A 72,089-nucleotide genomic window follows, 5' to 3' on the forward strand; every position below is an offset into this window, starting at 1 on the left:
AATAGAACTTATGGACTCAATACATATACTTGGCCTTAGTTGATCTTCTCTCTCTCTCTCTCTCTCTCTCTCTCTCTCTCTCTCTCTCTCTCTATATATATATATATATATATATATATATATATATATATATATATATATATATATATAGGCCGGATCCGGTGAGGCACCTCATTATGGCGAGGCGGCCGGCCTCACCAAATTCCTTCATTAGACTTAGAATGGACTCATTGGCGGAGTCCTTCAAATTGGGCTGAAATTTTGGCCCAAATATTTTATAAATCTGAAAATTTGGCATCAATTTTCATCGATAAGCTATTCTTCATAGCAAGCTACATCGATTCATGAATTTGCAGCCATCATACCCAAATCGCTCCATAAACTAATCAATTGCGGCCATTCTTCGAGATTACAATTGCAGCGATTTGCCGATCAACAAGCTACATCTATAATATCGACATTTGATCAATTTCAAAAGACTTCATTCGATTAATTTGAAGGTAATTTCATGATTTTGATGAAAAATTGAATATATTCATATAATTTTATTAATTAACTAATAAGTGATGATATAAGGTTCGAATTTGATCAAATTGAGCGATTTTGAAAATAAAACGTTCAAATTTTGGTAGCCTCGATTGTTTTTGCTACTTATTGTGACTCGAAAATTGCCGCGTTTTGATTGATTGCATCACTGATTTGTTTTTGCTTATTTCAATTTTCTTTTCTTGGTATTCTGTATTGTAGCCTGTGAAATTTTTTGCATTTTGATCCATTATGTATTTCGTTTGGCGCAATTTTGTCACCTAGTTTTACTTTTGTTTCATATAGTGTGACTCATGATTGTTTTTGCATTTGATTAATTATGTATCTCATTTGGTGAAAATTTGTAGCGTCTGTCGCAGAAACTTACAAAAACGCGCGTATGGATGAAGCTATAAAAGCTATACAAGTGGTATATGTTGTGTACGATCCTCTATTCCTGCAATTATTTCCGACTTTAGAAGTGTTCTAGAAATATCAATTAACTTGCGATTAAATGAAAAAAATGATTAATTGATGTGTTGCAACAAAATTGATTAAGCACGCAAGCTTAGCATCGAGCATCCTGTACACTGTAAGACCTTTTACTTTCGACATTATATGAGTCTGGTGGAAATGTTGGCTGCATCATCATAGCATCATATAGTCTAAAGCCATGTTCGATGAATCTCGGACCTTGTTCAAGGTGAATCTCGGACCTTATTTTGTGAATCTCGGACCTTGTTCGGTGAATCGAGAGCTTGTTTTGTGAAACTTGGTCATCATAAGTGGTTAAAATCACCTTTTTTGCTCTTTTCCTTATTTGGTGAATCTCAGACCTTATTTTGTGAATCTCATACCTTATTCAGTGAATCTTAGGTCTTGTTATGTGAAACTTGATCATCATAAGTGGTTAAAATCACCTATTTTGCTCTTTTCTTTATTCGGTGAATCTCAAACTTTGTTTTGTGAATCTCAGACCTTGTTCAGTGAATCTTATAGCTTGTTTTGTGAAACTTGGTCATAATAAGTGGTTAAAATCACATTTTTTGCCTTTTTCCTTATTTGGTGAATCTCAGACCTTATTTTGTGAATCTCATACCTTTTTCAGTGAATCTTAGGGCTTGTTTATTAGGTGAATCTCAGACTTTGTTTTGTGAATCTCAGACCTTGTTCAGTGAATCTTAGAACTTGTTTTGTGAAACTTGGTCATCATAAGTGGTTAAAATCACGTTTTTTGCTCTTTTCCTTGTTTGGTGAATCTCAAACCTTATTTTGTGAATCTCATACCTTATTCAGTGAATCTTAAGGCTTGTTTTGTGAAACTTGATCATCATAAGTGGTTTAAATAACCTATTTTGCTCTTTTCTTTATTAGGTGAATCTCAGACTTTGTTTTGTGAATCTCAGACCTTGTTAAGTGAATCTTAGAGCTTGTTTTGTGAAACTTGGTCATCATAAGTGGTTAAAATCACGTTTTTTGCTCTTTTCCTTATTTAGTGAATCTCAAACCTTATTTTGTGAATCTCATTCCTTATTCAGTGAATCTTAAGGCTTGTTTGGTGAAACTTGATCATCATAAGTGGTTAAAATCACCTATTTTGCTCTTTTCTTTATTAGGTGAATCTCACACTTTGTTTTGTGAATCTCAGACCTTGTTCAGTGAATCTTAGAGCTTGTTTTGTAAAACTTGGTCATAAAATCACTTTTTTTGCTCTTTTCCTTATTTGGTGAATCTCGGACCTTATTTTGTGAATCTCGTACCTTATTCAGTGAATCTTAGTACTTGTTTTGTGAAACTTGATCATCATAAGTGGTTAAAATCACCTTTTTTGCTCTTTTCCTTATTTGGTGAATCTCAGACCTTATTTTGTGAATCTCATACCTTATTCAGATTTTAAATGCATATAATGTGCCTTATACGGTCATCGACGGAACTAGTTTGTCTTCAGATCAATAGAATTGGTTTTTCGCGCTTTATAATTCGTAACTATAACTATGTTATCATAATAGGATATTGTGTTATAATACCTGGCTTTTGTGTCACAGAATATTATTTGGCTCTACTGAATAACGTAACAAGTTAATAGAATAACACGGTTACTCTATGTGATAACATGACAAGTTACTGGAATAACACTACATGCTCTTTGGAATAACATGAGAAACATATGACTCGAATACTCGGGTGAAGTGGTGACTTATAAACTTATATTGTGGCCATTACATCAATCGTAGTGTGTTGGTGGAATATTCAGTTTCTACTAAACTAGCTCATTAGCTCAATTGGTAGAGCATTTGTGCAATTGCACAAAGGATGTAGGTTCAATTCCTACATGAGCTTCTATTATCAATATATGTAACATAAGTGTTACTTGATCAAATAAACAGTGTTATTATATATACGAAACAATGTTACATTATCAAATAACTAGTGTTATTCTTAGCTAGCATCACTTTGTTCGATAATTATTGTTACCACATAGAACAACTAATGTTACTACAAAGTGTAACTAGTGCTTTATATATGTTCGTCTATGTGGGGCTCGAACCCACACCATGTGCAATAACACATTGCTCTACCTTTTGAGCTAATAGACGACAATGGCCAAATCCGATATGAAAGTAGACAAATAACAACTTATACACGTAGATAAGAATTTTTCAACCCAAACTAGCACTAACAAGGCTCGGTGAGTCGGTGCATGTGTAGCCCTTTTCGGTATAGTAGAAAACCTCTCTCGCATTCGGGTTAGTCCAATGTTAAATTACATATGTAAATGCCTTAAAATTCCATGTTAACATCCCAAGACACCCCTATCTCCATTTATTAAGATTCCACGGTTAAGGTTTGAAAAGTATTGACAATATGCTATGTATCCATGAACATGCCATTTAAAACATGACCATTTTACAGCAACTTCAAAATCAGACCAGACTTGCAGGCATGATAGCTCCTAACTACGAATGAGTTGGGGTGCCCCACATGTACCAAATGAAAGCTACAAGTATTTGAGTTAGCTTTCACCTCCAACAAGAATCACCCCAAAATCTTGCCTGGTTTGGGAGATATGTCCAACAAATATTGTCTTGCATTCATGTCATTCAAAATATCAGATACTTGTCGTACTTCCTCTAATTTAATGCACCTTCCTAGAATAGTCATCAATAGCCTACCAATATATCGTTGATCTTAGCAATTTACATAGTACGATCCAAATGATATACAATGCCAAAAAAAGGTTGAGAATTGGGCCTGCAACAAACAAATTCTACAATAATGTAAGACACAAATCATGAAACATGCTACATTTCATATGGAGTACTATTTTAATGTGAGACTAGTTATCACCTATTTTGCTCTTTTCTTTATTAGGTGAATCTCGGACTTTGTTTTGTGAATCTCAGACCTTGTTCAGTGAATCTTAGAGCTTGAATTTCATCAAATACTTCGAAATGGACAAAGCTAAGAATTTCATCAGGTATAACATAGTACAGAGTAATAATATCAATAGAATAGCACAATTTTAACATTACCGTAATATAACTCAAGAATGCAGAAGATTAAGTCTAAAAATTCAGCTAAAAATGCAATCAAACGCTATGAAATTCATTAGGCACATAATAAGATTGCGATCCTACAACATAATATTCAACCGATTACAAAGTTGAACGAAAAATTGAAATCAATAATCAAAACACATATACAAAAACATTTAGAGAAAAATATTCGTAAATCAACATAAATACAAATTCAAAACCGACAATAAAAGTATACTAACTATCATAAATAATTCACGAATTTCGACACAATTGACGAACTATAAACCAGATCAAGTTAGGGTTTCGACATTTAGCCATTTAGGAATCAATTGAAACTAATAGTTTTACACATAAATCGAAAAAATTAATGTACAAAGGCACATAAGAGTAAATAAGAAAGAATTTAAACAAATAAAAGACTCACCAAAGATCATAGAACAAGCTTGAAGAAGATAGAAAGACGTATGATTGTAAATTTGTAATTGAGAGGAAAAAAAGAGGAGAGAGAAAGTGAAATGGACAAATGAATGGATCTACTGAGTGAAGAAGCGCGTGTTTTCTTATTGGAAAAATAAGGGGGATACGTGGCATCATCCTGGGAGTCTATAATTATTAGATCGACGGTTTAGAGGTGTCCGGCCGCCTCACCCTAAGAAGGGTGCCTCACATGATTCAATCTCTCTCTCTCTCTCTCTCTCTCTCTCTCTCTCTCTCTATATATATATATATATATATATATATATATATATATATATATATATATATATATATATATATATATATATATATATATATATAAGAGTTTTTTCGAGCGATTTGAGAGCGTCCACATCCGAAAGGTATAATCAACTTCACCTAAACTCGAATAGACTGAATTGATTCAAATCGAACCGAATTTGTAATATCCGAAATAGACCCAAGATCGAATGAACCTGAACCGTTTCAACCTGAATTGTTTTAATCCGAACCGATATATACCTGAACCGATTTCAACTCGTACATTGATGACTGAAACCCAACATTGAAACCCGAAATGACCCGAATGTATCTAGGCGTCACATCTAAGGTGTATTTTTGTATATGAGTGTCACCCATTTGACCTCAATGAATTATTATTATATCGTAGTTATACAAAAAAAACATTATATATTACTTTTTAAAAATAAAAATTATTTGTATTATATACAAAAAAAAACATTATATATATTACTTCTTGACATCCGATCCGATTATGACCTGGCTCGAATCTCATCTGCTTTGATATTGACCCGATTCGAACCTTATTTGTTCCGATATTGACCCGACTCGAACCTGAACCGACCCGAAATATCTACAGCCGATTAAAAGTGGAAACTGAATCCAACCTGAGTTGAACCGAACTGTAATCGAAAAAAAAGATAAACAGAAATAACCCGATCCGAAAGAACCCGAACCAAAACTGATCCAATTGACCCGTTTGCCACCTCTAACTTTAAACATAATCTTGAATTAAATGTTAAATTTTTAAAGTTGTAACATTTTTTTAGGTGGAAGAAAGAGCAATAAAATGGTCAATATTATAACCGAAATTTTTCATGGTACCCTCGAATTTTGGTAGATTACACATAATACCCCTAATTTTAAGTTTCTACATATAATACCCTTGTGTTTACTTTTTTCATAACGTCGTTACTCCTATGAGTAACTAGATGAGTAATTGAGCATGCCATGCTATTTATGTTTTGTTATTTAGGTATTAAATATTAATTTATTAAATAAAATATGGATTTAGGAATTAGATGATGAAATATTTGTGTAATAGATAACAAAAAAAGGCGTCACAAGTCATAGGAGTAATGACGTTATGACGGAAGTTGTCAAATGGTATTCTGGGAAAGAAAAAGGTGAACACAAGGGTACCATTTGTAGAAACTTAAAATTAGGGGTACCATGTGTAATCTATCAAAATTCAAGGTTACCATGAGAAATTTTCAATATTATAATGATATAGTTAATTAAATTTTCATTTAAAAGAGAGAGATATCCGTACCAATAAAACAATAAAGGGGGTATTATTTATTAATTGTTATTTTATTGTCACGTCATCGGACTTAACGTCCATTTAACAGCCTTTACATTAGGGGGTACCATGTGCCAAAAAATGGAACCTCAAGGGTACCATAGGCAGATTCTTAAAAGTAGGGGTAACATGGAAAATCTGACAAAATTAAGGGGTACCACGGTAAATTTCCGTATCTCAATTATGATAAAAAAAAATTGAAGAAAAAAACCGTACAAATATTAATGGAGATTACTTGATCATATTATTAAATCTAAATATAACTATTAGATATAATAAGAGTAGCAATTGTCCGTATTCGGTATTCGGAATCTGGTTAGATGTCGAACTAAGTGCAACAAAGATGGTGTAATTCTGAGTATGTTATTTGTCCCACATTGAAAAACAATGCAGGTTTGATGAATATATTATACTAGTATTGGTGCCCGACTTCGCTCGGGCTACCTCTACTTACCATTAATTTTTTTTTAATTAAATAAAATTACTTAAAGTTGCATAACCCATAAATTTATCATTAATATCTTTTTTATAACATATTCTAAAATTACAATGAAATAAATTTTGAAACAAATTCACTACTCCCGCTATTAATATTTTACTCTTATTAATGAAATAATAGTAATAACATTTCACTACTTGCTCGCAATCATTGTTACTTTCACTACTCACGCCGTAATTATCGTTACTGTCAGTACTACTGCCGCATTAATATTGATAATTTCACTACTCCCGTCGTAATTATTGTTACTTTCACTATTGCCGCATTAATATTGATTATTTCACTACTCCCGTTATTGTTTCTACCACTCTCACTAATCTCGTTGATAATATTGTTACTTTTATTATTCAAATGAGTGATTACCATCATATAACTATATCCAATGTTACTACAATCCTTTTCTTTACTAACGAAATTACTTTTATTACTTAGGCATGCAATTTTAAGAGGATTATATATTTATATAAATATATTACATATATACATTAAATCAAATCGAAAGAATTTTGCAATATTATATATTATGGAATCTAACTTGAATTATTTATAACTTACTTATTATATTTTTATATGTTAAATAATTAACGTCTCTATACATCTAATAAACTATAAAGTTTAATAAAATTGTATAGATTTTAAATTTAATATATAATTGTATGATGATAATAATTAATACCATAAGTGTACATGTTTATACTAATTAATTATTTTATTTTAAGGAAATTGACCATCCTCTAGTCTTCTATAAATATTTAGGAAAATTACCAGGCATCTTCTTTCTTTTAGTCTTCTTAAAATTGACAATCTTAATTAATTATTTTATTTTAAGGAAACTGACCATCTTAATTAATTATTTTATTTTAAGGAAATTGACCATGTTTAGGAAAATTAACAAACTTCTATATAGTATAATTAATTTAATTCTAACCCAAACTATATAATATTTACATTGAGATCCCTTAATCGGGTCCACACGGTGCTATTGATTTAAAACTATATAGTATAATTAATTTGTATAACTTTCTTTAATTACAGTGAAATCCCTTGGTTTCTGGATTTAATATATAGTATTGATATACTACGTATAAATAGTAGAATTGTCCCACATCAGAAAAATAATACAAGTTTGGTGAATATATTACTACTTATTATAAATAGTAGAATTGTCCCACATCGAAAGATTAGTATAAGGTGGGGTAATTATATGATTATAAATAAAAGTTAGCCACGTATATATTAATCTTTTATTTTTTTTGAAAGAAATATTTTAATAATATGTAAACAAATCATTAGACATAGAATGTAAACATTAAACCCTTATAACATTTTTTTTTTTTTTTTGCATTATAAATAAGTTAATGGCTTCACTTACCTCACTCATTCGAAGGGATGATATAAGTTGGGCCTACTAGAAAATCAATCTAATTTTCGTATCTTAAAGAAAAAAAAAAAAAAAAAAAAAAAAAAAAACCACTACAACACTCAAAGGCTGCCTTTATACGTTGCCCAGTTAAACAACTTGCAAAACATAACTAATTAACCTCAAAACATCAAGTCGATACAAACTACTCTACAAATTAAACGGATACTAATCCGTGGGGCACAAACCGCCATATGCAAAATTTGAGATAAAGATGGAACACTTCCTTGCCATAAAAACAATGATACACTCATCAGTCATCGCCTACCATCATGGCTGAAAGGGCATTGTACAAATTTAGTAATGAACTACAAATGATTGAGATTAGACCCTGATCAATCAAATTATTCTCAGCATCTCGATCCCCATAGGACTAAATATTACAATATAAACCTACAAAAGAATGGGTTAGAATGCCTAGTCATCATCTGATAAACAGACAACATCTCCGGCAGGCTGCTCCACATCAGGAACTCTCTCAAACTGAGAGAGATCCCATGATTCATGATCCTGCGAATTATCTGGCCAAGGTGGTAAATTTTCAGATAGGAAACGGAGTTTTGCGTCATTTCTCCTAGCAATATCCAAGAGCAGCTCCGTTGCATTTAGTGACAAGACCGGTTCCCTATCCGGAATTTGCGAGGATGAAGATGATGCCAGGTGGTTATTGTTAAGGGGTTGTAATGGAAATACGCTAGAATATTGCATATTGTTAGATGACATGGCACGTGGGACAGACAAATGTTGCAAATGAGGGGCCGGTGCACGGGTTTCATGCCTAGCCATCCTGTCTAGAGGGGGCCTCGTTGGCATACCAGATTCAAGGGTTGGAAATGGATTAACAATGGTTCTGGTAGGGCTGATAGTTGACGGAACCATAGAAAATGAGGTCGTGGAAGACAGTGGTCTAGCCGTAGGCTGTAGTTGAAGGGGTATATTTATCCGACTAGAAGACATACCTGTAAATATGAATGAATTGTCAGAAATGTTGAGAAATCGTTAAAATTCAAGTATACTACAAAATTACCTCAGCGCCTAGCTCCTGTAAATGGATGGGGGACTAGTGCTTTGGCTACTTATTGGGTAAGAGGTTCTCTCTCACCTCCTCTTTCCACCCTTCACTGCCACCACTAATCACCAATTTCCGGCAATGCAACAGTCAGAGAAGTAAAAAGGGGATTTGGGAAGAGACTTGTGATGGCAAGGCTGGTGTCCAAAGTTGGAGTTTTGTGGTAGCAAAGGGGTCTGATGAGTTTCGGATGAGGTGTAATTACAAGGAGTGCATTGATGTAAATGGATGGCTGATATTGACAACTGCACATTGTACAGTTCAATGAAACACTAACTAAATGAACAGTGCAGTGGATCTTGACACGAAGTTAACGGTAAATGTTGTTAGGTCCTTAATTGGAAAATTTCAAAATTCTGGCCCTTAAAATGTGAAGAAACCAATAGTTTAGGTCCACAACTTATTCTTTACTTCTGTCCTCCACTCGGCTACAAGCCTACAAGTGTCACCTATGTGTCAACATAGTGTGTTTTCAAAATTAAAGAATGGCATCTAGAGTTTATAACAAGAGATTTTTTTTACAAGGCTTAAATGTGTTTTAATAAACCTAACACCACCATATCAAACCTCATTGTTTTATCGCACAGCACCATCGGTCTGACCATATAACATAAAGATTTGTTCAACAATAATATCAGAGCCTTAATCCTAAAATGATTAAGGGTCTACTGACATAAATTATCATTTAAAACCGTCCATAGATGAATGCACACCTCAAAATACGGAAAATATAGAAAACAAAAAATGAAAAACAAAAAGGGAGTGAAACCTAATACAAAAGCCAGGTAAACTTATAGGAGTAGGTTTTAAAATCGAAGTCCGGATTTCTTTTATAAAAACTTAGAATTTAAATCGAGAATAAAGATTAAAACGATTTTGAAAAACCAAAGTAAATTTAAGGGTCTGGAATACCTTAAAAGTGAACCAAGTATTAAAAAAAATCCTTATACAAATGCATTGATTCACGAAAAGGGTGACTACGAGTTCCAACTTCCAAGTACTTAACATAGACCAAGGCGAAGGGCTCGATGAAGAAACAACACGCATGGGGATTGGGGAAGCAAAAGCAACACACCTCAATATGGCTTTCTTTTCTAACAAGAAGGAATTGCAAAAGAAAGAGAGAGCTCAAGCCAAACCCCTAAAATGATTCTATAAAAACAGAGTCCGTTTTTGAAATAATGCTCAAAAATAAAAGAATTGTCGTTTTGGGTCGGTTTTGAAAACATTTATCGAAATGGTGTCCACGTAGGCTCGGTTTTGACGAGCCTGTATGAGGCTTAAACACGCCATACGTATTGGCGTGTTTACTTCAATGAACACGCCATACGTAATGGCGTGTTTAGGCAGTCTAGAATTCTAACCCAAAGTCAGTAGCAACATAAGGAAAGAAATAGAACACGCCATTACGTATGGCGTGTCTTTAGGAGTAAACACGCCATTACATATGGCGTGTTTTAGCAGCCCAAATTTCTTACCCGAGTCCAGTAGCTACCATAATGGAAGAAAATAGAACACGCCATACGTAATGGCGTGTCTTAAGAGCGAAACACGCCAGTACGTATGGCGTGTTTAGGCAGAATTTTTATTTATTTTTTATTTTTTAGTATATCCGTCCCTCCGTCCCTTTCTACTAAACAAAACATTCAATATTTCGCCTCACAAAGACATACCGCGATAGAACAAACCTCACTCCCCTTCTTATTTCTTCACCTCACACTCATCTCCGGCGAATCTCCGGCGTATCTCCGGCATTATATTGGGTTTTTGCTATTCAAATTATACATTCTACCTAATTAGCAAGGTAATTTAATTCTTTTAACTTATTTAATTTCATCTTTTGAATGTAGATTTTGCTTATTTTGTCTTCATTGTTGGTAATTATGTTGTTTTGTGCCTAGATCTACAACTTATATGTGTTAATTTAAGGTTGTTTAAAAAAAGCCCCAAATTTTCGAAACCCTAATTAGGTAGGATGAACGATTTCTGATTTTTAATTGTTGTTTAGGTATGTATTTTAGGGAAATTAGGTTATTGGTAGTTGATTTATACTAAATTTGTTCAATTTTTTTTTATAGAATGGAAATTTGTGATTTTCCTCTTATTTGTTATTGGGATGGAGAAGTGTTGGAGCAAAATGGATGTGTAACCTATAGAGGAGGGAATCAATGTTTTATTCTAGCTAGTACAAAGATGACATATCTTGAATTAGTTGAAGAGATTTATAAGGGAATCGGTGTTCAAAGTTTGGGTACTCAATTGAAGGTAATGATGAAATTTCCGAGTGCCGGGTGTTTCAAAATTGTTCCCCTTAATAATGAGGGAGCCTTTAAAGCGTTATGGGCAAGTATTCGTCATTCACATGCTCCTTCAATGGACATATTTGTAGAAGTTTCTACTAGTCAAATTGTCATTCCTACACCAAGTATTAGGCTAGATGATGTTGCTCAATTTGTTTCACTTGAAACTAATTACGTAAATGATGGGGAATTTTATGGTAACTTAGAAGGTGATGAGATTGATGAGGAATTGGCAATACTTGATGAGAATTTGTTGGCAAATGAAGAAGATGGTGATGATGATCTTGTCTTTGCTAGTGCTCCCATCGTTGAGTTTAATAAGATTGATCAATTAGATGAGGATGAATTGAATAGCTGAAAAACTTGGGAAAATATGGTAAGATATGAACATGGTAACCATTTGCACACCGTTGATTTATCCAAGAGGACATGTACTTGTAACAAGTTCCAAACATACAAGTATCCATGTTCACATGTGTATGCCGTTTGTAAAAAGAAGGGTTTAAATGCTACTCAATTTGTGGACATCGCCTATTCTACCGGAGAACACTTAGCTTCATATGCTTCTAAATTTCACCCTTTGAAAGATGAGGCTTATTGGGGTCCTTACAATGGGCCTAAAATAGTGTGCGATGAGCAAAATAAACGGGGAAAAGGAAGACGGAAGAATAAAAGATTTCTTAATGAAATGGATGAGAAGAGTAAGAACAAGGTCACATGTAGTTTGTGTCGTGGTTTAGGCCACAATAAAAAAACATGTACTTTGAGAGTTAACAATTCACAAGGGTATTCTACTACTTACACTTGTCTTTAATTTTTTTTATTACCATAATTTTTTTAATTATTTGAACATTTATTTTCATGCTAATCTAATAATCTTCTTTTAAATGTGTAGGAATAATGGAACAACATCAACAACAAGGCCCGGTGAACCCGGAACTTCTCACACAACAAGAGGTACACCGGAGCAAGGCAATATTGGAAGGGCGGGACGTTGGTTCCCTTCGATGTAGGTCACACTTAGTTTCGCACAAGGGGTTTTTGGTAAGTGATCAAGTAGTTGATTTCATTAGGGACACTCAGTTTTTTTTTTATTCATAGGTTAGTGGGGTTGAAGTTTAATGTGGAATTAATAAGTGCTTTGGTTGAGCGATGGAGGCCGGAAACCCATTCATTTCACTTGACTATTGGCGAGGCTACTGTGACCTTGCAAGATGTTCAAGTGTTGTTAGGGCTACGGATTAGAGGGGATATTATTAGTGGACCAACCGCTTATAATTGGCCCTTGTTAATAACTGAACTCTTAGGCAAAACACCGAGTAGTGATGACCTTAAGGGGGCTTCTTTGAGGATTGGTTGGTTGTTAGAACAATTTAGTGGTCTTCCGGAAGATGCAAATGAAGATGTTCTACATCAATATGTGAGGGCATATTTGCTTATCTTAATGGCAACTATCATGTTTCCGGATAAGAGTGGTAATGACATACAAGTTATTTATTTGCCTTTGTTGAGGGATTTGAGCAACTTAGATAATTACTCTTGGGGAAGTGCCGTACTTGCTACTTTATATCGCAATTTATGTAGAGCAAGCAACGTAAAGTCCAAAGACATAGGTTAATTTCTGTGTTTTGAACAAAGGTAACTGGATAAGCAGGTCGCCCTTCCACTCATTCTAATATGTGGGGAATGGTACATTAGTTGGTGATATTCATAGTTAACTCATAGGTCAGAGTAATTTGAGAAGACACTCATAGTTCAGAGTATTTTCATTAAATAACCCGAAATTTTTTGCACCAAAAAAAAAAAAAATTAAATAACCCGAAATTTTAACTAGCTTGACCCACATGTTAATAAATCAAACTAATTTATATTGGTTGTATTTTTGTAGTAGGGCCATTTAAGCTACTAGCTTAATGAAGCTAGTTGCTTGGTTTAAGCTATCTTACATGGACTTGTCCAATGGTTTAGCCACTAGCTTGCAATTTCTATTTCTTAAAATTGCAAGCAAGTCCCAAAGCCAAACCATTGGACTTGCTAGAGTCGATCTGTAGGCTGAAAACAAATTTCATATAAACATAAAATTTAACCTGTAAATACAAGAAAATAAATTCTCAAAAATAATCTCATGCATTAAGTCACACACCTTTTTGTGATCGGCCTTGTGCTCCTGCCTTATCAGCCTTATAATCCGTGCATTTAGATCTGAAAGCATCTGCCAGGAACTTATTCATCATAACCATATTCTGATTTAACTCCAGTTCACTCTTCTTGAGAGAGAATGACGACTCAGCTTCCTCAAGCTTGACACAGTACTTCTTTCGAATTTGGGCTACAAGGTCCTCTATTTCTTTCTCACATTCTGATTTTAGCCGTAATTTCTGCATGGTTGAGAAAAATAGACGGGAAGTCATATTCAAGGACACCAAATAAAAAGACAAAAGTATACAAGAAGACTATACTCGTCCAAACACCTACCATTTCCTCGTGAGCATTTATGGTTTCTCCAATTTGCTTTCGTATTCGATCAAATTCATTTTGAAGAGGGTCTGAATAATAAGATGGTGGCATCCGTGAGTTAGTTGGAGGGACCGCTGATAATGGGGTAAGATGGCTACCATGTACACGAGCAATTCCTGAATGTGCTAATTGCGGTAGCATTTGAGCACAAGAAGTTTGAACAACCAGGCTTTCGACCTCATTTGGCTGATTATTAAGTTGATCACTAGAGTGCTCAGTGGCAGGTAAAGCAGTGGGCTCCTGATCATGTGGAAGATTAGAAGGAACTGAGTCGGCTGGTTCCGCTAATGGTATTTCTCCTCCAAGAGAAGCATTGCAATTCTCAGTAAGAACGACCGGGTTTTCGACCTCATTTGGCTGATTATCAAGTTGATCACTAGAGTGCTCAGTGGCGGGTAAAGCAGTGGGTTCCTCATCATGTGGAAGATTAGAAGGAACAGAGTCGGCTGGTTCGACAAACGGTGTTTCTCCTCCAAGAGAAGCATGGCAGCTCTCAGTAAGAGAACAAACTTCTTCTACCGCTCTTTCAACTTGTTGTTGACATACTTGATCTCCAAGGTCCTAATTATGTAGTGCACTTTAAATATAAGATAAACATAAGATAATAAGGGCAGAAAACCCCAAGTCTGCTTGTAAATAAGCTCGAAACAAGCACCTACAGGCTACAACATGGGACAACAACGTAGTATCCATAGTAATCATCAATAAAAGCAAGATTTTCCTTTCAAACATCATCACGACTATTTCACTAAATAATATGTGATACTAATAATCAATAAAAGAAGAAAGAGGGACCAAACCCTGTTTCTAATATTATTAACCACGCTACTATTAATATTTTTGTTCTTATGTCCTAAACTTGAACATCATTCATATTTTATCTTGCAAGTTTGCAACTCCTTGAATAACCTAAAATTTCTTAGCACAATGATCGCTCTGCTTCCCATGTCAAAAGGCTGGCAACCCAATGATTAAATAATACATTAATTCCCAGTGGAAATTTACACATGATGAAAATAATAATAATAAAAAAAAAGGATCAAGAAACATCTGACTAGCAGCTTTCTGAATGAAAAGAATACTTTCTGCAATTGGGAAGGGTGTATATGCCAAGCGGATGACAAGTGTCATAAAAGCAAGAGTTTCGCAATGGATTCAGTGGGCGTTACCGTCTGTGTATGGTCGATTTTTTTTCCTAAACTAAAAAATTAGAGAATTGGTATCACTGCATGAAAAAGGGAAATGTACTGAATTTGAAATGATCTAAGGGAATAAAAATTAGGGTTATTTAATGAGAATAATCCAACCTATGTCACTCTTCATTTTAATCCATCTTATAGTTTAACCCATATTAATAATCTTAACTATACACTCATTTGTCTGATATTGCTATTTTGGAAGGGCAACCTGTTAAACATGTTACCCATTTACCCTTTATTTTAAAAGCCATTACCTTCCTTTTTCTTTAGTCCAGGTTTAATCTTCAATTCTTCACCAATGTTTTTTTTTACTGTTTAATCCTTCAATCTGCCATTGCTCATTCTACATCATCCATAGTCCATACCTTATACAACCTTCAAACCCCAAATTAACATTTACCCCCAAATTGATTTAGGGATCTAGGGTTCTGCAAAACTGCCACCATCAGTCCATCACCACGACCTTATCTCCAACTCCCCGCCTCACCCACCTTCCGCCTTCCTCTCCGCACCTGATTTCCGCCACCACCACCAACGCCGTATCTTCCTCACTCCTCTGGTGCCGCCACATCCCAACAGCAAGATGAACAACAGACGAAAAGTTCCAAAATTATATCATCTCCAAAACCGTCTCATAATCCTTGCCATTAACCCAATTAAAACCCCTATAACTATTCGATTCGCTGGAAAACCCACTCATCTAATCATCTCCCTACCACCCACGGGTATAAAAACCCAGTTCTACGATTCGGTTCAAACCCATGTTGCGTACTAAATTAAATCCCAAACCCCGCTTCTTCAACAAATCGAAACCCTGATCAAAGTCTGAATCTTCATGCTATTACAGTATTACTATATAGTTTTTGTTGGCGGAAGTGTTGGTGAGGGGCAGAGTGAATTGTATTAATTGTTGCTGTTGTTGTTGTATCTTTCATACCATGGTGCTGTAATTGTTGTTGTTGTAGTTGGTGTTGAAAAAAATTCACTGTTTTGGGAGGGATAGAGTAGTGTGGGTGAGTGTGGGATTTGTGTATCATTATTATTAATTATTATTATTAATATAGTTAATAGTTGATCAACGGTGATTTTTATTTTATTAGGATTAGTAGGACAATACTGGTGGTGATTTTGGAGATTGTATAAAAATTTACCATTGAAGCTGTATTTTTTTATTTTTTTTTGTGACTACCATTTAAGCTGTATATTAAGGAAGAAGAAAGAATGAAGAAGGTGACTCAAGGAGGGGGAAGACCTAAAAGAAACCTACTAATATTTACCCTTCACCGACTATAACCAGTCAAAATTTAGGTGGTGTAATCTAAGAAAAATGAGTGCATGGTTAAGATTAATATGGGTTAAACTATAGGATGGATTAAAATGGGAAGGGGGGGACATAGGTTGGATTATTCTCATTAAATAACCCTAAAAATTAAGGGAACTGTCAGTCGATCAAAGCAGAGATTGCAAATTATGACATTACAAAAGAGCAGACAAAACAATACAGAAGCAACGAACCTGGCATGCGTTTTCATCTGAAGTTTGATGTTTCGTGGATGTAGAAACCAAAGACCTTGACTCATCTCTCGGCGTGCAGCAAATTGTTGTACTGACACCATTACCTACATTGTTTTCAGGGGTATTTTCTTTTCTGACTAAAATAGCGTCCATTTGTATAATATCATTCTCACTTCCATCTCTAGTCTTTTCTGACAGATGGAATCGTACATCACCGTTCAAAGGAATATCTATATCGTGTTCAGTCGTTTGCAACTGTATACTGTTCAAAGATGGCTGATTCTCCAACTGCTCGTTTTGTGCCACAGGTTTTACCAGTTCCAACAGTTGTGCTATCTTTTTCTGTTCACCATCTCTTTCTTCCTGTTGCCTAGCTTCAAACTCTTTATGGTGCTTGTAAATTTGACTTTCGAGGTCTTCCTTTTTCTTAGCATAATTTTCCTCTAAGATCTTCAGCTTCTCGACAACGTCAGTAGACTTAGCGTGTGAATAACGGATAACAGCTGATTCAACTTTGTAATTGTCTTCTAGTTTAGCCCTCTTCTCTTGCCAGGCATTTTCAAATTTCACAAGTTCGTCCTTTTGCCTCTCCTTGAGCTTTTTAATCTTCTTTTCACAAATCTTTTTCACATTCTCAGAGTATCCAAAGCTATCTTTCTCTTTATTACTTATCTTTTCCAAGCCTCCAATGGATATATCTACACAACTTTTACTGATAGTTTCATCTGTTGCTGAAGCAGGATCAATGGAAGATTTCAGAGGCTTAAGATTTCGAAACAAAAAAATTTTCATTAGTAGTTTCATCTTTTTATACACAGAGTCTGCCTCTTGCTCTCGACACTTGAATTCCATCTTCTCTACGGCAATCTCCAGTGATTTTCTGTGATCAACCTTTTGCTCCATAACCTCAGCTGCCGTCCAACACTATTGTAGACAACAAAGCTCATATCATTTGAATAAAACTCAACAGAAAAATGATGTTTAAAGAACAGAACTCAGCAATGTATGAAACATCTACTGATTCTAAAAACACTAGAAACAAATAAAATAAATAAATTGAAGTGCCTTTCAAATTCCATATTTCGAACTGAGCATACTACTAACACAGAGAAGCCTAGTATCAAATGCTAGTTGCTTTTGTCATTTCCAACTTCTCATGTATCACCTTGTATCAAAGGCATTCATGACTAAAAGTAAGAAGATAAATTTTTGAAACACGTTCTTTTTCCACTTTGAATCTAAAGTGAAAGCAGTAATAAACAAAAAAACTTAATTGTAATGCTCGACTTTGTTTGAAGTGGATTGCTAAGGTAAAGTTGTGTGCAGCATGAATTTAGACCAAGTTGGGAAATAAACAACAAATGCTTAGCGACCATCATTTTATATTTTGCAAGGAGCTGAAGAGAGGGTAGACAACTGAATTGTGTTGACAGAGGATATATTGGGAAACTCAACAGTATATCTGCCCAGGACACAAGTCTACTGGCTCTCAGTACTTTATAAGGATGAAGTCGAATAAATTGAAAAGATGGCGAGGGGAAAGAGACGTATACGAGAGGCATGCAACATAAATGGAAGTGAATGGAAAGGATGAGCGAGTGCAACTATGTTATATTCTTATCAGTACGTCACATTCAGGTAGATTAGTCTTTTGGATTGACTAAAAAATACAGCAGAGGCAAATAACACGGGAAGATGGTTTGTGGCCAAGATTGTTTGTGTAATCGACAAAAAAAGACAGAGACCATATATTAAGCAAAATTATCCGTTATAATTTGTAAGGTTAGTGCCATCACTTAATCAAATTATTGTCTCTTTTATGTAGGTAATCAATTTATTTTCAAGTAGATTCTAACATGCAAAATACATTATGGACTGCGATCAAATACAAAACAGCACCAGAGAAAAAAGGATTGCAAATCAATGTTATAGACAATTCCAGTACAGAGTTTCACAGAACAATCGAGAATCAATTAAATTACCGTCAGTGGCCCAAAAAATTCCGCGTAAGGCAGGCATGTTATTGGATGTAATGAAAGTTAAGAACAAGTCTTTTTTTCTAGAGAAAAATTGTCCAAATATATTTGAATTAAAAAGATGACTAAAAAATCAACAATACAGCAATGAGTATAAGGGCTAGATTCTAACCACTGAGATCTGGAAAGCTTGTAAGATTGTCTCAGGTTCCCTTGTCACCTGATGATTGTTCAAAACATATTCAAGAAAACTTTCAGCCAATCTTTTCACATCATCCTGCATATAACATCAACAACAAAGTTTTAGTCCTACAATAATTTGTGCTCCTAAAAACATGAAATAAATCAATAACTTGTGCTCCTGCAAACATGAAAAGCAAAAATACACACGCACGGAAGGTATAAAAATGCTCCACACACGGTATTAAAATGCTCCAATTATGTTACACATAATCACCCACACACCATTGTTTGGAAGATTTCTCCTCTACGTTTGGATACCTCTAGTCACAAAGTTGCAAATTTCCGTTACTGGGATGAGGATCAGTTGCATCAGAATCAACCACGACATGGATTTTCATTAGTATTATGTCTAGCATGGGGTTTGTAGTTGCCCAAAATAATTGGGTGTATATCCAAAATGTTCCAAATCCAATTAGAATAGTGGATTGTGCTTCAAGAATGGCGACAGAGTACGATTTGGCAAATTTGACCAATGCTGTTTTACTTTCTTATTACCCCACTGACGAACAAAATACGAAGTGGAGTGCCCCGCCTTTTGGTACATACAAGCTCAATGTGGAAGTTGCGATGGGAATTATGATACAAGAGGTAACGGACATAGGGATTGGAATGGCACCGTCATAGCCTCCGCAACTCAAAGGAAAGCAGAAAATTTTGATATCGCTGAAAGTGAAACACTAGCGGCTAGATATGGCTTGGAAATAGCGGTGGCACTTTGAATACAACATATAATATTGGAGTCCGATTGTCTTCAGCTAATTAAACGCTTAACTAAGGATTTGAAGGAAAATTTCTTCTTTGGTATGCTCGTCTCCAACATTAGCATAATTAGTGATTCCTTTGAATCAATTAATTTTTCTCATCTATATCATCGATGTTGTAATCAGACGGCTCATTTGTTAGCTCAACTTGGTCTACATTCTAATGTAAAAAGGGTGCGGAATAACTCTTATCCATATCAAATTCATGATGTAATTGCTTATGATTTATCAAAATGATAACATAGGCGCTTAGAGGTGCTTTTATGTTCAGAAAAGAAAAATTCCCAACATACTGATACCAAGAAAAAGACTTCAACCATTTTTGCATCCCTTGCCGCATTTTTAAACCATGATAAAAGAAAAGGCAATAAAGAAATCAGAGAAAACCAAAGAAACTAAAATTTCACCCCGTATCATAAAATCTAGCCTTGAGACATTTAAGTTAAAGATAATGACCTTGCATCAACCTTCTGAAATATATAACATCAGAAGTATTACAGCTGGTCAATTTCCCATAACAACTTACACAAACACTGAAACACTTGTCAAAGTCTACCTCACAATAATGTTAGTGTTAGGGTCCCCCAATGACAAACTAATGCAACCAGCATTAACATTAGCAGATGGTCATTATGTGACTAGTTTCACAATAGTTCAGTATAAGGTGGTTTTCACGAGACTGACTGATCAGCTTATGTGCATAGGAGTTTCACACTCTCTTACTATATAACAGATACATCGTTCTATGGAAGCTAAGCACAATACCTTCAGCATCAGCGTTTTGCAAAGTCCACGTATAGTGGGTTTCAACTTTTCCAAAAGACCGCTCTGGTCATTCGAATCAATTCTACCATCTTGTGCTGGAAGCCTCATGTCAGAAAGCCCTGGATTACCAATGAATGTGATAAACGTCAAAGACTGAGAGTAATTAACAAAAGCCTATTAGAAAGGACGGCAGAGATTTTTCATAACCATACCTTGATGTTCTTTGTTCATGTCTTTAACTTTCTCAGCTTGTAGTCCAGCTTGCCTAGGAGAAGTATCCTTTCGCCTCTTTATTGGTTCATCAATTTCAACATCTGGTGGCAAAGATAAGTCATCAGAATAGTCAACCCGCTTCCTATTCCTCTCGGGTGACACGGCCAGATACTTCCATTGAGGTAGCTTTCCCTCCAAAAGCTTCATCCAAAAATCAGGTGATGGCATTCCCTCCTGTACCTGATTTCTTTGCTCCCCCAAAAGGAGAGTATTCTTGAGATAACACCTCCCATCAAATTGAACTTCAGAGATATATTTACTTTGACTGCCGTTTTCGTCATTTTTAACTACTGAGACTATCTCTTTAAAGACGTCTGTCACAAACGAAGATCCAAGGGAGACAGTGGTTATGTTCTTAACAATATCATCACGGTGAAATTGATCTAGCCTTGAGAATAAGTACGAAGAACCCCACATCAGAAGCATTTGCTTAGTACTTGGATTTAAAGGCACAGTGCTGTCAAGGATTGGATCATTCTTAGCCATGACAAGGGCTTTCTCTTCAACAGTACACGAACAGTAGAAACGAAAGACCTTAATTGGTTTTAGCTTTGAATCTATAATGATCTTTTGCAGAGCCCTTAAGTCATTTAGGGGATTCCAGTCACTGTTCAGGATGATAACTGAATCAACTGACGACAGTTTAATGGAAGGAAGACAAGCTCGTCTCTCCAATAATAAAAATGACCTATCACTCTCCTTGTTAAATTTGTTCAAAGCAGCATGTTTTTTCGAAGGTTGACCTCCAACAGCAACGTGTTCAAAAGAATCTTTACCAAACCGCCATGTCAGTAGATCGTCAAGTAAGAATTCTAAATTATCCTTTCCAGAACCAGCAATTGACTGTGACAGAGTGACATAACACATTTATATTAAACAGAAGTGTTAAACCATGAAAATGGGTCTAGGCCACACCCATGGAAGAGAGAGAGCTCACTTCATATGCCCAAGAAGGTTTCATCCTAAAACCAATTGGTGATAGGATGTGTAACTTTTTGGTTCATAAAGTAGTGAGCTCTCTCCTAACTAAGGTAAATACAATATTAATACAAAAACTAAATTATGAAGGATTAACACCAACTTATACACCAACAAAACCCTCAGCACATCACCAGACAAGGTCCTGCTACAACCACTCTGTGGAATTCATCCTCTTTTTTATCCTAAATCCTACCAAAGACTTGACCAAATGGAATGATATAGACTACCAGACAGCCAGTCCATGAGAATAAAGGTTTCTCTTACTCTATCGAAACTCTAGTGGTCTACTCACGAGAGCTAACCCTACGTGTAGCATAGCGCATAGGCTTTAGATTCCACTATACAATATTGACTGGTTTCTGCTTCCGTAAGTTTTCTTCTTGCATAGGACTTAAGCATTGTACCTGGAAAAGGATAAGCACCTTCAGCCCTTGATTCCTAAATTCTGATAGGAGTTTATCGAGAAGCTGTAGCTTGCCACTTGCTTTAACTCCCATATCCAGTGCAGCATCCTGAGAAGGATTTTCAGGTAGCAGTGATTTTCGCAGCGAGGGATTTACTATATAGGGATGATCACAGCACTGCAGATGGTGCAAAAATCAATTCAGTGTTCATATAGGAATTTATAATTTATACTACTTCAATCCACTATTTTTACGATCAATATCTCCAAATATAAGTAGAGATACAACAAACATTACCCCTGGGCCTTAAGGGTTCCCGTAAATAGTGGGGCAAGTGGGGTCAGAATGTCAGACGTATGCAAACTTAGCAAAGAGGTTTATATCCAAATGACCCAACATGAAAGTTGCATCAATAATTAAAGCAAATAACTACTACTTCAAAGCGAAAAGAAGGGAACCAGTTTATTAGCATATTGTCATTTTTAAAACTTTGTACCTATTGTATATTGTGATAAAATATCGGTCAAAATCGACATCGTTTGACCATCAAAAGGGGATAAAATAAATGGGTGGGAGCATTAGATTAGCATATAGTATCAAGGCATGCATGTCAACTCATTATTTAAGTTAACAAATTTAGCAATATGTAACCTTCTGCGTGGAAATAAGAATGTCATGCAGGGAGCCAATAGGATCACTCTTGGAACATAATCGTAGAACAGTGGAATTTGAGAGCATAGAAGAGCAATATTGCTCCAGTTGGACGTTAGAAATCTCCACTGGAACCCAGTATTCCTGAAACCTTGGAGAAATAATAAAGGAAGACAGTCTCTCCTTCAACACACTCATGTCGTCATTTGTTGAAGCATTCAAATGTCCGTAACCATTATCGGAACTACCAAGAGGCTCCAGCAAAGACAATATATTGACATATACAGCTACAGTATCCTGCGAATTAGATAAGTTATGAAAGCAGAGATCGAGGCCAATATTACAAAATTGATGATAGCAAATGGGGCACCTTTAGCTGAGCATTCAACAGAAGTAATTTCCAACTAGTTGCGAAAGCCTTGATGCAATCAGCATGCTTTACAAAACAGTGTTCTTGGCAGTCATCAACGATAATGGCTTCCCAATCTATCCCCTTTATGTGTTCCAAGTCCTGCATTTCAATATGATCAGAATTAGGCCACATTGAGTAAACATTGCAACAACATCAACCCACATGGTTATTTAATGTAGAATTATATTTGAAGTGTATCTGATACGAATGCGGAAGCGAATAACTGACTTTAACGAACTGAAAAGGTGTCACATGTTTGGCGTGACAAACAAACAGAAAATAACAAACATAAAAGGGGATATTTGCTCGGATTAGACCTATAATCCGAACAATGGTGATTGATATCCAAGACCTATTGAATAACAATCGAGTTAATGTCTGAAAACGCGTCAAACAATAACCAAGTTTGGAACGAGACTCGTCGATCCGAATTCAACAATTGCAACGCAAAAGTTTCTGTTTTTCTTATTAAACTTTACTGAATAAAAATAACATACAATTCCTACTTTAAATAGGCTATGACTTGGTTAATAAGAAAAAGACTCCTAAGCTAAGTAGTAGACAAATAAAATACTAAACTTAATCCATAGGTTAACAACCAGCTAAAGCTAAATCTAATCCAGACTCTACTACCATTATTTGACTTGATTCCTAAACTTGAATCTGTTTCTAAAACTATATCAAGAATCGTATCAGTACCTCTACTTGATATTACATACTCATACACCAAAAATAAGTAGAAATGATATTAAATACATACACCTTATGCACATACCTCAGAAATTGCTTCCACATTAGATATCAGCACTTGCATCATCAGCTCACTATCTTCTCTATAGAGCTCCGTATTTCGAATAATATTCCGTGAATCGGCATTCCCGCTATAAACTACTACATTGATGGATGCAGCGACACGTATGAACTCAGCCTCCCAGTTAGACAGGGATTCATGTGGAGTGATTATGAGAAGAGGCCGATGGACATTGCTTAATATGGATGAAATAAAGTAGATTATTTTCATTATTCTATCCTGCGAAAATCATTCAGTGTCATCATAGTTAATAGACCCTCCTTGGAAACTGAGTGATTCGAGAAGCAACATGCATTGCCATGTACTGAATACTCTAAATAAGAGTTAAAGTGCAAACATTATACTAAGACCAATTTCGTTCCCCTTGATTTGATTTTCTAACATCAGTTCATGAACCAAACTCAATATAACAACTATCACTTCAAATGCCTTATTGTGAAGAGAATCTGTGTCGCATAAATTAAATGGAGAAAAATATAAAAGATTAAAAAATTAAAAAAAAAAAAAATCTCTTGAAGGAGTCAATCAGTAGCACTTAAACAATCAGTCCGCTTTGAAGATTGACTTAATGGCAAAAACTAGTACTCTTAAACTGTCACTTGCTGAAAGACCTGAAAATCATAACCATGCTAGCGAAACACGAGCATTAGATAGTATTATATTACTCCCTCCTTTTCATTGACTTCTTCCTCATTTCCTTTTTGATCCATTTCTTTGATCATTCCTCTTTCTCTTTTGGGTCTTTCACTTCTCTCATCAAGTGGCCCACCTCCTTTTTCCCTTTTCTACTCTATATTGCTTGCCTATTATTTTTCTCAAGTAATGTGTCGTTTTAGATGAGGAAGAAATCGCAGAAAACGAGGTTATATATAAATAAATATAAGACTAGAGTACAAGTGTACTGATGAAGAATGTCAATAATGTATGCCTCGAAAGTCGAAACTTTAGCATAAACTCAACTATATCCTACTTCACACCAATCTAGGGTAAAGAGTAAGGACATACAAGTTTAACTTGGGGGAGGATAATACAGTTCTATTATAAACAGTTAAACGAACCTGCTCATCAAATAGCACAGCATTATGGCTCTTTTGGTAAAACTCACGTAGCTTACTGACAATTTCAGCGCGGTAGCTATCTAAAACTCTTCCATGTTTGACTTGTGAAGTCTTTCTTCTTTCTTGAGTCTACAAATGACATAAATCAACATAACCCGAAGAAGGCAATTTATTATCTTGTTGATCAGTGAAAGAAAGACTGTCCCCATCAAAAACAGTTAGATGCAACTCTGTCATTTTGCAATCAGGCATACATCATCATTACAGTAAAACCAAGATGCACAGGAAAAAGAAAAGATAACCAATACAGTAGTTGTAAAGAACTAAAGACCATATAAAACAAGGAAGATCCTCCTTCCAGCTATATGACAAACTTAGTTTCTGCATCTTGTACAAAAAGCTACAGTTTAGTCCTACAGTTGGGCCTCGTACTTTCTGTAGGAGAGATACTCGAAAAAGGAAATAGAGGACTTAAAGTCAGGAATAAATCAAATTGGAGGACTCTTCACATGTTTCAATTTGAATTTGCAGAACTATATATAGTTTTTTTTTGCAAGAATATACTCATTTTTATTCATCCATTCCAGGAAATAAAATGGGAAAGTATCTTACAAAATACAAACCACAAACAACCACTATTAAATAACAAGCATACTCCTAATGACTATTCAATGCTGCAAGTATCTGCCCGAAATTCTCATCATTAGCACATTTAAGCATTCGAACGCTAGCAATGAACTTTATGTTTTTTATCAGCTGGCCAGTACTCGTGACACACCCTCTGAAACCCCTGGTGTTTCTTTCTTCCCAAATCACATACACCATAGCCAAAATGCAGCAAATGACAGAACTATATATAGTTAGTCCATCCCACCCCTATCAAACGCCTAAGCAGGCAAAGAGCTGTGTAAACTCAGCCACATTTCTGCTTAGACCTTACTCTTGGATGCTAAGCTGTTTGATAAAGCAATTGAAGATATTGTCAATAGTTGGGTGCTTAACAAGTGTCCTTAGATGTAAATATACATCATAGACATCTCACAACCACCAAAAAAAAGGCACACATGGATACAGGAAATGAGCATCAGACTTATCAATGAGAGCATGCTTGTGTTTTCTACCTGCTAAAGAGCACCCAAATAAACAGAAAAGTGCACTTGGGGAATTAAAGTAAAGACAACTGCTTAATAAATACGCCACAAAGAATGCCAGAAAAGAAATAACTGAAGTTATTATCATGAGCTAGCCAATCTAAAATTTCAGCAAAAAAAGTTAAATCAAAAGGCACTATTCCAAGATTATAATTTCGTACCTCATCATCTCCTAGTATAAATGAAATTTTAGAGCCATTATCACGTGTTCCATACTCTTGCATGAGCTGCTGAACTTCAGGTTTCTTACAGAATTCAGAATCCTCCAACTCCCATGTAGCTTGATCATAATCAAGGCCACGCCATTTCACAAGCCACTCAAAATGGCTTTTTGATGCAAAGCCAGCATCCTGATTGCCAACAATTACTAATCTCCTCGATAGCAAACGCTGTGGTACTGCCCACTCTGGATTCCACGATGTCCCCTGGAAAGGCTGAAGTCAGTTGGTGTCGGAAATAAAACAAAGAGCACAATCTAGAACTATAAGTAACAGCACAAAAGCGTATTTGTTTAATCTAATATTAAGAGTACGCTGAGACTGCCCACCAACAAAGATAATGATTCCCACACCTGTTCACTGAGCTTTGTGAGAAGTTCAGGAGCTTCATGACGCAACTGAGTATCCGGTATCCAGCAATTATGAATATGAGCAAGACCTTTGTATTTGACGTAGTACTCATTCTTACAAAGTGATCCTGATACAAAGAAACCAGAGTGTGAGGATCAATAATCACAACCAATAAATCAATGTAAGACGGTAAAAATAGAAGGGTGATACATTAATATTTTACAATCTTAGAGTGTGATTGAACAAACAACACTTCTAATTTTGGTCAAAGAAAAGGTTACATTATCTAACTAATAAGGTTTGGTTATCACTTAGAAAATGAATCTCACTAGCTCAGTACCTTCTGAGTTCGACAAATCCACTTTTCTTGTATCCAAAACTGCTTCTATACCCTCTGACACAGAATGCACACCAAGGGCCAGCTTTTTCTTCATGCACTCAGAGCAGTACCAAATGGGAATATGTGTGTTTTTTTCACGAGTCCGTAAACAAGAAAGGCAATAACTTCTTTGGCATGATTTTCCACTGCAACGCCTTTATGGGAGAAACCATAAACTACGTCAGGCACGATACAGATATGCTAGTGATGCAAAAATGATCCAGTTCAGCAACGAAATGAACAAAATGAACAGAACCCACGACTGTTCAGTCAAAAGCCAGACTCAGCTACAGATTCAGCAATGGTTTCACTCCATTACTTGGGCGCCAAGTTTAGTACTTTGCTTGGACGCCAAGGAAAGTGCGTGGAGCTGGAGAAGGAAAGTCCGTAGAGCTGGAAAACATGCATACAAGCACAATATTGGTCGTCATATCTTTCCTAATTCAGTTTTTCCTAATTAGTAGCCTATTTGGTGTTAGGAAAGTCTCCAAGTTTCTTAAAATCTGGTTTAGTTAATTATTACTCCCTCCCATCCACTCTTTTCTTCCCTATTTCCTAAAACGGATTATTCAGGTTTTCTTCCCCTTTCCTTTTTGAGAAAGTTTTTATTAATATTATACTCCTATCTCTCTCCACTCATCAAACCCCACTATATCCTTTATTAATATATTTAATTCTAATTATTCCTACCTCTCTCCAATAACCAAACCCAACTCATCTCCTTTATTAATATTTAATCCTAATTATTCATACCTCTCTCCAATTCCCAAACCCCACTCATATCTTTATCAATATTATACTCCCCACCCTTAATCTCCATGCCCACTTCAAAGGGGAAGAAAAGAGTGGATAGGAGGGAGTATATTATTGTTATTTCTTTTAGTTAATTTACCTAAAGTAATAAGGAGTACAATAAGGCAATATAGAGCCATGGAAAACGTGTTAGCACACGTTAGAATAGGCAAGTCGGTTTAAAGAAGCATGTTTCCTTATTCCTTTTATTAGTCGGTTATTAGCTCCTATATAAGGAGGTCTTGTGTTGTTATTTAACATATCGATTGAGTGATTAATAAAATAAGCAGAAGCTTCCGTTTACATGATTTGTAAACCCTAAGTTCGACGCGTTTCGTTCCAAACCTTGTTCTTGTTTGACGCTTTTAAGACATTAGCACGATTGTTAACAATAGGTCTTGCGAATCAATCACCATTGGTTGAGTTATAGGTCTAGCTCAAGCAAATATCCTTTGTTTTCTTTTTTTTGTTTAAAATACCAAAAACACATAAAAATTACAGATTCGACAGTTCATAAAACCCTTCAAATCATACAAAATCCGACAAATCATATAAAATCCGACAATTCTGCTGCAAACTCACGAGTTCTATTCTTTGAGTAGAATTCGTATCAGCTAGCCAAAATTAGGAATAAGAATCACTTGCAACTTTATAGTGACAGGAGCCTCATCAAAAAAAATCAACTTAACAAAAATTAGCGCCAACCACTGAGGCTCCGACAACATGAAATATAACAGACAATTCCGGTACAATCGTGATTGCATCTATGAAGTCTAAAACCTATGTGTCAGATACACAATATAAAGATAGGTACATAAAGTGAAACCACGGAAACAATGCAATGGCCATGACATCAATGACTATGTGGACTAAAATTTGTGAATCGGTTCGCACTTATCAAAACAATAATCAACTCAAAGCCAAAAGCAAAAGCAGGATTTCATAATTTTAAAGCAAAGTGAGGAATAACCTAAATGGCATGATGGAGATGATATTGGGATTCAAGAAGAGCAATGGACATATGACACGTCATAACTCTTTTGTGAGGTTTATGATAATGAAATGAATTGCAATGTGAGGGAGGAGACAAAAAAGCTGTTTCGGAAATGTGCAGTTTTAGCCGTATTCGGATGTATCTAGGTTGTACGAAACTCAAGAACAATTTTACATTGTAGTTACTCGTAGGATCATATTTGGGGAAGCTTCACATTGGAAGAGGGAAACATGTTCTTTTACAGGCCAGTAACTTTCCTCCAAATGAATTATAAACACTTGTAATGTCCTCCTATGCTTTAGTTTCTACTTAATGAACTTTTTTCTTGTATAGCAAAAAGTGAAGAAATCTAGTAACTCAACCCAAAATATGAATGTAAGGGAGAATACCTGAAAAGCAATAGCGACTTGCAAATTATCAAACAATCTATGAAAGAATATGGAGCCGTTAATGCAACATGAGTTGAGGCCGTGGGTCCTACTAAAATTGATCAGACCACAATGTCAGGCATGACATGTCTGAGTTCAGGAAAGAATTGGCTGGGGAAAAAGGTGATTCAGAGGATGACGCTGCTAGTCCTTCAATCCTCATACTAAAAGTTACAATTAAGTCCAGGGTACCTAAGGCAGTTTTTAATAATTTCAATAGTAGAAATCAGAAGAAAGACAGTCTGTTTCAGCAGTATGAGCAAATTTTGGAGCATGGGCCAAGTAAATCCAAGACAGGCCTTTTGAGAATAATTAAGCAGGTAAAGGAGGTCCAAAAGACTCGGCCTATTGTGAGAATTACAGGCTGTCATTCTCCTTCAGGTTTTCCTCCTACACTGAACTGCAGAAGAGTAGTGCGCAAGGAAATTCAAGAACAACTGTACAAGCTGCTTTTGTCAGCTTATGACTCAATTTTGCTGTATTGGTTATGCCTGAATTGTCCTATTATATGTTCCTTATTAGCCCTTAGATAAGCATCTTGAGAATAGATGGTAAGGATGTGTTCTAAGCCTACTATATATAGGGCATTCATGTAATGACTGAAATCAAGTTAAATGAAACAAATACATTTTCCCTTTTCAAAATTACTGTGTTTTTTTGAGGAAGTTCCTTTGTCGATTTTCCTGGAACAAAATACTTAGCCATCGTGGTGGGTCTTTTGGTCTCTTCTACCTTTCATTTTGTGTTGCTGAAATCATTCTACTGCTCATACTTTATATGTCATTTACTTTGTTACTAGCTACAAAATTCCATACTAGTCGCCATTAAGCTCATTCTCTATTAAATATTGTTAGACCCTTGTGTTTACACATCAGTTAGAGCAGCGAAGCACAGATGCAACATTAACAACTCCAGAAAAGCTAGATGGAACACTTCCTGCAGAAGTATTAAGGGCACAAATTTTCCTTTCCACCACTCTCATTGACTAGCAACAAGAAGAATGTATTAAAACAATACCAAGTGAAAGCCACCCTGTTGTTCAGAATGTGTGCAACAAATCAAGCATTCCAATACCTATCTAGCATGTAACATATTACTCAAAAAAAAATAAGTTAAGTGGTGACTGCTAGTACTACAGAAAGAATTACCCACAAGAGATTTCCAGCCCGCTTGCATGAGAAACATGAGTCCTGATTAGAATCAACAAGGGAATCACTTCTATTTGTTTTCTGGCCATCTTCAACCCTAGCATTAGAGCATTCCCCTCTATCCTAATTCATTACATCAAACGGTTAGGGTAATCATCCAACAATAATGATGCAATGATTAAATTATCAGTAGCTTCTGGGCAAAGCACACTCAACAGAATAAGTAAATACAAGGCATGAATGCTAACATCTTTTGTGAAATAGAAGGCGTGGCTACGGCTATGGGTGCATAAAGATGGTAATATCTTGTGGCTATGTTACTCACTGGCTACAAGTAATGGACACGATATGGTGTCAATAGTGTTGTTAAAGTGGTATTACGATCCATTACTATGAAATATTTGATTATTGTAGCTTATTTTTCCATTTCTGAATTCTAAGTAATACTTATGCATAGATAGCTACATTTTCTATTTTGAAACAGCATAGCTTGCCTCACTAAAGTGCAAGCTAGATGCCTACCCCTTAAATGGCACATTATGACGCAGCAAAACAATCATAAGAATGTTCTTAGCCTATCTGACAAAGATTCCTACATAGATGAAAAGCCTAAAACAAAACACGTCAACTAAAGTTCAAAGGAACAAATGGATAGGCTCAAGGCAGCACTCGCTTCGATGTTCGAACAATATTTACGCTGAAAACTCTTTAATTATGGTGACATCCAACTCCTGGACAGCCGCAACCCCACGAGGGTCCAAGGCACCGAGGGGCAAGGCATGAAACAAGCGAGTCATTTTGCAAACAGATTTCTATTTTCAATATGAATTATGAATATTGGGCAACAATACCCTTTCTTGAATTTTAAAGAGAACTACTAACATACAAGGTATGGATAATGGGGTAAAGGGAAAGGGAATTTATCAAATTAGAAGAAAAAATATGGAATATGCATGGCAAAGTGCATCGCTTGGTACGCCTTATGCACAAGGCACACTTAAGTTGCTCCGAGGCGTCTTGGTTAGTGTCCCGCTGAGCCTTGAGCTTAGGCGTGCTATTTTGAAATTTGAACTAAGCAACTACCACTCCCCACATCCTTCATGAAGTGCGAATATATACTTCTCAGTTTGCCCCATAATACCTTAACCATTAGAAATGGGTCATGCTTTTTAACATACGCATTTTACTATTTCACATACACTTTTTACGATTTTACCCTTGTCATGATTTTAGGTGATTTCCAAACCCTTTCCCTTCACCACCGACGGTCTCTCTTCGGCGAACTTGTCCCTTCTTCGGCAAAGCTACCCTCAAGTCGGCTTGAGTAGGCCGGTCGATTTAATTACTTGTCCCTTCTCCAGACCCTCCCTTTCCACAGGCTCACTCCCCCTTCTCCGACCACCCCATCTCCTCCCTTCCCCGACCTCTCTCACCACCCTCCCCAGACCCGCCATCCCCTGCCTCCTCTCACACAATTCGCACACCACCCACAGTCCCTCACACAACCCTCGCAGGACCCTTACACAATTTGCACCACCGTGCACCCCTAACGACCGCCCTTCCCCGACACTCCCTCCCCCGCACATCAAGCGAGTAGTGTGAGTGGACTGATATGGACTGATATGGCTAGTATGAATCCTACCCTATTTCTTATATGGACAAGCCAGGGAATTTACCACTCCTTGTGCGGGAGGGAATTTAGTTCATATGGATGTTTCTTCCGAGAGCCGTCCAGGGACGTTTGAATGTGGACAAGGGGGGCCACTACCGTGCCTTCCACCAACCATAAAACCAAATTTCAATTTTTAACAAGCAAAAAACCTTGATAAATTAAATACAACTAAACAAATATTAATAATTAAAACCCAAGCAAATTACATCATCAATTGGAGAATTATAATCCATTGTTCAAGTCTTTGTAGCAATTAGATTCAGTTTTTGTTAGAAAGGTTAATATAAGAGTTAGTTTGATTAAGCTTAGGTAAAAGGGTATAATATAGAAAGTTAAATGAAAAATTGTATGTGAAAAAGTAAAGTCCGTATGTGAAAAAGTAATTACGTTAGATATGTTAAACCTATTTTTCTTCAAAACACGTGTCACATCCAACACTTGCAGCCGAGTTGGAGTAATATAGTAGTATATAATTAGTAACAATACCTACCAATACATCTTATAAACTACATGCCTTTGATATCAGAAGTTCAAATCAAACTATTTTAAATAGACAGTATCCCCTTGTAAAACTAGGGAATCGTGATATACTAATGGAAATGTAACAAAGCCAACCTGAGAAACAATGTTTGAACCACCACAGCTCATGGAATTTGAAATACAGACGCAACACTCCTGCTTTGGAGAATCTTGATCTAATCTGCAGTAATAGGAGAATTTTATAATAGCTGACAATTGAATTACAATTCAGCCATGATGTTTGTTTACAACTGTCGTAACTTGATCCCTACAAGTAGGCAGGCCCACAGGATGGAACAGAAGATAGAGTGGAAAAAACACAAGACCGCCTATAGAACATTTTCAAAGCTGAAACTATGAAAGAACATATAGTCAACATAATTTATAGAACTTGGTTTCCAAATGTTCATAGCAAATTGTAAACTTTCCAACCGCACATCCCACAGAAAAGTTACCTACCAATCTAACCAGGATAGCAAAAGAACCAAATTCACAATTTCAGAACAAAAATTGATCTTTGTGGGTTCACAATTCTCCAGTTTTAAGAAAACAATAAAAAGAGACTAACTCCCAAAATAAAATTTTACGTGACTATTGAACTAATTACCTGACAAATGAATTTATGATAGTGCCTAAATTAAATTATATATATTTAACCAAAACAATTATCTGGTACAAGTCTTTCGCGTCGAATGCTAGTTATCTATATAAAAACCATGCAACGGTAAATGTTTCAACCACACCATCAGAAAGCTCCTTTAGTTTGCAAAACGTCACCCACAATGAAAACATGAACACCTCTTGCACATCTTTTTTGCCCATTTCTAGGACACTGAAGTGCCTTTACCAACAAAAGTGGCTTAGAATCCTAAATTGCTGTGCCTGCAAACTTTTCTTTAGGAAAAAGGGAAGCTAAATAACCAATCAAGGTTTAGTTATGTTTGGCTAAAGGAATCACATAGAGGCAGCTCACTACCATTTATTATTACCCCATTACTAAGAAAGAGGCTCCCACGCAAAGTAAGGTTAGGGGATCGGACACAATCTCCCTAGCAATAATTGATAGAGCACTTACAACTTCCAAGAGAGCGAGAGACGCATAACTGAAGATCGGGTGATCATTTAATGCTTGATGAAATCAAACAGCACAGACAGTTTATGAACCAATTTCCCATCCAATTGAATGTAATTTTCTGCCATTCCCTTTCCCCCAATTTCTTAATGGATAGACCACTCCTCCACATCCCCCCAAGCGTCTGCCAGCATACGAGGATTACCTCTTTTGAGTTTTCCAAGTACCACAAGACCTCAGCAATAGTTTGCTTGCTTGACAAGATACTGTTTTAACTTTTAAGTAATACAAACTCCAACTTTGGTGGACAAAGTTGACCTATGTTGTTCGGACTCTTCAATATTACCTCGTGTACCCGTGTCGGACACTTGACACTCGAACAAGGGTAGGACACTCGGACATTTCGTTTTAGACCAAAATCATAAAAAAAAATTATAAAATAGCCGAATCCGATACTTGGGCACGCACCCATGTTGGATATTTTTAAGTTTTAACCGAGTCCAAGCAACAGAGAAGTTGACAATTGGAACACAAGATTGATGGTCAAGTTTGACCACTGAGCTGTCAACAGTAAGTATGCACTACCAGGGTTTTAAATAGCGGTATCGGTCGCGATCGCGGTCGCGGTAACGGAGTCGCGGAATCGTCCACGACTCGGCCGTCGCGCTCCGAATCGCAATTATCGCGGTGATATTTATTTTACAAGCTTTTGTAGATATTTCATCATCTATTGACTATTTCATATAAAGTTAAGATTAATTCTACTTAGGATAATTAATTTGATCAATGCTATACAATTTCTAAGAGCTTTCCATTAAAAAACTTGGCCGGTACAAGTTATAACTCGTTCATATCGGGTTCATCGCGGGCTGTATCGGGCCGAGTTGGCCGATACACGTTATAAATCGGTCGTCTCGGCCGATACTTTCTTCTTTTCAATTTACCCGATACATCTCGGGATATCTCGTATCGGCGGCCTCCGATACCGATACATCTCGGGCGATACGATACGTCTCGGCCGAGATTTAAAACCCTGTGCACTACATCAGATGGTGTGGTGTACTTTTTGAGTTTTATGATAAAGTTCTCGAGTTTTGTTTTAACTTTGATTATGAGTATACTATAAAGTTTTTGAGTTTACAAACTTAAACATTAAGCTCAAAAAATTACAATATAACTCAAAAACATTACATAAATAAACTCGGAAAATTTGAGTTTTGACGTCAAAAAATTAGAAAAGTAACTTATAAATTTAAAAAAACTCAAGAAAAAATACACATATGCTCAGCAACATAATAGTCTAATGTAGTACATCAGATGTATGTTCTTTTTTTCCAGCTGTCAACATAACATAAGGTTCTGTAAACAACAGAGAAAAGAAGACTAAAGGAGGATTGGAACAGCAGTGAATGTGAAACACTGCAGTGATCATCTCACAAACATCTCACAAACAGAAGGAGAGGGTATGATGTGGGAGTTGGTAGGACTTTGGTTGTCAGCCTTGGTCTAAAAGGATGCGGAAAAAAAGAGGTCTATTTTATAAACCAATCGTATTGGGTAATTAGGGGGGTTTCAGTTACTTAACTTCATTTTCTCTTTCTTACCTCAAAATCTCAAATCTTTACCCTTCAAACAAAACAAACCAATATTCATTACATATCATCTAAAATAAGATTGTCCACTAAATACGTTAAGCTACTTTTCAGACGCTTCTAGACAAATTCTACCCATCGACATACCATGCAACTATTCATCAGTAAGTACTACGTACTAAGGGGCCGTTTGGTTCAAAAGGTCGGAATGGATTAGAATGGAATGAGATACCATGAGGGGATGGATTTAGAACCCCATACCTATTATTTATTGTTTGGTTCACTCTAAAATTGTATGGAGGGGGAATGGAGTTAGAAACCTGAGTGAGAAGGTGGGTATGGGATTCCAAGGGGTTGGGGTGAAATTAGAATCCATCAGGATTCTAACTCAATTCCAAAATACCCCAACCAAACACTAGAATCACTCAAATCCATTCCATTCCATTCCAACACCTCCAACCAAACACCTCCTAATTTTCTTTTTCTTCAAGGAAATTCGGACTTCGATTTTAAAACTCATAAGTTTACCTGGCTTTTGTATTATGTTTCACTCCCCTTTCGTTTTTCATTTTTTGCTTTCTATTTTTTTCGCATTTTGAGGTGTGCGTTCACCCATGGACGGTTCTAAAGGATAACTCATGTCAGCCGACCCCAAATCATTTTGGAAGTAAGGCTCTGATGTTGTTGTTGTTGTAAGCTTCACTTTACAATAGCAGAACTAGTGATTGCATGGTTTGCCTTTAAAATCTTTGTTATCAACGAAAGACATAATTTAGATAATGTTCCCCTAAAAAATATAGACAATGAATAAAGATAAAAACTAAACATAACAATCAAATAATCATGTTAATATATAATGCAATACGAATAAATATTCTTATATTATATTATTAGTAAAATATATTATTAGTAAATATTTACATTCAAACACGATAAAGGATCACATAATTACTCCGTGCAAGATAACCAACCAATAAAAGGTTTTAACTAGAGGCTTTAGAGGCTTTGTAGTGCTGACAACAGAAGCGTTTTTTTGTTGAGAATCAATGTGGAGGCTTTAACTAGAGCCGCTTTAGTAAATAAGGGATGGTAAGGCAAAAATCACGGACCAATAAGAGAAATCACAAGCCAGATTAGTGAGTTGTTTTGAAAGGCATGATCTTAGGCCTTTAGTTAAGAACTAAGGTGGAATGCTCAATATAGTAGGTAACATTTAAAGCATAAATGGAAGTGACAAACAAGGAAAATATTTCTTGCCATTTTACTATTTTGCATCAATTCTTAACAAATAAAATCCCATCTAACCCAAGTGTTTACCAAAGCCAATAAGCATAATATGTGTATATGGGCGATAGTATTCTAATTCCAAAAATTAAAAACCTTGAGAAAATCATACCCAAAATGTGACCTATGCACATCCAAAAAAATACCAACAAGTGCATGGGAATACATGCAACTATGCAAGTACGTTGTATAGAACCAAAGTGCTTTTTTTTGTTAGATAATACAATATGTATACAAGTAAAACAAATGATAAAAAGACAAGGGCTCTCAAAACAACAACATTTAATTCCTTTTGAGATAGCTAAGTCGTAAGTTAAGGTTTCCGAAAGTTTGTTAGGGGATCATTGGTCAACGACTAGTCAAAGATCTAGTCTTCTGTAAGCCAATATTCTGGTCATTATATGACCACACATCTGTGACAGCGCGAAGGTGAGGAAATAAACTGTGACATTGGGCACCTAGCGCATCACAGTACGTAATCGCAATTCGCAACTATTACCGTGATGGCGTGATCATGATTGATATCACATTAAATACCACAGAGTTCATCCTTTTGGAGTTCAAATCCAAGTTCATAAACAATACAAAGCAAGTCGTGTGGGGTTTGTTAACAATCAGTTGGTTCAGAGAAAAAGCCCATGTGGTATGGGGTGATATAGTCAAAAGCGAGACTTTCAAGGCTAGGACCATTCATTGCAGACGCTTCCTTTTTGGGTCGGTCTTGGACATCTTTCCCTCCATCTTGCAGGGAGCTGGTTTCGCCTCTGTTGTTTTTCTAAAGCAGCATATTGGTTTATATTTAACCTCCACAGATTCCTAGAATCTAACCTCCGACTTTCACTCAATGACCAATGACCAATGACCAAGCCGGCGGTAGAAGGAGTGAGCAACTAGTTTATAAGTTTGTGCGTTATACCTTCTATTCCCGGTTGGTTTTGGGATGGAAGAGATGGAACTCCACTTCACTTCACTTGTGAACCGATTTTCCCTCTTGCCTCTATACGCTTCTTGCTAAGGGACACAACAATGATAAAGCTTACGGTTAGGCGATGTGGTGATGTATTCGAGTTAGAGCAGCATCATGGCTGAAAGTAGCATCGCCATACGTGTTTCCTTGGTTAACTGGAGATCGATTACGACGAAGTTTTAATAACACGCATGTGAAAGGGGAAGATTCTAGAGGTTCCGTAAGTGTGCATCCAAGAGCATCGATAACCGTAAGTGTGCGAGACTAATTTAATACCCTATTACCAATTGGTTTCAGAATGGACCTCACTTGACTTATGGATAGTTTGCTGCTTTTTCTTCTACAAGACTCATTCCGCAGAACTAACATAGTGTCCCCTTGCAAAACCCAATGCCTTATTTACTAGCCCTAATGCCCTACAAAAGCTAAAAATGCACCACACAATCAATGAAATGAGTGGCCAAATAAAAACTCGTGATTTGCGACAGCCCTTGAGGCGATCAAGAAAAGAATTTCATTAATACGATCAAGAAAAGATTTTGCAAATACATTGCGTACATGTGCAAGCTCCTAGCGGCGCCATTTGCGGTAGCCTTAATACATGGGGTAACGTTGTTTGTGGTCTAGATAGCAAACCACCAACACCCCCACCCCAAATAAAAACTCGTGATTTGCGAGAGATGACGGACTGAAAGTCGCGTGCGTCTTATCAAGAGCCCTTGAGGTGATACAACAACATCGGAGCCTTAATCCCAAAATGATTTGGGGTAGGCTGACATGAATCATCCTTTAGAACCGTCCATGAATGAACGCACACCTCAAAATGCGAAAATTTAAAAAAGAAATAGTGAAAAACAAAAGGGGAGTGAAACATAATACAAAAGAAGGTAAACTTAAGGTTTTAAATTCGAAGTACAGATTTCTTTTATAAAAAACATTGAAATTAAATCGAGAATAAAGATTAAAACGATTTTGAAAACCGAAGTAAAACTTAAGGGTCCTAAATACCTTAAAAGTGAATCAAGTATTAATATATAAGAAAGTTGTTGGTAAAAAGGTGTAATAAATCCGAAAAGAACAAAAACATTTTTAAAAATTAAATATAAACATTAAATATTTCAAATAATGTCCAATACTAAAAATCCACATGTATCATTTCCCTCCATTGTGCCCTCTTCGTCATCATTCCCTCATAAAGCCCGAGAAATCTCATATCTCATATCGTGCTCTATCACTCTCTGTTTTGGTCTCCCTCTACCCGTAGCAACCTTTTCCGTCCATAGGTCTCCTTCTCACATGGCCAAACCATCTTAGTCGATTTTCCATCATCTTGTCCTCTATTGGCGTCACTTTCACCTTTTCCCTAATCACCTCATTCCTTAATCGATCTTTCCATGTATGGCCGCACATCCACCTCAACATACGCATCTCCGCCACACTCATCTTTTGAATGTGACAATGTTTCATGGCCAAACACTCGGAGCCATAAAGTAAAGTAAGACAGGCCTAATCGTCGTGCGATAAAATTTTCCCTTTAATCTTTGAGGCATATCTTTATCGCATAAAAACATTGTAGCACTTTTCCATTTCAACTATCCCGCTTTAATTCTATGAGCCATATCTCCGTCTAACTCCCCATCTTTTTGAATAATAGATCTTAGATATCTAAAGAAATCTGACCCCTAAACAACATTCTCATCGAAAATAATACTCCCCACCTTTGTCGACCCCGCCACGTTGCTGAACTTACACTCAAATACTCGGTCTTACTCCAACTTAGCCTAAACCCACGAGCTCCAAAGTATGCCTCCACAATTACAACTTTCTCTCAACCCCCTCTTTCGTCTCATCAATCAACACAATATCATCGGCAAACATCATACACCAAAGGATGTCGTCCTGGATATCCCTTGTCAACTCATCCATAACTATAGCAAAGAGAAAAGGACTAAGTGCGGAACCTTAATGCACCCAATGGTAAGGGAAATTCTTCCGTTCTCCCAACATTAGTGTTCGACAACATTAGTGCGGAACACTTGCACTAGCCCCCTCATACATGCCCGCCTTTTTTCGCCAAAGCCCACCAAAGTACTTCTCTCGGTACCCTATCATATGCCTTTTCCAAGTCAATAAAAACCATATGCAAGTCTTTCTTCTTGTCTCGATGGTGTTCCATCAACTGTCTCATGATAAAAATCACATCCATAGTCGATCTCCCAGGCATAAATCCAAATTGGTTATCTTTGATGTCTACACATTTCCTAAACCGTTGCTCGATTATTCGCTTTCGTAACTTCATCGTATGACTTATAAGTTTAATTCTCCTATAATTGGAACACTCTTGAACATCACCTTTATTCTTATACAAAGGGACCAGAGTGCTTCTCTTTCAAGCAGGTGGCATCTTGTTGCTCCTCCAAATCTTGTTGAAGAGCATGGTTACCCATTTGATTCCTTTCTCCCCCAAACACCTCCAAACCTCTATGAGTATACAATCCGGTCCCTCTGCTTTCTTCGACCCATCTTCCTTAACGCCTTTCTAACTTCACTCTTTTGTACACACAAATTCCCGATTAGCCATGCTTGGTGTTACTTGTACACACCCAAAACCTTGCTCTTGATGTCTATTGAATAATGTATCAAAGTAAGAACTCCATCTACCCTTTATTTCGTTATCCTGAACCAAAACCTTGTCGTCCATATCTTTCACACACCTAACTCTCCTAATATCCCTCGTCTTTCGGTCTCTTATGCGGGCCAGTTTATAGATATCCTTCTCTCGTGTCCAACCTGGCAAAACCTCGCAAACACTTCTTGGTTAACTTTTGCTCTCGCATCACGCGCTACCTTTTTAGGGGCTCGTCTAGCCTCCTTTTACTTTTCAAAGTTCTGTTCACTCATGCATTTCCTCAAAATCTTATAACATTCACGTTTTGTCTTTATCGCTTGTCTCACCTCATCGTTCCACCAAGATGTGTCCTTACTTGATGGTCTATTTCCTTTAGATTCCCCTAACACCTCCCTCGCCAAATCCTTTACAACATGCTCCAATTTCTCCCACGTTGCATCTATATCTTTCTCCTTACAATCCGACCAAATACCGTTACTTCCAACCTTATCCAAAAATGCTTGTTAGTTTTCCACTCTTAGCTTCCATCACTTGATTCGTGCCTCGCCGATTACCTTTCTTTTCCTCAAGTCTCTCCTACCCCGAAAATCAAGCACCACTAGTCTATGTTGTGTTCCGGTACTTACATCAGGTATGACCTTGCAATCGGTGTACTCCTTCCTCCACACATTCCTTACCAAAAGGAAGTCAATTTGACTATCATTTCCTCCACTCCTATAAGTCACCAAATGAGAATGCCTTTTCTCGAACCAAGTGTTCATTATACATAAGTCATATGCCAAAGCAAAACCTAATGTCACTTCCTGCTTCATTTCTCTCCCCAAAGCCAAAACCCCCATGAATGCTCTCGAAGCCAACTCGACTAGTACCCACATGCCCATTGAGGTCACCACCAAGAATCAATTTCTCTCCAATAAGGACTCGCTCTACAACTTCTTCCAAATCTCCCAAATCTCCGAGCCAAGAAGGCAAGGCTCGTCGAAAAGAAGCATCCAATCCTACTTAAGGTGCGTAAGCACTTATAAGAGCACCTCATCCCCGACTACAAGCTTAATGCTCATAATCCTATCACTCTTTCTCGATACTTCTACCACATCATCAATGTAATCTTTATCAATGATAATACCCACTCCATTACGACTTTTGTCTTTACCCGTGTACCAAAGCTTATAATCCCAAGGCGCGGGCAAAGCACGGATCGGATATCCGATCCAAAGTGCTAGTTCGGATCGGATATCCAGATTGGAAATCCTAAAGGCAGATATTCATATCCGTCCAAATCTTTCGGATATCCAATGTTTCGGGTATCCAAAATAATCGGATCGGATGCGGATATCTATCGGATATCTATCGGATATCCATACTTTTAAATTTACTTGAAAATTGAGTTTAAGACACTATTGAATTTATCGTCTTCCATGATGATTTTCTTTTGTTTTCGTACTCCAATGATGTCCGACCTAAAATTTAGGTACAACTAACATAGTTTTGGTACTTTTTAACGTTGTTGTATCAATTAAAGAAGTATACTTAAAGCAATGCTAAAAGTTAAAAAAATAACACAAAAAAATGGAACGATTTTAAAATTATAGTCCAAACCGCAACGTAGTATAATTCTAAACACCCTAGTATAAGAACTACAATCTAAACACACTCATTTAATTAAAAAAATTGGTCATAAATAGCAAGAAAAAACAGTAAATACTAGAAAAATATATTTTCGGATCGGATCGGATATCCAAACGTTTTCATTCTAATATCCATATCCGATCCAAATACCAAAAGTTTCCGATCGGATATCCGATCCAAACTTAACTTTCGGATTGGATATCCAAAAAATCAGATCGGATTTGGACTGAATATCGGATCGGTTCAGATAATCGGATTTTTTGCTCAACCCTAGCTACCACCCTTGCTTTATCTCCAACCCACTTTGTCTTGTCTCTTGTAGACACAATATATGCACCCTCCTTTTCCCTCCCCTACCTCGGCTAATCTCATGTCAAAGAGCCAATATTCCAAGTACCAAAACGTAACCTACTACCCATCAAAAAAAAGTCTACTTTTATGGCAGATTACGAAGATTAGATGTATGGAGCCTTACTCCTCTAATGAAATCAACGAGATTATTTTCTAATGCTAAACGATAATTAAAACGTAGAGGGTTTAATGAATCATGTTGCTCCACTCCATCGTATTCCAAGTCAAAGAATAACAGCGAAAACGCATTACCAACTAATTTTATTGCTACTAAGTATACAACAAGTCAACAACAACAACAATCAAAGCCTTAATCCCAAAATGATTTAAGGTCGGCCGACATGAAATCAATTTCTGAAACCATCATTGAATGGCTGCACGCCTCAAAATGCAAACACTAGAATGAAAACAGTAATAGTATTCAGAAGCGAAGCGGGTATGTTAATTTCAAAACCCATCTTCCCTCTTAGTATTAAAATGTCACTTAGTTAAGCCTACTTATTACAGGATAAGCTACTTCACTCATGTAGAGTATCGCACACAGCAATTTAACGCGCAAAAGACTCTCTAATGGAACATACAAACTAGTACGCGGTGCCGCGTACATGAGAAACGGACTAAATCCAGTAACCACAAACTTGACACTTGACAGGTGGGGTTGTGTCCTTTTTTAAGTCAAATGCATCCTTTGTTAGGAAACAACTGAGTGTAGAGTTGAAGGAAAGAGAGCTAGGGTAACTATTTGACGTTTTCACCTCTGTAATACATAAACTGAACCCTCTTCAACTTGGAGAAATCAAAAGGAAAACACTCTTGTTTCTATCCCATATCCTTCATGAATAGTCTCCCCTTCCCATTTTTTCCCTCCACAGCTGTCGAATCTTGTCTCCCTCCCCTCCCCTTCAAAGTAGGTATCCAAACAAAGTGCCAGCTTTGTTGCCAACCTTATCATAAAACACTATTCGCTACAATCAGTCTGCATTTATTGGCTTGTTTTACTATAACGTAAACCAAGTACTTCCAAACAAACAAAAATTATTCTGGACCGTCCAGAACAGAGTTTGTCATGCAACAACTATAATGATCAGAATCTAAGTTGTGTTCAAATGATGGAAGTATGAGCAAAGTACAAGACTAAAACAATAGCTTAATGGGAAACGATCAATAAACATTTCAAAATGGTTAAAGACCAATAATTGAGATTATTACCGTGGTTTGTTTGAACATTTGGCAGTGTCTTCAGTAAAAGATCCCGCCTTGCAAGTAGGTGATTCAGAAGGGATAGCTTTCATGTTGGTGACATTCCCAGCATCTGTATTATTGGCACAATCCGTCTCCATATTCCCTTCACCACTACCATCGCTTTCTCCATTAGCGTCTTCATGGCAATTTTGTTGTAAGCCTTGATCAGAATTAGTAGCACTTTCTCCATGCTCATCGCGCTCCACTTGCAACCCTTCCTCAGACCTCAAAACGCCACTATCTACATCTTTTCGGCTATTTTCGGATATCCCCTCCTCACCATTATGAGGATTGTCACTATTAAATTCCAGCTTTCTCTTCTTGGATCTAGTTTCTACTATAAACAAATAAATTTGGGTATTAAATAATACAATTGGTGTTCTAAAATAGTAGTCCCTTGTCACAATCATTTGTTTACCTTTGAAGAATATATATATATATATATATATTAGAGTAATGGGTAAAAGGTAAAGAAATGATTGGGACGGAGGGAGTAATGCGAAAATAGAAAATGAAAATGACCTGAAACAGGAGTTTTCTTAAGATCAAACATTGCCTTAAACTGACGAGCATCCAACCTCTTCTTCCTCTTGAGACCGCGATTAGGAGTGGGGGCTCGAGTTTCGTCAGCAATCTGTCTCAAAGTCTTATCAGCCATCTCACACTTGGCTTGTTCAACAGGTCGATTTTCGAGGCGAAGAGACTTGCGGACACTAGCAGGGCTGGAATTGGTGTTGGACCTAGTTGACCTCCTTAAACCGGAGCCGGAGACGGAGCCGGAACCGGATGAATCGGACTTTGAGTCATTCCTCATTTTCTCTGGCCTTAAACTAGGTTATCAGACATCCGGAGGGATCTGAGGTTGTTCGTCTTTTAATTAAGGAAGGAAGAAATAATAAAGGGGGGAACGGAAATTGATGGGTAAATTAAGTTGTTTAGAAAATGTAGGGATCGGCGAGATTTTGTTGAGTAATTACGGGATATAGAGTACGGAGTGACTAGTGAGAGAAGTAGGATGGGGACTGACTGACCGGCTGGTGAAACTCTGAGAGCGGTGAAGAATCAGAACAAAAGGCTTGGCTTTCTTTTTTCTTTTCTTTTTTTTTTAGGAAAGAAATGATCAATTTATTACTCCCTCCATTATTTTATATATGACGTTTTCATTTTATGAGGTAAGTCTTTGACTTTCAATTATATAAAAATATACTCTAGAAAAAATTATGAAAATTATATCATTAGATTCGTCATAAAATTTGCTTTCAAAAGAGTATACATTTTATAATATTAACTTATATATTTTGAGAGATATTGAAGAGAGAAGTGAGTGTCTCGAAATGTGAGAATGACATATATAAAATAATGGAGGGAGTAATAAATAGTCATAATATTTATAGGGTGCTGATTTTCGCAGTACACATTTTACTCAGCATAGTACACTTTTGACAATTTTACCCTTCCCATTTCTCCTTTCTTTCTTCCCTCATACTTTCTCTCTCTATCAAAGATAAAATGTACTGCATAAAAAGTGATATTATTTAAACAATCAAATTATGCAAATTAAGAGTTACTCGTATGAAATTATTAGGATGATCATTGAATTGCATCTTCATTAAGACATTAACCATGTTTATTACGTAAATAATTTCAACAAATTTGTACTACTCCGTAAATGGTAAGAAAATCAAAATCAATTATAAACCTAAATCGATTGTCCACCGATAACCACCACCGTTGACCATCCTCTCCCTCCCCTTGCAAACCACCCCTACCACGGTCGACGGTCGACTATCATCGCCATTCGCCAGAGACCAGCAGTCGACCTGATGATGACCAACCCCTTTTGCTTCTTTCTCCTCCTTCCTCCCGCCCCTCTGCATCCCTCTCCCCCGCTTTTCCGCGCCAACGCCGACAACCAACCATCAACCACTTGTCGGCGACCGAACCTACCCCGTCCTCCAGTGCCGCTCAATTATTTTAATTTCACACACCCTAAATGAAGAAAATGAAAACAAGAAGATTAAACAAAATTAATAATTTGATTAGTAATTATGTAATTAGTAAAACTAAATATTGATTTTGCCCCCAGATTGTCATCCATGATTGAAGAAATGCTTTAATTTTGATAGAATTTAGGGTTAGCAATTACGTACTGAAATGAGTAAAAAATGTACTGCGAAAATAAATTACGTATTTATAACATGTGTCAAATTTCCGGATACTATTTGACTAGAACCAAATTAGAATAAAATTTCATTTAAATAAAGATTTATAAACTTGAATTGCTCCATCATATCACCGCAAACAGCTTTTCACAAGAGGATCATAAAATCTTGAGCCTTGACGAGAGACGATTTCATCTGACCAAATTGAGTTCAACCAACAAATCGACAACATATGTAATACCATATAACGATCCATTACGAAACTAATTTGACGCATCTTCACCATATGAGGAACGCCCAATACGCTCTTATCTATATTTCGAATAGAACTAAAACCTAGAAAGACAAGGACTGAAAAAACTCCTAAAATAGAGACGGACAAACAGATCTCACCAAAAGGGGACTTTTATTGATTAATTTATAAAGTTTTATACTAAGAATTGATAAATAAAGCTATTTGGGGGCTTACCATCGGTCAATAATCGATAAAAGCCCCAAATTTGATTGGATGGAGGCTAGGGTTTTTTTGGAGAGAAGAGGGGGAGAGAATGACACAATTGATTTTTTAAAGGCTTGGCTTTTTAGATAATAACAACACCGCGCACCTATAATTCCTCCAAATAACAACTCCCAAAAACTATACTCCTTTCAGTTTGGCTTTTTCTACAATTAAATATACAATAGGATTTTTTTGTCAAACACAATCTTTAAAAAAAAAAATCTTTGCGAAACACTACGTTTACAAAAAAAGTTTGTAAAACACAACCTTTAAAAACCAAAATGTTGCGAAACACTACTCTTTTGCCGGATTCTGTTAGCTTAATTCATTTCCGGTGTCATAATAGTTTGCATGTGCCATGTATGTTTGACTTTTTCTGTTTTTTTATTTTTTTTGTTTTCCCTCCAATTCATCCCCCTCTTTCTTAATTTTCCCTCCATTTATCCAACAAACATTTTATATTTAACTAGCGTAACACCCGTGAAAATTTACGGGGTTGTTTTAAATTTTCGAAAATTAGATTTAGTTGCTAAATTTGTAAATCAAATGTATCATGGATTCACGGTTTATCTAATTGTTATAAAATATAAATATATAAATTAGTACGTCTATATACATCTATATTTTAGGTGTCATGACCCAACCTAGTATACCTTTGTTAAGAATTTAAACTTTATTTTTTTTATGAAATAAAATTGCGTTGACTCGTAGAATTCATACATATACCATCTATCATACATGTTCAAAATTATAATTATGATAGACTTTATCAGCCTAATTATGAGAATAAATGCACTGCTCTTGCTTCTCTATAGTGAGTTTTAATGAGGATCTTAAAGTTGGTTTGAATCTACAATATTGATCAAATCAATTGCATTAAGATGAAACTTTTTTTTTTAAGGAAAAGTGGATGGCTGATGGTGATGATAACACGGCTTATTATCATGCTAGCATCAAGCATAGAAGAATGAGAACTAAAGTTTATCAAGTCAAGGATAAGAATGGCAGCTTGTGTACTCAGCCATATGAGATTCATAAGGCATTTGAATCATATTATAAGGATCTACTGGGGAGTTCTAATGTTGTGTGTGTTGTTAACAAAGCACTGGTCAGGAAGGGGAAGTGTATTACTGAACCTCACAAAGCTATTCTTGATGCGCCTGTGACAGATAAAGAGGTAAAACTGGCTATGTTTTCCATACCTGGTACCAAGGCCCCTGGACCAGATGGATACAACAGCCAGTTCTTTAAGGATGCGTGGGCTACAGTAGGGAAGGATGTGACAACTGCTGTGAAAAATGTGTATCAGGCTGGGAAGCTTCTGAAGGAGTGTAATGCAACCATTCTTACCCTGATACCTAATACTGATGTACCTGAAACTGTCCTCCAATTTAGACCTATAGCTTGTTGTAACACAATATATAAATGTGTTGCAAAAGTTATTTGTAATAGGTTAAGTTCTATCCTGCCTGATCTCATTAGTCATTCTCAGAGTGCTTTTGTGAAAGGTAGGGATATTGTTGGGAATATTTTACTCACTCAAGACTTGATCAAGATGTATAAGAGAAAAGCTTGTTCACCTAGAATCCTGATGAAAGTGGACCTGCAAAAAGCCTATGATAGTGTTGAATGGTCTTTTTTGCGTGAGATGCTTGAAGCCTTGGGATTCCCTACTCATATGGTGGAGCTTGTTATGCAATGTGTGACTACCACCACATACTCTATCTCCCTTAATGGCAATTTGTTTGGTTTTTTCCAGGGTAAAAGGGGCTTGAGGCAGGGTGACCCCCTTTCACCACTGCTGTTCACTTTATGCCTTGAGTACTTGAGCAGGTTGATTGAATGGGTTCAGAGCAAGCCTGAGTTTAGATTCCATCCATTCTGCAAGAGGGTTCAGTTAAGTCATATGTGCTTTGCAGATGATTTGATCATGTTTTGCAGAGGGGATAGACAGTCTGTTGTGCTTTTACTGAGAGCCTTTAAAACTTCTTCTCAAGCTTCTGGTTTGACTATGAGTCCTAGTAAGTCCAATATATATAGCAATGGAGTTGAGGAGAGCACTATGATGATGCTTGAAAGAGTTTCTGGAATGAGAAGAGGGAAGATTCCTTTTAAGTACTTGGGTGTGAATATTACTCCTAAGAGGCTTGGGGTGGATGATTGTCAGTGCCTCATTGATAAAATCAGTACTAGAATTCAGGCTTTGGGGGCTAGGAAGCTTTCATATGCTGGTAGAGTAGTCCTTATAAAATCTGTTTTGAGCACTCTGCACAACTATTGGGCACACATCTTTATTCTCTCAAAGACCGTTATTAATATACTTGAATTAACGTGCGGGAAGTTTTTATGGCATGGTACTGATACTAGAGGGAGCCCTGCTTTGGTTGCCTGGAATCAGGTATGCCAATCTGCTAGGAAAGGTGGGCTAGGTATGAAGCATTTGTATTGGTGGAATGTGGTTGCAGTTGCTAAATACGTTTGGTGGATTGCTATTAAAGCTGACCACCTGTGGGTTAGATGGATACATGCTGTATACATCAAGCAACAGGACCGGTTTGCTTACTCACCAGGTATCACTGCAAGTTGGGCTTGGAAAAAATTATGTTGGGTCAAGGAGCTCATTAAACCTTTCCTTCTCAGTCAAGGGTCAGGTGCCTACTCTATTAAGCAAGGGTATCAGTGGCTTGTAGAGGAGGGCACTGATAAGGATTGGCATCCTTGGATGAGTAATTCTATGCTTATTCCTAGGCATAAGTTCAATATTTGGTTGGTTGCCCATAGGAGACTGTTAACAATGGACAGGCTTATGAGGTTGGGAATTGTGCAGGAAAATGTATGCTACCTCTGTGCTGCTGCTGAAGAATCTATAAATCACTTGTTCTTTCAGTGTCCATTCAGTGGTAGATGTTTGTGTCTGATGCAAGGTTGGTTACAGATAATCTTGCCCCAGCAAGGCTTTATTGAGTGGTGGGTTCAATTTCGTTCTCATTCTCTTGTGGTGAAGCAGGTGGTAGCAGTGGTTTTGGCAAGTCTTTGCTACCAGATTTGGATGTGTAGGAACAAATGCCGCATTGATGGACTAGTACCTACTCCACGAGTGCTAGTACATAAGTGCAAAGCTGAGATTAGTTTGAGACTTCGTGGGAGGCAGTTTAGGCCTAACAGTAGTCGAGTACAAGGATGGTTAGACATGATTTGTATGGATACTTGTAAATAGGAGAACAAAATAGTATATGATCTTTTTGTAAGGGCGATTTTGATTAATATATAATACAGATGAAACTTTTTGTTTGAAACAATACAGAACATCATATTTTTTTGTCAGGTTTTAGATAAGAAGTCCAAACCAAATCGAATATCAGATTTTATTAAATAATATTGGGTCTTACTATCTTTTTTTTTTTTTTTTTTGATGACGAGGGGGTTGAATCCCCCCGGGCCCATGCATTCCCGCACCACCACATGGACCATGTAAGCCACCCCCTTCGGGGGCTGCAGTGGCCAAGTGATCATCGCCCCAGCTGGTAGTCGAACCCGGGACCTCTCAACTCCTGCATTTCTGCAAGTTTCAAGGTTTAACCCGGCTACCACTGGACTAACACCACTTGGTTAAAAAAAGCCATTGATGAGGTCTTACTATCTTTAACTTGATGATTCTCCATAATTTTTTATTCGAGTTTTAAAGAGCTTGGTAATACGGTTTGGATCACGTATATTTTATCCGATATATTCGCATATCAAAATTCGGATATTTAAAAAGTTGATTTGATCGAATATCGGATCCATGTTATAGGAGAATACTTTGCTCGTTTATATCTGAGCGAATAACTTGGAGCATATAGAGCCTTAAGCCTAAATAGCAACTAAACCATCCACACTATAAATTAATGTTTTTAGGAGCGTCAAATATAACACCCACCTTCAACCTTATCTCTTGACTCTGGAGACCTGGACATATGGGTGTGTCGAGGAATTTGTTAAAGTTTACTTCATGTAAATTTGATTTGTCCTCATCTTCAATTACTTCATTTGAATTTAATTAAACCCCTCTTTTCTTCTCGTTATTATGGGCATACATTAGATCCGCTTAAACCTATTGTGGAATTAACAATTGACCTCAGGAAAATGTACAAATATTGCATACGATGGAAAAAAAAAAAGAATATTGTATGGGGTTTAAACCTTTGCAAAATGAATTTGTATTACAATAAAATACGCTGCAAATTCCTATTGTCCATAAACAAAAATAAATGGGTAAAAATATTCTCACAGAAATACACACACAAAGACGCATCATAAAGGTCCGTGAGCTCTTAAACTATGAAGCTTTAGCACTTTATACGTTCATTTGGGAGAACCTTCTGACGACAGTCTGCAGGAGTATATGGACTATGAGACATGGTATTAAGCCTCTATTCAGGAGATAATCTCAGTAGAAGTTGTTGCAATCTGCGCATAAAGCAACAGATATCATCACAAAATCCAATTGCAATAACCTTTAATATTTGATAACTTGAAGATTTGCCTGTCATAACCTGATCCCATCGGCGTTTCTAGTTGTTATGCTCTTCATCATGTTCTCATCAAGGAGGCCACATCCTAGAGTCAGAGTAAGCATGTTCACACCTCACAGATCATGTATTCCTGCAATGTGGCACCAATGACTTATTCCAAGAACAATACCAAACTAAATAACTTATAGAAACTATTTCATAGCATGACAATAGTTCAACTTCAAAGTCACCCTCACAAATTTTATTAAAAGGAAACAAAGATAAAGATCCCTAGATTTGAATAAATACTTGATCAAAACTCTTGTACAACTTACAGCTACTCTATCCTTTGCTATGCATCTCACTTGGTGATAGCAATAAAAACATAGAGTTGGTAGTATGCCTTACCAACTCTCAGGAAGAAGAGAGTATGAATCAGATTCTTAGTGGGGGTTTGTGGATGCCTTCATTGAACTTCGAGTATTGTTTAAATTCCACCAATTAACGTATTCGTAATGAATCACTATTTAATCTTCGAACCTTAGACGTGTTATCTATACATAATAAGTTTATCATCCCAGTAACGGTAATAAATTATAATAGTAAATCGGTAAAATTTACTCATATATCCCTCACAAAAAAAGAAAAGGTAAACAAATGACTGAGACAAAGGGAGTAACTATTAAGCATCAAAGAACACACATTATAAGCCATACATTGTTCTACTATTGAAAGAAAATGGCCAATCAACTGTACCTACACTTGTGATAGGTCAGGGGCATTGCTTTGATGTATACAATTTAGAAGATACTAACAGGAAGACATCTAATTTCTGGATCCAAAGTTCGTAAAATTAGAGAAATGAAATAAATTGAATTAAGCATACAACTAATTATCAACACGAAGAATTAAAAAGTAAATATTAAAGCATAATTAGGTTACTACTGAGCCATTATTAGTCAGGGCGAATTTCTTTGAAAATGACTCGCGATATCATTGAACTGATAATTCTGAATAAATACTTTCTAAGCAAAATTTATAGCACACAAAATAATGTAGTCGCAGTTTATATGACAGTCAAAGTATGAAGTATCACCAATCACCATTTGGCATTTATCAAACAATCAAATAACAACACACTTTAAAAAAAATATTGAAAAATACTGAAATGAACTTTGCAGTAGAACAATGCGAAGAAATTAATTAATTGATTATGTATTGAAGATAACCAAACAATTGTAACACCCCCGTACACCAAGGTGCCTTACCAAGGACCACCCTAGTGTATGAAAGTGTTACCATCTCGGTTGCCCGAGGTAGTAGATCAAATAAACAACGAAAGAACATTTATTAAAATAGTTTAAGTCTTTACAACTTAGGACAGCGTAGAAAAATACAACGTGACAACTATGATAACTACTAGGCGTATGTGTCGAGGACATCTACTCCGGTAGCGTGGTGACTCAATTCCCTTCCAAGCCCGCAAGCAACTAGACCAACTGTACCCGTTAAACCAACTGTTTACCATCCCCAAATAGATCACCACAGTTTTGAAAACACAACACGAGGTCAGTTTACTGTAAGACAAAACAAGATAAGTACAAAAGGAAACCAGCTAATCATCATCCACCTTCAACTCCCGATCTCACATAGTAACCGACTACACACCGAAGTGTGTAGCCCTGCCAGATTACCCATCGCAATAGGTAATCGTCATCGCCAGTGGGGGACCACAGCCAATCCCCACCTAAGCCCCGCTCATCAACGAGCGATAACCCTGTTCATTAATGTGCACATCCCCTTCTATGGCGGGTTCCACAGAGGGTGAAACTAGGGCGTGAAGCCACTCCCGCAAGTGACTCCACTCAACAACCACACCAACTCCAACGCTCTAACAATGATTAGCAGATAATCAATCGTACACAATACAAACATAATCTTAAATCAATTAACAGTAAACTGAGTAGGGAAACTGTAACACCCAGGATATTTAAGAACATTGTTGACCGTTAATGTTGACCAAACAGACTTTAGGGATGAATGGGTGAGGGATCAGACTTGTATCATGAGGTTTATAGGATTACTTGCTCGACCTAGCTGAGGCTACTCGGCCGAGTATCACCCATACTCGACCGAGTAGAGCCTACTCGGCCGAGTACTCTTGTACTCGACCGAGTATGGCTGCTGTCGACACGTTAATATAAACGCAAGTTCGCGAGATTCATTTCATTTTCTCATTTCTTCGACAGCTCCTCTTTCTCTAACCCTAGCCTATCTCTACCCTATCACCCCATATCTTTACACTTTAATGAAATTAGCCTAAACCTCTACCATGGGAATGACGGGATTCGCCGAGAAAGGATGACGGAAGTGGTGGTCGTCTATGTCACCGTCGATGCGTAATGTTAGGTAAGTTTCTGCTTTGTGTTCTTTTGAGTGATTCTTTGAGTATAGCTGCGTAATAGGAGATGGTTATCATTGTTAGGATGCTTATTGGAGTCGTGCGTGGCTGTAAATGGAAGTCTTGCATGCTTTGCGATGAGGTGGGGTTTCCCTACTTAGTTCACTGTTAATTGATTTAAGATTGTGATTGTATTGTGTATGATTGTTATCTGCTGATCATTGGAGTATCAGTGTAGTGGTGATGGTGGTGTTGTTGTGGTGTTGTGACAGCTGTAAGGCTGTGTGTGTTGTGATGGTGGTGGAGTCACTTGCGGGAGTGACTTCACACCCTAGTTCGCCCTCCGTGGAACCCGCCACGGGAGGGGATGTGCACATTAAGGGACATGGATTATTAGTCGCTCGTGGTGAGCTGGACTAGGTGGGATGGGCTGTGGTCACCCACTGGCGGCGAGGATTATCTGTTGCGATGGGTAATCTGGCAGGGCTACACCCTTTGGGGTGTAGTCGGTTCTGTGCGAGGTCATGAGACTGGGATAGAGGATGATCAGCTGTTTATCTTGCTTTTCTGTCTTACATTTGATTAGTCAGTACTGACCCCATTGTTGTTGTTTTGTGAAACCTGCGGTGATCCATTCGGGGATGGTGAGCAGTTGGCTTAGCAGGTATTGTTGATGATGGCGGCTAGGATTGGATGGATCGAGTCATCACGCTACCAGTCTAGAGAGGCAGTGTCATGAGTGTTATGGTTGTACCTTTATTATAAAGACATTGTATTGAGTCATTTGGTATAAGATATATTAATATTTATAATAGTTCTTTTATTGTCTAATTTGATCTACCTCCTCGGGAAACCGAGATGGTGACACAGTCATACACTGGAATGGTCCTTGGTAAGGCATTCTGGCGTACGGAGGTGTTACAAAGTGGTATCAGAGCCGACGATTTTGGAACCTGAACCAATGAATCTAATGAATATAGGGTGTCAATTAAAATGAACCTGGTGTATGTATGTTGAGAGCCCCATCCGATGCTAGATTTTGGGTGAGTAGGCGCCCTCATTCCAAAATCATGGCCCCATCGGACTTAAGCCAGACACGGGAAAAGGGTAGCTAGTGAGAGTCGTTGATTGCTTGGTGATGATTGTTGTGTGTATCTATTATTAGGGTGATATGTCTTTTTATGTATGTGTGGAAAAGTTGAAGTGAGCAATGGAATTGTTGCACTGTGCGATCGGTGATAAGTTAACCAATTTGTTTCACGATGAATGTGTTGTGTGTTGAATTGCTACGTTGCAAATGTGATTACGGTGTATGTCTGATGTTTAGCGGAATTAGGGATGATGTGACATAAGAGTTAAACCTTGCAGGTACTGTAATTAGATTGTTGAGTGTGCTATAAGGATAGAATATAATAGATTCATGGCAAGTGAGGAATGAAGGTAGGAGTGATGATTATTCCGATGATGGATGTGATGTTGTTATGTGTTTATGTGGTAGAAATCAGCTTTAATAGTGACGAGCCGGATGCACGGAACTCCGAACGATATTATTTAATTTTGCAGGAACAATGAAAAGTTACGACTTCTTCTTCGTTTTCGGAAAACTCGACCGAGTAGATGAGTGTACTCGACCGAGTAGACCATACTCGGCCGAGTATCAAGCTACACAACCGAGTGCCCGTTTTGTAGAAATAATAATCGCTTCTGTTCTTCAAAACTCGATCGAGTAAGTCAGGTACTCGACCGAGTAGTGTACACTCGGCCGAGTATCCTAAATACTCAACCGAGTAGTCGACACTCGGCCGAGTATTCACAATACTCGACCGAGTAATGCTGTAGCAGGTCGTATGCGGGTTATACAAAAACCCTATTTTTGTGCCTTTCTTTCTTATTTCCGCCTCCTATCTTCACCTTTCCTTCTCTCTAAAAACTCCATATCCTTCCTTCCTCAAGCTTTTGGGTAAAACTTTGGTGTTCTACTTGTTCTTGCTTGCCTCAAACCAGTTTAAGGTAAGATTTAAACTCAATTTTCTCTCTTGTTTTCAAAGTTGTGGTATAATAGCATGCTATATTTCGATTTCCTTGCTAAAACAATTGAAATTTAGTCTTTAACTTGTTGATTCTTGGATTCAACTGTAAATCAATCTTGTGTGTGCCTTGATTGATTAATTTCGTGGTTTAAAACTCAATTTCTGAAATCTAGGGTTATCAAAAACGAATTGTTTCTGAAATCTTCTGGTTGTTGATGATTATTCCCTAATTTGAAACAAATTAAAGCTTGTAACCATATAAATTGTAAGGTAATTGGTGATTTTCTGATAAATTGTCTTAAAAGGATGGTTCTAAAATTGACATACAATTGAAAACAGTCCGTCTTTTGCGCTAAGAATTTTGTGTCAATCCCCTGTTAAAGAATTGATTCCTTGCAGTATGGTGAAAACCAGAGGCTTACCCAACAAAAGAACTCGTGCTAATGTTCATCTTGAGACTGGTCAGTCCAGCACTGAACCGGTAGTTCCGCCGGTGGAGGCACATCCATCGGTAATATTCTCTGATTTCAATCATCGTAAGGCTTTTGTGGCTCTTATGCGTCGTCCTTTTCGCCCCACCCGCTGTGTTAACCCTGGTATCCTTGAGACTTTGGGGATTAAGGAGGACATATTTCATATTTTCAAGATTTTGGGCATGGAGGGGTTGTATCATCTGAGAAAGAAATCCTACCCCCACTTGACCTTAGAGTTTTTGAGCTCTTTTGTTTATGATAAGAAAGGAAAGACTGTCTCTTTTCGTCTCATGAATGAAGATCATGAGCTTACCTTGGACGAGTTGGCTGACCATTTGGGTTTAGAGGCCGAGGAGGATGATTACCTTAGTGATGTAGCCAAGAATAGTGGTGCACCCCTTTACCTTCCTTATTTGACTGGTAGACCTGCCCCTAGTGCCAGTGCCATGCATATTAATGATGTTCAAAGACGTTTCCCTTCGTATGTTTCGAGGATGATGACTGTTTGTTATACTCGAGAGATGATGTGAGCAAGCTTAATTCTCACGAGGTCGTTACTTATGTCTTACCTCAACCTACACCGTCGAAACCATTCTACTACAAAGGTGCCCCCGTGTAGTGTGCTCTAGTCTTGAGCGCATGGCACAGTCCGAGACCCGACACATTGCCTACGGGGCCATAGTGACCCGCCTAGCTCAGCGCCTGACAGATTTTGAGGCCCCACCTCCTGAGGGGAATGAGTATGTAGAGATTGTGCCTACCATGGACGCTCAGTACTGGTGTCAAAACCGATGGTTGAGGAAGATGGATGATGGGTCGTATGCCTGGATGGTGAGGGGAACTATGTGGATGGTGCTTCCGGACCCAGCTCATCTCCCTGTTGTTGATTATTTGGCTGAGTGGGAGACTTGTGCCATTCCTAGACCTGAGCCCCAGTCCTACCTCATTGACCCACGGATTCTCCTGGACCTACCTGAGCCTGTCATCGTACCTGAGGGACAGCAACAGACACCTCCCCCACCTAGGGAGCGCCATGGAGTGAGGCAGTCTAGGGCAGACCCGGTTGTACCTGAGCCCTCTTACTCTGCCCCTGACTCCTACCCTTACCACCCTTATCAGTACTCGCCCTACCCCACAGTGCATGACCCCATGATGCAGCCTCATGAACTGGCTGAGCGGATCTCCTCTACTTTGGTGCTCCGCAACCTACATGAGATGACCCTTAACCAAGGCATAGGGACACAACTTGCACAGCCTGTCTGGTGGAGGGGACCTGGAGTGGATACGGGAGTATTCCACAGCTATGGTGTCGACCCAACCTACTGGAGACCTCCGGAGGAGACTGAGTTTGGCTACCTTGCGGGACCATGGGGAGCCAACTCTGGCAGTCAGCTAGGAGGGGACTACTCGGCGAGCGGGCTTTCCGGAGAGCGGGAGTTCAGGTGCAGGTACCTCGGGCGCAGGTGGTGATGATGACATGGAGGAGGGTCCCCGTTATTGATCGTGTGTTGTTAGACTATTTGGTTGGATTTCTTTGATGTTGGATTTATTTGGTTGTGATGGATTTGTTTCGTTGTGTTGGATTTAGTACTTTTATTTTGGATATTGTTTTCGGGATTTATTATCTATTGCTGGATGACTGTACTCGGCCATAAGGCCGTTACTTACTTAACTATCGTCTGGAGACGTGTTGAATGTCGTTTATGTTAGGAATTAGTTGTGTTTAAAATTGCTGCGAAGAATTTGATGCAGGTTGATTGTGAATGCTCTAGGTAATGTCGTCAAAACACTCTCTGGTTGTTATAACTCGACCGAGTATAGTTACTACTCGACCGAGTAGAGCTTACTCGGCCGAGTATACAAATATACTCGACAGAGTAGAGCTTACTCGACCGAGTAGCCTTTCATACTCGGCCGAATATTGCTGAAACAGAGAACTGGTGGAAAATAGCTAGGTGAATTACATAGGTTATGTGATAATTGTATGAAAGAGTTGTTAGTACCTTATTTTGTTATTTTATACTATAACATGTTCCACAGATGGATTATGTTCGTATCACGGATACGTGATTGTGGGAATAAGCTATGAATTGGTGAATGTTTCGTTGTATAACATTGGTTGGTTGCCAGAATCTTAATTATTTGGGGGGGGGGGGAATACCCGAGTCATTAAAACATATGAAAGGTAACACCATACTCATATAGCGGGGTAACGGTAACACGTTTTATACGTATATATGTTTGGTTACAGTGATAATTGCCTCAACGGGTTACGCATCAAGCTGCTATTTCTTATTAATTCCATATTTTAATTGTTATACACTACTTGGTTGCTGAAATATTTTGTCGTTATAAGCCACAAGGGTGTAATGTCATAAAGTAAGTTGTGCTACAAGAGGGAGATGGTCGCGGTCGTGTTTTGTTTTGGTTGTTGTTTTGCTTGGAGTCAGGGTAACGACTTTTGTGGTGACTTGTATAGTTCCTTGGTGTTGTTAGATGTGGTTAGTATAGTCTTGTGGTGTAGTGTTGTGCTTTGTTTTATAGTCGAGTGTGCCGTCATGTGGTACGTAGTGGCTTTGAGCACGGGAAGTGGCTAGTGGTGAACTTCGGGGACGAAGTTCCTTTAAGAGGGGAAGAGTAATGTCGCGGAACTAAGTATTTAATTATGTGAAATATGTATTTAATTATACCTATGATTTTTGGAATCACATGTACGTTAGGCATGTTAGCATTCGGAATTTACATTCATGTTTCCTTTAAGCTGTATCCATGTTGTATTCAAGTCATATGAAGGTTATACTGTGTACGGGTGTCTCAACTCAATTTATGAGGGTGGTTCACAGTTGTGTATGGTTTGCAATTGCATATTGGTATATTTGTTAGTGCTGTTTTGAGTATTGATTCGCATTTGTGTATGGTTGATAGTAGTTGTGTTGCGTTTGGCAAAAGAATGCATGTGAGTTCATTAATTTCCGTAAGAGTATGTGAAAGTTGGTGATTAGTATTGTTCGGAGGAGTAGCTGTGATAGGTAATTATTTTGTTTGAGAAAGATGGTATGATGGCAATGTCAGGATGGTGTAAATTTGTACACCTTGGTGTGGGTGGTCGTGCGGGCTGAACTTCGGGGACAAAGTTCTTTTTAAGGGGGGAAGATTGTAACACCCAGGATATTTAAGAACATTATTGACCGTTAATGTTGACCAAACAGACTTTAGGGATGAATGGGTGAGGGATCAGACTTGTATCATGAGGTTTATAGGATTACTTGCTCGACCTAGCTAAGGCTACTCGGCCGAGTATCACCCATACTCGACCGAGTAGAGCCTACTCGGCCGAGTACTCTTGTACTCGACCGAGTATGGCTGCTGTCGACACGTTAATATAAACGCAAGTTCGCGACATTCATTTCATTTTCTCATTTCTTCGACAGTTCCTCTTTCTCTAACCCTAGCCTATCTCTACCCTATCACCCCATATCTTCACACTTTAATGAAATTAGCATAAACCTCTACCATGGGAATGACGGGATTCGCCGAGAAAGGATGACGGAAGTGGTGGTCGTCTATGTCACCGTCGATGCGTAATGTTAGGTAAGTTTCTGCTTTGTGTTCTTTTGAGTGATTCTTTGAGTATAGTTGCGTAATAGGAGATGGTTATCATTGTTAGGATGCTTATTGGAGTCGTGCGTGGCTGTAAATGGAAGTCTTGCATGCTTTGCGATGAGGTAGGGTTTCCCTACTTAGTTCACTGTTAATTGATTTAAGATTGTGATTGTATTGTGTATGATTGTTATCTGCTGATCATTGGAGTATTGGTGTAGTGGTGATGGTGGTGTTGTTGTGATGTTGTGACAGCTGTAAGGCTGTGTGTGTTGTGATGGTGGTGGAGTCACTTGCGGGAGTGACTTCACACCCTAGTTTGCCCTTCGTGGAACCCGCCACGGGAGGGGATGTGCACATTAAGGGACAGGGATTATTAGTCGCTCGTGGTGAGCTGGACTAGGTGGGATGGGCTGCGGTCACCCACTGGCGGCGAGGATTATCTGTTGCGATGGGTAATCTGGCAGGGCTACACCCTTTGGGGTGTAGTCGGTTCTGTGCAAGGTCATGAGACTGGGATAGAGGATGATCAACTGTTTATCTTGCTTTTCTGTCTTACATTTGATTAGTCAGTACTGACCCCGTTGTTGTTGTTTTGTGAAACCTGCGGTGATCCATTCGGGGATGGTGAGCAGTTGGCTTAGCAAGTATTGTTGATGATGGCGGCTAGGATTGGAGGGATCGAGTCATCACGCTACCAGTCTAGAGAGGCAGTGTCATGAGTGTTATAGTTGTACCTTTATTATAAAGACATTGTATTGAGTCGTTTTGTATAAGATATATTAATATTTATAATAGTTCTTTTATTGTCTAATTTGATCTACCTCCTCGGAAAACCGAGATGGTGACACCGTCATACACTGGAATGGTCCTTGGTAAGGCATTCTGGCGTACGGGGGTGTTACAGAAAACCTACCTTATCGTCAACCATGAAAATGCATCCAACAATTAGCCAAGCAAGACTCCGAGACGAATCCTACAAACGATAGTCACATCCAATTACAAGACTACCCCAAAAGCCTATTGGAAGACGACAACAAAATAATGACTTACCTTGCGATGTGGACCGACGACGAGAACGATGACATCTTTACTTGCATACTCCATATGTACCCCAATCCCCTTCCACGGTTAGTGTCTAGTCTAGATGAGTGTGTAGGGAGAAATGAGTGATAGATGAGAGAGAGATATATATTAGGGTTAGAGAAAAAGAGAACCGTCGAAAATAAAATTAGGCTTACGAACTTGCGTTTTATAATAACGCGTCGACAGCGGCTATACTCGGTCGAGTACTCTCATACTCGGCCGAGTAAGCTCTACTCGGTCGAGTGTTACCTACACTCGGTCGAGTAGACCATACTAGGTCGAGTAAACCATTACATAAGTCTCTTATCCACTCACCTATCCCCTCCTAAGGTCTTCCGTGGTCAAAAGGTCGGTCAAAGGGTCCTTAAACATAGCGGGTATTACAACAATAATTAGCAAACAAATTGGAGGGAGTAAAAAAAATTAGGAAACAATAATTACTAAACAAATTCAATCTCTAATAGTTAAATCCTCAAACTGCAAAGGAAATTATACAGTATAGATTCACCTAACTGAAGAGAACCGCCTTAAAGCGTCGAGTCGCATATTCGCTGCCGTAGAGAGTCGATTCACAGATTCATTAAGTGACGAAGCTAATTACTCGCTTCTCAAGATCTATATTTGGTACTCCTTCGGATGGATTTTCTGAAATTCGTTTAATAAATTGATAAATAATTTTTATTTTTTCCATGATTGGTGATGGAAAGATGAAGGGACATGGAGAAAATAACTGAGTGAGATAAATGAGTTTGGGTAATTTTTAAATCTGACTATTGGAATTTGAAATACACGGAATATAGTTGTTGGTTTAAAAGGTTAAAAGGTACTTGTATTAATGACGTTAGATGGACTGTTTTGCCCCTTTGTTTTCACCTTAATTGGTACACTTCATGATATTATGGACAATTTGGCCCCACAGCTTCACAAATGTCGTTGTGGTATCCCTGCTGCCTTGAGAACTTCCATGATGGAAAAAAATCCAGTAAGAAGGTTTCTAACATGTAAGTATTACAACCCGGGAACTCAAATGCGTGGATGCAACTATTTCAAGTGGGTTGGCAATCCTTTGAATGAAATTAGTAGTTTGAAGTCGGATGTGGAGCAAAAACTGACATTAGAATGATTGGAAGCCAAAAATTGTTCTTGTGAGGCTGACATTGAGTATATGACTATGGAATTGAAGCTTATAAGGAAGAAGAATAAGAGGATTAATTTGATTTTGAAAGTTCTTATTGTCATTGTAATTTTTTTTTTGGTGGAACTGTGAGTATATATATATTGATCATCAAACAAATCAAGCGCACCATTACAACCGTTTACATATTTCAAACCTTAGCCTAGTTAACTATGGGAGAAAACTAGTACAATCTTTTGCTCTTACACCATTCCAAAATATGTTGCGGGATGTAACTTACATAGGTCACATTTAATCTCAATTTAATATCCTCCCTAATGCGATGTATAAGACACTCAGGTCTTGGGACATACAACTCCAACCTGCAAGAATTCCGTACCATCCATATTTGATAATATAGCGCCACTACCACAGAGCTTTTCAGCATTCATATTAGAAGAGGCTGCCTCCTATCATTGAGCAAAGTTTCACCAGTTTGTAACCCATAATTGACAATGCCCAGCCATGCAAAGAGAATGCTGAAACAAGCATTAATATAGGGACAAATTTCAAACAGATGCTGCTGATTTTCAGGGGACTGGTCACATAGGAAGCATATATCAGCCTCACAAATGCCCATTTTCTTCAATCTGTCCATGGTAAGCAGTCTCCTCTTTTGAATCACCCACATTATGAACATATGCTTAGGAACATTGTACCTATTCCAGACCATAGCTTTCCAAGTAACCTTCTGATCATCACCATTACTCAACCATGTATAGCCTTTAGCAATAGTATATGCATCAATGTCAAGTTGCCACATAACATTCTTATATGTTGCCTTAAACTTCTCTTTCACTTCACATATCATTCTCCACGCCCAAGAACTATTAGGTGTTGGAATACAAGACATCCATGATCTTCTTTTTAGATAAATACTATCTACCCATCTGATCCAGAGCATATCTTTTTTCATTTGAATCCACCATGCCAATTTCCCTATGGCTGCCAGGTTCTAAACTCTACTATCAGTTAGCCCTAAACCTCCTAGGTCCTTACCTTTGTAAAGAATATTCCATCCCACTAAAGGTGCTTTGGAATAAGAATCACCCCCTTTCCCATAAGAAATTCCTACATAGAGCTTGTATCCTATCCATTACCCAGTAGGTAATAAAACAAAGATTTGTGCCTAATAAGTATATATTGTAACCAGCACAGCTTTAACCAGGACCAATCTGGCAGAATAGGAGAGTTTTCTCTTATTCCATCCTCTAAATCTAGCTAGCATCTTATCCACCAAAATGTTGCAGTCAATCTTTGATAATTTCTTATGAGATATACAGACCCATAGATATTTAAAAGGAAGCACACCTCTTTTAAAACCAGTAACATCTAGGATAGCCTTAGCCTCATCACTTACCACACCATTCATGTAGATATCAGACTTTTCACTGCTTATAGTCAAACCAGTAGTGGCTGTGAACACCTTAAATGCTTCCATAAGTATGGTAACAGACTTAATATCACCTTTACAGAATAGTAAAAGGTCATCTGCAAACATTAGGTGTGTCATCTTCAACTGCATACACAATGGATGATAAGAGAAACCAGGATGCTCCATCACTCTCTCTATTAGTCTGGACAAGTATTCCATACAAACAGTGAAAAGCAGAGGATAAATTGGGTCTCCTTGTCTAAGCCCTCGTTGACCCTTGAAATAGCGCCATGAGTCTAGCCATTTTAGCCAATTGAATAAGAAGGGGAGCTGATACACTGCATTATAAGCTCTCTTAACTTAGGAGGAAAGTTTAAATACTCAAGCATCTGATGCACACTCTTCCACTCAATTGAATCATATGCTTTCCTGAGGTCTACCTTTATCAAACATCTAGGGGACACACATTTCCTAGTGTAAAGCCTGACCAGATCTTGAGTAATCAGAATATCACGTAGAATTGTTCTCCCCTGAATGAAAGCACTCTGTGCAGCATTAATTACATCAGGCAAAGAACTAGCAATTCTCTCACACAACAGTTCAGAGATAATCTTGTACAATACATTACAGCAGGCTATTGGTCGAAATTCTTTAACATGTGTGGGCTCATCTACTTTAGGAATGAGGATGAGGTTGGTAGAATTAACCTACTGAAGGAGTTTGCCACTTTGGAAAAAATCATGTATAACAGTGCAAATATCTTTTTTCAGGATATGCCAGGTAGATTTGTAGAATTTGCTCGTATATCCGTCTGGTCTTGGGCTTTTCTCATCAGGGATAGCAAAGATAATAGTCTTGATGTCCTCATCACATGGAATTCTACACATGGCATCCCAGGTATCCCTACTTACTCTCTTCCCAGTCTTAACAACATGTTTCAGAACGTCATCAGTTGCTGATAATACTCCACAAAGGCCCTCAAAATCTCATCAGGCTCCTTGCAATTCACTCCTTTTGCATTTTGGATTTAAAGAACCTTATTATGGAGCTTTCTCTTCCTTATAACTTAATGGAACATAGCAGTATTTGCATCATCATCTCTTGCCCATGCACATTTGGCTTTTTGACTCAGAAATCCTCCCTAGAGACAACTAATAAATGATAAGAATCTCTTGCTTGTTTCTCATTATCCATCAACTTTAAATTATAGGGATCCTTTTGCAGTTGAACTTGAGCTTCAATCATAATTTTATAAGCAACATCTGCATTTCTTTCAATGTCAGAGAATAGAGAGCAGTTTAACTTCTTCAAAATAGATTTCATCAATTTCAACTTCTTGCAGACCTGGAATATAGGAGTTCTAGAGAGATGTATTTCCCAATTCTCTTGAATATTCTGAGAGAATTCTGGGGATCTACACCACATATTAAAGAATTTAAATGCTCTTTTATTCACACCCCCTTGTGCTCCAGCAGTCACCAGACAAGGGCAGTGATCAAATTCTCCTTCAGGATTAAATTGAGCATAGTATTCATTCCACTCAGTACACCGCCATCGATTCCCCAAAGCTCTATCAATCCTACTAAAAACCCTAGTCTCACTTGGTTGTTTATTATTCCAAGTAAAGAAGGCTCCATAAGATTTGATATCCTGCAGTTCACATTCATCATCAGTGTCCTGGAAGGGAAGCATTTCCTGATCCTTTAATATTCCTCCTATTCTTTCATTAGCATACATAACATTATTGAAATCCCCTAAAACTATATATCCAAGGCTCTTGAACTTGTAATCTGATCAAATCATTCCACAAAGGCACCCTTTCCTCAACTTTATTGAATTCATAGACAAATGTAGCATAAAAACTTCTACTATTTATTTTCTCCTTCACCTTAACATGGATTATCTGGTCAGTCATCTCAATAATGTCCACAAACACCATTCTAGGCTGCCAGAGAAGCCCAATTCTCCCACCAGGGTGACAGGTAATATTAGTAACATAATCCCAATTATAACAAACATTATCAGCTACCTTATTCTGAGACTGAGCTTTGACTCTAGTCTCTAGGAGTCCAAACAGGCAAATGTCATGCTGGTGGAGAAACCACTTCACATCCTTTTGCTTATTGTAGCTGTTTAGACCCCTTACATTCCATGCACAAAAATTAATCATTAGGATTGAGGGCCACCTCACCTCCCCCCCTCCCCCTATCAACCATTTTAGCACAACCTGACATCTCTTTATTAAAATCAACCATGAAACCCCCCTCCTTAATTCCAGTTAACCTAGATTCATGTCTTGTAATTCTGCTTAAAATCCTAGCTGGGGTGAAAATAGTAGTATGACAATTTGGCATTGGAGCAACCATAGGAGTAACGGGTATGTCTAGAGGTGTAGCTAGTGTACTACCCCCTGTATTACCCCTTGTATCTCCTTTTTGGCCACCTAACACTGGGAACTCAGTCACATCAACATTAACCACCTCCACAGTTTTAGGCTTAGGAATTCAAACTTGCTTTTGTTTAGTTTTAACAGCAGATTTCTGTAGATAGAATTTCTTCCTCCTACACATTGCAGCAGTTGCATTTAGCACATGTGATAGGCAACCGGTCATATTCAACTGCAACATGTACCTTCTTCCCCAATTCATCCTCAAACACTACACGCGTAGGGAATTGCTGATCAATCTCAACCTCAACCAAAATTCTAGCAAACCCTAGCAGCGCCTTAGCAATTGTAAATCATCAATACTAACAAATTTGCCAACCAACGATGCTAGTTTCTTTAGACATTTAGCACCCCAAAACTTCAGATCTAAACCAACCAATTATGCCCAGATAGGAACAGTTTTAATAGTCACCTTGGATATCCTGATTTCTGGGTCCTAAGCCCTAAGAATTAGTGGTTTACCATAAAAAAAAAACATTCTATTCTTCAGAACCAAGTTCAGATGCTCTACCTTAGCAAATCGTACCACAAAAATTCCATTGGGTAGGAAAGAAATCTGGGTTACCTCATAGTTTTGCCATGTTCGTCTCAGAAAGCCATCAAGGACCTCCCTTGGAGGATTGGCACCAAGTACATACCCATACAACGCTTGTTTCCAGTACACAATCTCTTCCCGGACATCCTCAGGCTGAAGCTTTAAGATTTTCGACGAACTAGATGCAGAATGATCTTCCTCAGCAATTGGTTCAAGTGTCCCAGTCTTCTGACGATTATGATGAGGAACCTCCTGCCATTCTTCATCTGTCTCATCTGTAACCACCACTTCCGCCTGGGTTTTCCCCTTCAACATATCATTCACATCGCGCTTCAAATTATCGATTTCATGTTGTACCGGATCAACTCTATCCTCAGATTGCAACTCATGATTAGTAGTATTATTTGGTAAAATTAAAGAATCAGAAGGAATTATATTATCATTAGGAATATTTTTGGTATTTTTTGAATTATTATTATTATTATTATTATTATTATTATTATTATTATTATTATTATTATTATTATTGTTGTTGTTATTGTTGTTATTGTTATTGTTGTTATTATTATTGTTGTTGTTATTGTTGTTATTGTTATTATTGTTATTATTGTTATTATTATTATTATTATTATTATTATTATTATTATTATTATTATTATTATTATTATTATTATTATTATTATTATTATTATTATTATTATTATTATTATTATTATTATTATTATTATTATTATTATTATTATTATTATTATTATTATTATTATTATTATTATTATTATTATTATTATTATTATTATTATTATTATTATTATTATTATTATTATTATTATTATTTGTATTATTATTTGTATTATTATTATTATTATTATTATTATTATTATTATTATTATTATTATTATTATTATTATTATTATTATTATTATTATTATTTGTATTATTATTATTATTATTATTATTATGAGTAGATGATTTCTTAGCCATTGTTGTAGAATCGTAACAAACTCAGGGAATGTTCTCTCTTACTTTTCATTGTAATTTTCCTTCTTTATAAGGTGTTTTACTAGTGGATTGTTTATGCATTGAAATTTCTCTTTAATGTGCTTATCATAGTCGTATTTCATCTCCTATGTAATGTTCTTAGTTATGTTCTCAAATTATCAAGTAATGAAAAGTTCTCTTTAATTTAGACAACAAAGAGTAGTGCTATTTCATATTTGTTCAAGAACGTCATAATCAAATACATTAGCACTGACATACACAAGGTTGACATACACAAAAGGTTGACTTACACAAATTGTTTGTTAAAAAAAGTAGTACAGCCACATGTAGTGTTAATTGTTTGCTAACATACACAAAAGCCTACAAGGCATTGTTTGCTACTGACATACACAAAGTTCTCCTTCTTTCCTTCATACAAAACAGCCACAAACAATCCAGGCTTGATCGCTCTTTCATACTGCCATGTCACTTTGGGGCTGACCTTGGCCTTATTGAGGTTGAGTGCTTGTGCATAGAATCTCTTGAAAAGTTGTTTGTACCTGGGGAATGTACCCAGTTGCTTAGGAATATTAAACAGTCTCTCCCAAATAAAAATTACATAGGGACTCATTAGTAAGGAGGCTGTACCTGAGTTGTCTTATTATGCCTCTTAGAAAATCCTCGATTCTTGAAGGCCACATAGGGACTCATTGGGAATGTAATGTCCTTGAAGGCCACAGTTGATACAGATGCCTGGCTTTTTCTTTGTAGTTCTACCATTAGCCTTATCATTTGCATCTCTTTTCCTTTTCTTAGAACTAGGCCTTCCAGACATTTTTCTATATGGAGGAGGAATTGGTTGCACATGGGTTGTTTTTTTCCCAATGGTTGGGGCCTGGCAGAGGATGAGACAAGGGTTGAATAGGTAAGGTTGTACAATTCTCTTGAATAGGCTTTGTGCACAAAAGTCTCAGGGACCAACCTTTTCTTCTTGATACAACCATATGCATGAAGACATGGTATACTTGTGAGCTCCCACTTAAAACAACCACGAGTCATCTTATCCAAATTCACCACCCATCTTTCATTTACAACACCTTGGGTGTTTACCTCAAACTCCATTAAACCAGGCTGTATAATTTGGTAATCTTTACTCTGTTTTGCAGCCTTAGACAAAGACTTGGTGCCAGAATTCATAATGTTGCCTATGTACTTATCAAGTATTTGAAATTTGGTAAACATCCTTTTCATTACATATCTTCTAATGCATTCCATTAATGTTAAAATAGGCTTATCCCTACACTTCTTTAACACATTATTAAAGCTTTCACAACAATTATTGAGTAAAATTTCTGACTTGGTTTTGGTACTAAAGGCATGCCTAGACCAATGCTTAGGAGAGATTGCATTTAAGAGCAAAAGTACCAGTTGACGTACCTTTTATACACTTCATGCTCGTATCAAATTCATGCTTGGTTTATGCTCTAGCAGCCTTCCAAACATTTGTTTGTACTCTAATCCATAGTATGTTTTGCTGAAATTTGACCATATGTGTCTTGCACAAAACCTCAGCTCAGCATTGGGGGTTATAATATTGAAGGCCTCAATCAAACCCTACACAAAACCAGAAAGGTTATTTGTAACACCCCCATACTCCAAGTGCCTTACCAGGACCACTCAGGTATAAGGATACTACTATCTCGGTTACCCGAGGCATGATAATCATAAGACAATAACGAAACAACATTAAATAGTATAACTTTAGTGAAAGGTTACAACTGAAACCAAATACCAAAATACGATACATGTTCTCAAAACCAACTGTCTACTGAGTTAACAGAAATGTTATAAAACTAGTAAAGCTACAAATGGAAGACTTCTATCGTCGACGGTGGCACATCCCACTATCCCGGACTCAACTCAAACCTCGCTCAATTCATCGCTCACCATCCCCGAATGGATCACCGCAGTTTTAAAAACAACAACCGGGTCGATCTAATCACACAACTTACATACATCAACAATACGATAAATGACATGACTTACACCGTCACACACACACAATCACACCAGTCCCCATCAATTTCAATCACCGATCGTCCACTTTGGACCAGCCACGCCATGGGGGACCGCAGCCGTACCCACCAAATCCCCGCTCCTCACAATGAGCGAATTCCCCGTTCATTAATGTGCACATCCCCTTCCGTGGCGGGTTCCACGAAGGGCGAAACTAGGGCGTGAAGCCACTCCCGCAAGTGACTCCACTCAGCCGAGAACGCATCTCGAGAACCATAGACAACAATCACAATCACAATCACTACCGTCACAATACAATTACTATATCAAACAATCAATCTCAACACATCAACAATCATCCCATTATGGGACTAATACGAGTAGAAATCCTACCCGGAAAGCACAACAATCGACGGTATCAACAAATTTGTATCATAAAAAGCCTCTTCTACAAAACCTCCTTCTATCATACAAACACATAAACACTACCAAATCACAATCTACACAAAACCCCAAATCCCCATATTAGGGTTTAACCAACTTAAAGGAAATACTGCAAAAACGGTACATAGATCTTACCCTCGACGCAAGGATCACAACGGTATAAAGAAAGGTGAAATCCGACCTTCCAAACTCCGGGATTTGCTAACAATGCGATTATAGCGAAGAACGTACTTTGTTTTCTCTCTTGACAGTGATTAGGTTTTGAAAAAGTGTTTAAGAACAATGACGGAAAAGATTATATACCTAATCGCATTATTAACAAAACCCGAGAAATAACTCCTCAGAAACCTGGCTTACTCGATCGAGTAGCTAAGGTACTCGATCGAGTGCCCCCTTACTCGATCGAGTACCCACGTTACTCGATCGAGTACCCAACAGGTCAGAAACTTTTATAAAACGCAACTCACCCTTACTCGACAGAGTAAGGCCTACTCGATAGAGTATCCAGAGACTCATAAATACGGAGTATTACAGTCTTCCCTCCTTAAAAAGAACTTCGTCCCCGAAGTTCAACCCATACTCAAAAACAAACATACTAACTCGATCAAGACACAACAACGTGACTAAGAACTCTAAACAAAACTCCAACCCAAACATGAACTCGTAACACCAACTCCACTAACTATTCCTACCTCCGCAGCATGGCTCACGGTATCGTATCAACTCCACTATATCTCTCTCAACACTAATTCCATACACTACCAACTAGCTCCGTAATATATCATCCAGAGCCAATCCAATATCAAAATACCCATAACATCAAATGGAATGTTACATTGTACCACCCTTAAAAGGAACTTCGTCCTCGAAGTTTACTCAGACTCATAACATCATTCTCCAACTGTCAACACTATATAAAATATTCTCACACTCTGAAGCATCACACTACTACAAGCACGGCCATGGCCTTTTAACAACATCAACTACAAAATATACAACTTCCTTCTTTATGATACACCAACACTCTACTGCGAATATACCACCATATACACAACCATCAAAATCTCTTTTATCGCATCCTACTTCTCTTAAGATAAATGTTACGTCCTCGTAACTCACTAATACTAAATCCTAGCTATATCGTCTCATTATCCTCATCACCACCGCATGACAAAGATAACCACCTATAATCTAAACACTCGCCATGCATATATCTACGGCTCTCTTATTTAAACATTTTTCATACCTCAACTCATTCGGCACACCACCTAACCTATACCATAAAACTCGTAGCAAAATCACCATACTAACTCTCTATTATTACTGCAAAACAACATACCTCTCTATGTAAAGCACCTATCTCCCAAAAGCATAACTCACGATCCACACTCGTTACGTACACTCACACTAGATCCTCAAGTTCTTTCCTTCATTACCGCAAAACTCATACATAACTTAACATGACACTAATTTCCCCAACACCCTACACTCACTGTCTCAACAAAGGATTATGAATCACCTGCATCTTTCAGGTCATTACCACACATGTTTTACGAATCACTTGCCATTACCATGTCCACTAAAGCCTTATCTAGAACAAGATCAAAATTACTGTAACAACCTCTCACAACCGTGTCCCATCAACAGAATATCGCTATACCATAACAACAGAGAAAACATATACAACTCTATTTCATATCATACTCTACCCTCATTCCCAACTTAACCTGGTAAAGAAAACATCAATAAACAAGACAACTGTCTATCTGCACCAACTGAAACTCGCAGGGAGCAACATCAAACAAAACAACAATCTATGTATAACTGGTATGTACTTTCGAAACTCGAATCATAATCATCCTGCCTACTCCGCCACATCTGGTGACGGCATCACAACACCGCCACCAACAGGCACACCGCAGTGCAAAAATACCCGCATCACAACACTAAATACCGTGCCCGGATCACCACCCGAGGCACCACAACCACATCGATAGTCATCACAACTTACACAATCCCATAAGCACTGACTCAACATAACTTCTTGGACATGAAAAACTTACTCAAATCCACTTTACTAAATCACAAAGCAACATACGATATGAATTAAATAGATAATAACCTCATGAATATCATCCCCTTACCACATCACGGAATAACATATATCATGAATACATACAAGTATAACCAGTCATGCCAGATCAATCAAATTATTACCTTTTTGAATATTATTCAGTTAAATTACCGTGTCCAAAATATATTACAGAACATTCAGATAACAACATTATAACTATCACACCATACCGCTTCTCGTGAGATCACAACCTCACACCAACATTTATATACATCTTAGACCCATAACGACATCCAACTAGTCAATCCTGATCACGTAAGTTACCACTCAACAAAGGTTACCTGTCGCCCGAGCTTAACTCGCATGCCCCTCATCATATTCTTCCATTCGCATAACCAGCACCTTCTGTCATACATAACCATATAGCTCACACTCATTATGAGAAACCGCCTCCTAAGACTATGTCTTATACTTCCTCACAACCATACCTATCAATTCAATCTTTACAAAATCAGCCTCTTTAGAATTGCCATCTTTCCTATTTATCATTAACCTTAACCACTAGCGATAACACCTCCACACAACTACCGTTCGTACATCAAACTTCTTACACTCATCTCTAAACATCACTGTTTCTTCCCTATCTTTGGTTATCATCCCCAATAACGAGCATCAAATCCATCAACAAAATTACCTCAACATTATTCCCAATACTATCCTTAATTGTATCATCATCTAGCTCTCCACCAAAATCTCATATCCTGCAGATATTCTACCAACTTCTTACTTTCCTTAATTCCTCAAAACTCAAGACTAATCTTGTTGTTCCGAAGCTCCTGTATAATCGTTAATTCAATTCCTCATGATAGTATCATGCATCTTGACGATTCCTTACTTTTATATCACAT

At 37.4% G+C, this 72,089-nt stretch overlaps 3 protein-coding genes across 8 annotated transcripts; all 3 read right to left on the reverse strand.

The window, feature by feature from the left end:
• Positions 1–8,244: 8,244 nt before the first annotated feature.
• LOC141642771 (uncharacterized) lies at positions 8,245–44,473 on the reverse strand. 6 transcript variants are annotated; one of them, XM_074451704.1, is made up of 19 exons: positions 43,918–44,473; positions 43,363–43,729; positions 32,726–32,810; positions 30,443–30,556; positions 27,038–27,231; positions 26,700–26,824; positions 26,290–26,553; positions 24,978–25,106; positions 23,884–24,138; positions 23,067–23,207; positions 22,697–22,993; positions 22,046–22,222; positions 20,600–21,503; positions 20,388–20,506; positions 18,791–18,895; positions 16,643–17,566; positions 13,887–14,489; positions 13,555–13,789; positions 8,245–9,001 (listed from the first exon to the last, which is right to left on the reverse strand). In XM_074451704.1, the coding sequence occupies exons 5-19, from the start codon at positions 27,129–27,131 to the stop codon at positions 8,460–8,462; spliced, it is 4,914 nt and encodes a 1,637-aa protein (XP_074307805.1). In that variant the 5' UTR covers positions 27,132–27,231; positions 30,443–30,556; positions 32,726–32,810; positions 43,363–43,729; positions 43,918–44,473; the 3' UTR covers positions 8,245–8,459. The 6 variants fall into 6 exon arrangements, with proteins under 6 accessions (XP_074307805.1, XP_074307801.1, XP_074307800.1 ...); XM_074451700.1 differs by having other exon boundaries at positions 30,443–30,561; XM_074451699.1 differs by having other exon boundaries at positions 30,443–30,561; positions 43,363–43,732.
• A 17,969-nt stretch (positions 44,474–62,442) lies between these two features.
• Positions 62,443–63,575, reverse strand: LOC141640808 (uncharacterized). The gene is made up of 3 exons (XM_074449489.1): positions 63,400–63,575; positions 63,070–63,264; positions 62,443–62,890 (listed from the first exon to the last, which is right to left on the reverse strand). Exons 1-3 carry the CDS (start codon positions 63,573–63,575, stop codon positions 62,443–62,445), a joined length of 819 nt encoding a protein of 272 aa, XP_074305590.1.
• Positions 63,576–63,816: 241 nt separating this feature from the next.
• Positions 63,817–64,425, reverse strand: LOC141640810 (uncharacterized). The gene has a single exon (XM_074449490.1). The coding sequence runs from the start codon at positions 64,423–64,425 to the stop codon at positions 63,817–63,819; it is 609 nt and encodes a 202-aa protein (XP_074305591.1).
• Between the last annotated feature and the right edge of the window lie 7,664 nt (positions 64,426–72,089).

Source organism: Silene latifolia, chromosome 2 (genome assembly GCF_048544455.1).
Source record: "Silene latifolia isolate original U9 population chromosome 2, ASM4854445v1, whole genome shotgun sequence".
Classification (NCBI taxonomy): Eukaryota; Viridiplantae; Streptophyta; class Magnoliopsida; order Caryophyllales; family Caryophyllaceae; genus Silene; species Silene latifolia.

Coding starts and splice junctions, on each gene's coding strand:
- LOC141642771 (XM_074451699.1), bottom strand. CDS start 44,209: ATGAGGAATGACTCAAAGTCCGATTCATCCGGTTCCGGCTCCGTCTCC. Junction 32,811..43,362: donor AAATGTTCAAACAAACCACG/GTAATAATCTCA, acceptor CTATTACTGCAG/ATTAGATCAAGATTCTCCAA. Junction 26,825..27,037: donor GGATTTGTCGAACTCAGAAG/GTACTGAGCTAG, acceptor TCTTTGTATCAG/GATCACTTTGTAAGAATGAG.
- LOC141640810 (XM_074449490.1), bottom strand. CDS start 64,425: ATGTATGCTAATGAAAGAATAGGAGGAATATTAAAGGATCAGGAAATG.
- LOC141640808 (XM_074449489.1), bottom strand. CDS start 63,575: ATGTGTAGAATTCCATGTGATGAGGACATCAAGACTATTATCTTTGCT. Junction 63,265..63,399: donor CAAAGTGGCAAACTCCTTCA/GTAGGTTAATTC, acceptor GAGAATTGCTAG/TTCTTTGCCTGATGTAATTA. Junction 62,891..63,069: donor AGTGTGCATCAGATGCTTGA/GTATTTAAACTT, acceptor ATACTTGTCCAG/ACTAATAGAGAGAGTGATGG.